Source organism: Ursus maritimus, unplaced genomic scaffold, assembly GCF_017311325.1.
Source record: "Ursus maritimus isolate PB19 unplaced genomic scaffold, ASM1731132v1 scaffold_30, whole genome shotgun sequence".
NCBI classification, from domain to species: Eukaryota; Metazoa; Chordata; class Mammalia; order Carnivora; family Ursidae; genus Ursus; species Ursus maritimus.
Genome location: NW_024425564.1, coordinates 8,401,489 through 8,459,169, shown reverse-complemented (window position 1 = coordinate 8,459,169; position 57,681 = coordinate 8,401,489). Strand labels below are relative to the sequence as shown.

The 57,681-nt window shown below is 43.0% G+C and overlaps 2 protein-coding genes, 1 long non-coding RNA gene and 1 pseudogene across 3 annotated transcripts; 2 read left to right on the top strand and 2 right to left on the bottom strand.

The window, feature by feature from the left end:
- Nucleotides 1–6,067: 6,067 nt before the first annotated feature.
- LOC103681969 lies at nucleotides 6,068–7,021 on the bottom strand (annotated as a pseudogene).
- A 21,945-nt stretch (nucleotides 7,022–28,966) lies between these two features.
- LOC103682007 (olfactory receptor 1F12) lies at nucleotides 28,967–29,908 on the top strand. The gene has a single exon (XM_008711578.2). It carries the CDS (start codon nucleotides 28,970–28,972, stop codon nucleotides 29,906–29,908), a length of 939 nt encoding a protein of 312 aa, XP_008709800.1. The 5' UTR covers nucleotides 28,967–28,969.
- Nucleotides 29,909–31,850: 1,942 nt separating this feature from the next.
- LOC103681968 lies at nucleotides 31,851–39,305 on the bottom strand. The gene is made up of 2 exons (XR_005838858.1): nucleotides 39,232–39,305; nucleotides 31,851–32,462 (listed from the first exon to the last, which is right to left on the bottom strand). It is a non-coding gene; the product is annotated as an uncharacterized LOC103681968 (long non-coding RNA).
- Nucleotides 39,306–40,770: 1,465 nt separating this feature from the next.
- On the top strand, nucleotides 40,771–47,014 carry ZNF165 (zinc finger protein 165). The gene is made up of 4 exons (XM_008711544.2): nucleotides 40,771–40,896; nucleotides 43,496–43,977; nucleotides 44,269–44,404; nucleotides 46,039–47,014. The coding sequence occupies exons 2-4, from the start codon at nucleotides 43,567–43,569 to the stop codon at nucleotides 46,938–46,940; spliced, it is 1,449 nt and encodes a 482-aa protein (XP_008709766.1). The 5' UTR covers nucleotides 40,771–40,896; nucleotides 43,496–43,566; the 3' UTR covers nucleotides 46,941–47,014.
- Nucleotides 47,015–57,681: the final 10,667 nt, after the last annotated feature.

The window sequence follows — 57,681 nt, the reverse complement described above, 5'->3', positions numbered from 1 at the left end:
CACTAAGAGCTGAATGGAACAAGCTACACTCCTTTTGCTGTCACAACAGACACGCCTAAGTAAAAGGTTGTCGAGTTGCCATTCCTTCACTCTCTGGATTTCATTTGCATCAGAAAGGTGGTCTTGTTTTTACATAGGATACCCTAGAAAAGTTGTCTCATAGTAAGCTTTTAGAGAGGTTTTTTAAAAGTTACTCTATTTTTAAGATGGCATTTATTTGAGAGAGAGAGTGCAGAGCGCAGAGCGGAGGCAGCAGGGAGATGGTTAAGCCGGACTCTCGCCGAAGCCTGGAAGCTGATGTGGGGCCCCCACCTGACCCTGAGATCATGACCTGAGCCAAAGCGGATGTTTAACTGCCTGAGCCCCCAGTGCACAGGGAGGCAGAGAAGGAGTGAGGCAGAGGCCTAAGCAGAGTCTGCACTGAGTGTGGAGCCCAACTCAGGGCTTGATCGCAGAAACCCCTGAGAGCACAGCCTGAGCCCAAAGCAGGAGTCTACATTCAACTGACCGGGCCCCCAGGTGCCCCTGGAGAAGATTTTTGTATTAAGTAGCAGGAAAAATCTGACCTTAGGAGAGGACTAAGAAGTGATGACAAAATTGAATGATATGCAGCTTATTTCATTTTTCCTCAGATACACTGTGATAGAACCGACATGTAAATGACAAATGTTAGAAGTAGGAAATGTGAACATCTATATGTAATCGATTTTTATCCCTATTCACTATAAACATATAAACCAATAAAACATTTAGAATAAATTGATCCAAGGAGGCAAAAGATCGTGTACACTTCAAACTACAAGATATTCATAGTGAAAGAAATAGGAGAAGAATTAAGATATCTAGTGGTTCAAGCAGAATTGAAGAATTAAAACTGCTAAAAATGTCCACACTACCAAAAACCATTATTGATTCAGTGAAATCCCTGTCAATATTTGAGTGGCCTTTTTTCACAGAGAAGAAAAAATCCTAAAGTCTGTTGGAGCCACAGCACTCGCAAATGGCCAAAAAGCCACCACGACATCAGAAGAAGAAAAGAGGACGATCCCACTTCCTGATTCCAACCATATCATAAAGTCTCAGTGAGGGGCCCTCTGGGGCGTGCTCAGGTAAGCGCTCGCCTTCTCTCGGGTCATAATCCCAGGGTCCTGGGATCAAGCCCCCACATCAGATCCGTGCTCAGCACAGGAGCTCAGCTCCTTCTCTCTCCCTCTGACCCCTTCCCTCTTGCTCACTGTGTGCGCACTCTTCCTCTCTATCTCAAATACATAAAAAATCTTTTAAAAAAATGCAGCTCTAGTGATCAAGACAGTAAGCGAGAGTGAAGAGACAGACACAGACAACGGAGGAAGTGGATGAAGAACCCAGACAGAAACCCACCCCACTTAACAACTAACATTTGCCCAGAGAGCCAAGAATATTCATGGGGAAACATAGTCTCCTTAATAAATGCCTGAAAAAATGGATAGTACATGCAAGAAAGGAAATTGGAACACTATACTATACACCTCAAAAAATTAACTTGAACTGGATTGAGGTGTAAACCTACGACCTGAATATGATAAACTCCTGAAGACAACACAGAGGGAAAGATTTGCGATACATCGGATATGTTGACATTTACCAAATGAGGGTGGTCTGACATCATCCTATCTACAACTAGCCACTCTTTGTGATCCACTTTCAACCCAGAGCCTGAAGATGACACCAAAGCACTCGCAGCAACAGCAAACACCATAAGTGAAACTACGCTACTCACAAAAAGCTCAGCAGCACAGCAAGAGAACATGAATGAAGAGCAACAGAATGAAAGCCAACCTACAGAATGAGAGTACCTACACAACTTTCTACCTGGATAAGGAATGATATCCAAAATATGTAAGGGTGGGAAGGTAAACTCCGATAGCCTCTACGGAAGCAGTGCGGAGGTTCTCGCAAAAATTATCAACGGAACTGTTGTTGATCCAGCAACCAACTTGTAGGTACACATCCGAAGGAAATGAAATCGGGATGTCACAGAGATATATGCCCTCCCAGGGGCCCTGGGTGGCAGTTTGAATGTCAGACTCCTGGTTTGCACCAGGCTCCGCTCTCAGGGTTCTGCATCTGGACCCTCGTGGAGCCTCGCTCTCTCGCGGAGCTGCTGAAGTTTCTCTCTCCCTCCTTCTCTGCCCCTCCTGCTCTAAAATAAATAAATACATCTTTGTTGTTAATCTCTCCACAGAGTTAATGAAAGGGAGTGTTCTAGAATTATCCTATGTACAAGCACAGCCCACCCTTTCTGATGCAAATTGAAATCCAGAGAGTGAAGGAATGGCAACTCTAAACCTTGTACTTAGGCGTGTCTGTTATGACAGCAAAAGGAGTGTAGCTTGTTCCATTCAGCTCTTAGTGGGTAAGATTCTCCCAAGAACCAATACCCCAACACCTCCTGGTAAGTAGTTTTCCTTTGCCATGTGACCTGAAGGAAACAACTGTTACCCCACACACTTGGGTATGTTTGTACACATCTCAGAACACATTGGAAATAATCAGTTATACACCTGTCACTTCAAAGTAGTGCGAGCTGACGGAAACACATTTTCTTCTACTCTCCATCCTCACAAAAGGCTTAAGAGACTGACCTAGGAGAGATTACACATGAAGCCCATGTTTGTGCATGTGCATATCTGGGTGTGTGTGTGTGTGACAATATACTAATTTGCATGTTACTTCAATCTAAATGTCTCTAGAAGTCACCTGCCAAGGAAAGGTTCACAGGGATCTGTAACCTGTTCCTCCCTCCTCAGTGAGCCTGGACAGAGCAGAACTCTGGCAAAGAGTAACTGTGAAATGCGCAGACCACGAGATACGTGAGGGTCTTACAGGGGTGGCTGTACGCCGATCACTGCCCTACTAGTGATGGCAGCGTGATGCGTGGGGTCTGTTTAGAAGCTACACCCCACACACTGCAGACATGCTACCAAATGACAGTCCTAACGCCAGAGCAGGGCTGTGACGGAAGGGACACAGAATCTGAGGATCCCCCAGCCTTCCCTGTGCTGACTGGTGCCAGACAAGTTCTGCCCCACATCTGAGAAACAAACCACTTCCCATTGCGGTGAAGGGTCTACAAACCTGTGTCTGATGGACCTGGGGCCTCCTGGATACTCAAGGGCTCTCAGCATTTTCAATCCTTTGTTAATAGGTAGTAAATCTTCCGTGGGTTAAGAATTGTGTTTCATCAAACTGAGGGCCTCAGAGGGGAGGGGGGTGGGGGAATCGGATGGACTGGTAATGGGTAGTAAGGAGGGCACGTATTCCATGGTGCGCTGGGTGTTATACGCAACTAATGAATTATCAAACTTTACACCGGAAACCGGGGATGTACTGTATGGTGACTAACATAATATAATTAAAAAAACGTAAAAAAAAAAAAAAAGGAATTGAGTTACATGTGAGTCCAACTGACATTTTGGGTGTCTGCAATCACGCATCCCCTGAGCTGAGGGTGTGCACCCCGCGTTCCTCAGAAAGGACAAGAGCTGGGAGAATCCATGGATTCCTCTAGAGCATAACAGTCGTCCTGAGCTCCAGGTGCAAAACACAGATGGAGTCAAATAACGTAGCCAAGCCTTGGGTACAATCCCACAGCCATGCCACAGTTACTGGTGAAAATACAAAAGGAGACAGTGCAAACAGTATTGGTGACAATTACACAGCCCTGGACTCTGTTGTAGACAAAGCATGGGGAGTGTGGGGAGCAGATTCCTAACGTTAGAAAACTGCTACAGAACAATTCTGAACTTGTGTTTGGTCTGTCAAGTAATTTCTTTTTTGTTTTAGCGTGGATGCCAGAGACCTTGTTCTCTATAATTTATTCCCATGAGTCGTAAACATGCAAATGCCATTCAAACATTCACTTCAAGAAAATAAATGTTTGACCCCAGGGCGCTGTGTGTTCTTAAGAGCAGAGTAGCTGCTCCCCCAGACAACAGGCTGTGTAACTTCGTGAGACCCTGAGGGGTTTTACACCAAAGAGAGATCATTTGAGGAATTTTAAAGTGACCATTGGGTGTAAATCACGATGTCGTTGAAACTCAACAGAGAGTAGAGCAGCGCATAGTGAGTTCAGTAGATCAGGGATTCAAGCCTTGATTTCAGCTCAGCTCCTGTCTCCACGTCAGAACATGGAGACGCTCTCGGGTTTGTGCTCATCCCAGAGTCTGCCCGTCCCTGCCCAGGGTCTCTGTCTCTCTCTCTCTCTCTCTCTCTCTCAAATAAATAAATAAATAAATAAACAAACACAACCTTTAAAACAGAAACAGGAATATGATGGAGAATGGAAATCTGTCACCATCGGGGATAAACAGTATCACAAAACCGCTTTTCCGCTGGCACACATGCAGCATCACTGTGCTGTCAAGACAAACCCCAGGGGTGGATTCCAGTGGGAATATTGTGATGCTGTTAGCGATCCAGAGAGACCCTGACCGTGTGCATACTCTCCCCCGGCTGTCGTTTCCAGCCTCCAAGCGCTGTCTCTGGACAAGGTCACTTGTCATGAGCACGACCAGCTCAGGGGGTGCAAGGCCCTGGTGGAGCTGGTCACTGTCGGGTAGGGAACAGCACCCTGGTTACGCGGACGTGTCCAGTCCCAGACATAGATACACTTACCTACACGGGCTACGAGTTGGGAAAACCTACCAGAAATCAGAACCATGTGCATGAAGATGGCATTGCAGAGCTCCAGCCTCCGTGGGAAAGTGCACTGTGTGCGACAATACAGGACACGACACCAGATCCATGCCCCAAACACGTTTCTGTGCAAGCTGAGCCCGCGGTAAGATCGAAGGGCTGCCGGTCAGACTCAGTTGTTCTGGGATGTTTGCGTTCGTCTCTCCTAATTCAGATTGTGTGACAGCGCTTCAGACTGAGATGGCTATTTGTGAAGTTTACACACACGGAGATGTTTGATAAGTAATATACGTTTTATTCATTCCTTACATTTCCTCCTGGTGATTCTAAGTAAGCTCCACAGAACGTGGCATTTCTTGTGAAATAGAGGCCATTTCCTGTATTTTCATAGTATGTTACTGCATTGAAATACACGCGGCTTTGGGCAGATGTCAGATATAAAAGCGTTGATCAGTTGATGCCTGGATCAAAGAACTTGTAAAACAGCATGAAGAGAGGATCTAAATGTATTTTACCCTTTGAAACTTCTGCTGCATTATTGTAGGTAAAACAGGTCACATACAAAATAGGCCTTGTGTCATGTACTGTTCACATACGATGCTGTCCTCTAGAGTCATAACAACTAACAGGGGGGCTCACAGACTTAAGGAAAACAGCGCGCAGCCTCACATCGGTGCTTCCCTGGCTCTGCGCAGAATCACACGTCAGCACCACCTGCTGCGTCACAGCTGACGCTCCCACGTCACTGGCACTAACACGTCACGCCCTCAATGTCTGTGACACGAAGGTTACAGAAAACCACTGTCACACTGGTGTCGTCGTACTAGGGCCTGACATCTGAACGGATTTATCAGCATTGATGTTAATAGGCTTTTCTCTGAGCTAAAAGTTTGTTTTTCCCGCAGTTGCCCACCTACTTCCATGAAAACGCTGTGATACAGTCCAGCCACGGGCCTCCTAAGAGAGCCACGGTCACGATGCAAGAAGAAGGGATATGCCTCCAACAGTTTGCTAGAAAAATGCTAAACTGTTACTATTTCTTACAGTGTTTGAGTCATTTGTATTCTTATTTTCCCTATGACTTTACAGTATGTGCGTGTCTTCTTGCACAAAGGAATGGACTAGTGTCCCAAATAGGGGGAAATATGCAAAACCTGTGGAGCTTTTCACAATAACATGATGCAGATGCTCTAGGATCACTAGTGAGCATCTCTGGAAGCTGCATGAGTCCATGGACTTAGATTTTGAGCACCCACTTGCATTAAAGCATCAGGTAAGGGAATTCCCTTGATAGATGTCAGAGGAAATTCTAGATGACACAGGGAGGACACAATCGTCTTAGAAGCTCTGGCAGTGAAAGTCTCCCATCAAAGGGGAAGTCATGGCCCAGTCATCTGGAGTCATGGCCCCTGCAAAGCACCTTCTTCATTGCTCCCGTCACATCCTTGTTCCGCATTGTATATATGATGGGGTTGACCATGGGGGTGACGATGGTGTAGAACAGAGAAACAAACTTGCTCTGATCCTGGGAGTGGTTATTGTTGGGCTGGAGGTAAGCGTAGATGGCCGTGCCATAGAACAGGGAGACCACCGTGATGTGGGACCCACATGTCCCAAACGCTTTCCTCTGCCCTGCAGATGACTTTATTCTTAAGACTGCCCTGACAATCCGACCATAGGAGACCGTGATTAAGGCCACAGGGATGAAGAGAATGATCACACTGACAAAGAAGATCTCAGACTCATTCACAGTGGTGTCAACACAGGCAAGCTTGAGCAGTGGGGGGACCTCACAAAAGAAGTGATCAATTTTATTTCTCCCACAAAGTGGTACAAGGAAGATGAGCACTGTCTGCAATAAGGAGTTGGCAAAACCAATGAACCACGATGCAGAAGCCATGAGGGCACAGAGACGGGGGTGCATGACCACTGTGTAGTGCAGGGGCCTGCAGATGGCAGCATAGCGGTCAAATGCCATGACCCCTAAGAGAATGCACTCTGTGCAGCCCAACCCTAGAGAAATGAAGAGCTGAGCCACACAGCCGCCAAAGGAGATAGACTTGTCTGCTCCCCTGAGATGAACCAGGAGCTGCGGGACAGTGCTGGTCGTGTAGCACAGGTCCAGAAAGCTCAGGTTGGAGAGGAAAAAGTACATGGGAGTCTGAAGATGGGGGTCTAGGTGGGACAAGGCAATGATGGTGGTGTTTCCCAGCAGAGTGAACAGATAGAAGATCAGAAGAACCACGAAGAGGACGAGCTCCAGCTGAGGCCGGTCCGAGAAACCCAGCAGGATAAACCCAGTGAAAGAACTGCCATTTTTCTGTTCCATCCTCTGTTAGCACATGTTTCCTGTCAGGACCAAGCGTTTAGCAACTTTTAAAAGAAATCGTCAAAAAAATAAACAGTTGGCGGGGTGCAGGGAGGTGGATCTTTCATGTTAAAGACAGGGCTGTGGGTTTTATCAGTAACTTTTTGAAAAAATGATATACTCTTTAAAATTGACTTAGCTCCTCCCAGTACAGTTCCATGTTATCACAAAAAGTATGTCATTAATATTTGGTATAAGAAAAATGAAATAATGGCCCTTGTGTTGGCATCAGTCATAGATACAAAAGGTCTTTCAGTCTGAGCTTAATAAGACTTAAATGACTATAAGTATGTACATAGGGGATGAGGAAAAAGAGAGAGAGCCATCAGAAAGAGTCAAAAGGAGATGCAGACAGAGGGAAGGACGTTACTGTAAATACGTGTCTCATGACCGTACGCACACTTCACAGGCAATAGAATATAATACAATATAATCTTGAAATGCATTCAGAATCAGGAATTGAAGACCAAGATTGTACTTACAATAAAAATTCGATTACATTCAAAATATCACTACTAGTTCTACGCAGAAACATTATAGCAGAATTGACTCTTTAATTTATTTATGAAACGTCCACCGTTTTTGTTTTTGTTTTTCTGTATGGGAGCAAAACTATATACTCAATCACAGAGAACCAAGAACATCACCCCAAAACAGTGCTTACCTTTTCCCTAAAGATGCTTAAAATTACTGTACCGATTTAACAGGAACTCCAAAATCCATTGGCCTGCACATCCGTTGAAATCAGATCCCTAAAATCTAGTGGCCAAGACTTTCCTCTTCCCTCTGCAGATTTCTGTTTCACACATGAGCAACCAGAGCACGTGAAATTCCTGAAAAAGGCAGGAGTAGTCACAATAACATTCTAATCAGAATAAACATTTTAAAAGTTATCCAGTTGCATAATCGATGTACACAGTATAATGCTTTCCATCACTCCCTATAATAAAATAATTAAATAGGTAAATACATGGAGATATAGACAGATACATTCTCAGAGCAAAGAAGGTCAAAGCACTAGGATGGAAACCTTGAAGTACTAAGGGAAAGGATAACGAAAAGGATATTTTCATATTATACAAGATCTCAGACATCCATTGACATTAGGCTCAGTATCCCCTTTCTGGAGCTGGTCAGAGTCATTCACGCTAGATCAAGGACGTGGCCAGCTCTCAGGTGAGTCTGACGACCATTGTCACCCAGCTCCTTAGTACTGAAGAAGCACAGTTCTGTCCCAACCAAACAGATATCAGAGAATGACTATTTCAGTTCTATCATGTTCAAATAGTTAGGCATACAGTACATTTTTAATTCTTATAAGAAATTTAAAATCTGAATCAGAGTAGACCTACTGATATGTGAAAGAAATTGGTACAAAACTGGCCTAAAATAAATGTTTGTAAAATCTGAATAGAGGATGTAGAGTTGACACTATTTTATATGTCCTCTAATTTCCTGAAAGTTGTGATCAGTATTATCCAGAAGAAAAAAATTATGCACAAATATTTCCTGATAGAAGTAATTATAAAGGTTATTTGAAAGAGTCCAAATGTGCAACAAAAGAGAATATCCCCTGACTCACATCTGCTCAGAAGAGCAAACAAAACAAACCACGGTTCAGTCTCACGCACACACACACAGATACAGATAGTTTTTGGAAATAAATCGCTGGCAACTTTTTAAATGTGCCTCGTGAAGGATGCACTCACCAAAGTGAAATAGGACAAAAGTGAAATGCTAACTCGTCCAAGGAAAGCACCAATATAAGAATGCGTCATCAGAAGAAGAATATATTTTAACATTGTTCTATCCATAAAGCCTAAGAAGACACGTGAGACAAGAGAAAACTCTGGCAAGATGAACTTGTACAAATGCTTTGCTGCTTTACAAGATTGTGTGTGTGTGTGTTTGTGTGTATTTTAAAGAATGCTGAATAACTGCCTATCTAACACGTATAATAATGACTATGATTTGAGGTTGAAAAATAAAATATGAGGCAATGGACATACCCAGTAAAACAGAAAAAAAGAATGTGACTGTCTCTCTGTGTTACAATTGCTTCCAGTGCCTTCCTGGAGAGCACCCTGGGAGGGAACTAGAATACTCATGTCGTAGTCTCTCAGCTTACTTTTACTTTTTTTCTCATTACATTCAGGAAAACTGTTATCCTTTAGCGACACTGCGTATGGGAAAGACCAGGCTGTGCATTGGCTTCTCCCATCGAGCCTCAAGAGCATGTTCTGTGACCTGGGTCACGTTGTTCCTTCCTCCTCCCACCCCGGGCATCCGTCCCTCTGCAACCTGTGTGCCCCGCCTCAGAGCACATGTTCCAAGAGAAAGAAATATGTTTAGACTAAGGCTAATAAGAAATTTAATTTCATTTCCTTCTCACCACATTTAAAGAATTGTGTAATTAGACTAACCATCATCTTTGTGTACGTAGGTATCAAAGTACTGATTGGAGTAAGAGAGATGAATTCGTCTAAGACAAACTAGGTAAATAATTCTGGCCAGAAAGAAAAACACAGCCATGCTAGGTAAGGGGCACAGAATGGTGTCCCTAGTAACTATCATGATATGATATAGAAAAATCCAGTTACAAATCCACACATAAATTATTACTTTGCATATAAAAAATAAATACTTGACAAAAGCATGTGTTACGTAGAGAGAGAGAGAGAGAAATGTTATAAGGTAGAATAACAGTAAATAGATTCTACAAAACAAAAAATGGCATTCTATGTAATAATTACCATCAAAAAAAGAGGGGCGCCTGGGAGGCGCAGTCGTTAAGTGGCTGCCTTCGGCTCAGGGCGTGATCCCAGAGTCCTGGGATCGAGCCCCACATCAGGCTTCTCCGCTGGGAGCCTGCTTCTTCCTCTCCCACTCCCCCTGCTTGTGTTCCCTCTCTCTCTGCCTGTCTCTCTCTCTCTGTTAAATAAATAAATAAAATCTTTTTAAAAAAAAAGAATATAATGGGAAATGATATCTCACAAGAACACAATTTTATGATAATAATTAAGAAAACAGTCATTAAATGAAAGAGGTTAAATGTTCAGTACCGGCGCGGAAGCTGTAGGGCGATTACCTAAGTGTTCACAGCTGACATACACGTCTGCCGATTCCAGCCGAAGGACACGTATTTCCGTAAACCAGACGCTCACAATGACAAATACACACTGCGAAGACCACAGATCTCAAGGGAACGTCTGTACTGAAGATATTTCCAGTACGTAACAGTCACGGGTCTGACTGACGTGCACGCCCTGCCCTGCGCAGGCCTGGGTGAGTCCTGCATCAGCCCTGCAGCCTCAGGGCTACGACTGAGTCGCTGTCGTTTCAGTGACGCATCCGGCTCCAAGGTCCAAGCCAACCTCAGATCAGAACACGCCCCTCAGTAGGAAGTGCAGCAGATTTCGTCCTGCCTGGGCATCGGCAGCCTTTGTCTACCCCACGAGCCTGTCACTGCTGTGAGCTGCCCCCACCCTGTTCCTGAGACCCCCTGGCACAGTGGCTCCCCTTCAGCTGAGGGCCAATGTCTGAGAAGGGAATGGCTGTGAACCCTGCAGCCCGTATTCCTAACACATCAGGCAAGGACCAGAGCAGCAGCCAGGGAAAGAGCGTCTGAGCAGGACACCAAGAGCATCATGCAGGAGTCCAATCCCGATCCTGTGCGAAGAGACAAGGATGGAGCCCAGTGTCCCTTACACATCACCTCAGTGCAATCACACACACACACACACACACACACACACGCCCCTTGTCATTTGCCTAATTCATCCATTAACTAAACATTCAGGTTTCTTCCTGCCTTTTTTCTTCAGATTGTTATTTGTACTCACTTGAATAATCATCATTTCTTATTAAAAGTAATGTCAGAACAGAGAAGCGCTGACACAATATTCACAACATGGAACTCCCCTGTTGTATTTACAAGCACTTTTAAAACTCCATGATATTTTATGTTTTCGATATTTTGATAACTCCTAAGGGAGAAAATGACCATTTAGAAACTGTTAATACTGACAATGAGTTTTATGCATAGAGAACAAATATTGTCTAATTTCACAGACAATAAGGACCAAAGGGAAAGCAGGGAAGCATATACTCCAGTAATTGTACACCTATGCATACTCTCTAATTATGTTACGAAGGCCGTACTTTGTTACCACTGTAGATGCGTATTTAAAGTATTCTCCACGTGTGCATACACAGGTATAAGGAATAGACTACAGTACAATGAAATGTCTGGGAACGATTGGGGGAGTCTATAATGAACAATGAAATTTAGTTCTTATATTTGGTGAATTTCCATGGTCTGTTCCTTTAGACAATGGACCATACATACAAACCAATACAACTTTTCTGTTTCAAGAACAATTGCAACTGAAAATTAACTTGCCAATTGCTGAAGTAACACACAGATCGAGTTCCATTTCACTCACCTTTGTTCACCTTCTCCGCGGGTTCTACCTAGTTCCCTACGTCCTTTCCAAGTCACTGCCTACACACAGTACTGGGACTGGCACTGGGACATGCAGAATCCGACGTATGCGGTAAATGCAAAGGTTGGCTACACCAGCACTGGCTTTTCCATAGATTTTTCCTAAACAAAAGGACGCTTTCTCACGATGACTTCACGTGTCTTCAGGTGGACAGAGATCTGCACGTTGCCTCTAGGACGTAGGAGATGAAGGCAATAGCAAACTCTCACAATGGTTTCCCGAATGTAATGACCTGCCTGGCGACAGTGAGACCCTCATGAGCACAGGAGAGGGTGCTGTGACCCTCGGCTGTGGCTGGGCTGACACTGAAAACCAGATGTGTTTCCCTGGCTGACGTCTCTGGGGAGCAGACGCCCCACACTGTTAATGAGGCCATCTCGCTAGCGGTCCAGAGATGACAGTCCTCAGGGAGAATGAAGATCGAGGACAAAGCCAGAGGAGACCTCATCTGTCTCTTTTATTACTTCATATATTTAACAGAGGACAAATAACTCCCTAGATCTCCCCAGCTACCTTTGTCTCATCTGTCAATGACATACATATTTTATAAAACATTTAAGAGCTTTTCGTCACAATTGCCCAAATATTACATATAAATATATAAGTAACAGTCCATTCAGTTACTTAATTTTTAATGTAAATATGTAAAAAAATTCTTAATTTCATTCATAACCAACGTATATATGAGAATCACAGAGCTGTTAGGCACATTCTTATCTTTACCATGAATATAAAGGAGGGCAACCAAATTCTACAAAGATTCTAATGTGGCAAAAGAAAAAAAAAAACCTCAAATCCTCTAAAACACTCTTCAGCTTATATCCACAGGTTTTAATGATGTACTCAAACAAATTTAAAAATTATCTGTGTTTTCGGTGCTTGGGTGGCTCAGTCAGTTAAGCGTCTACCTTCGGCTCAGGTCATGATCTCAGGGTCCTAGAACTGAGCCTCAAATCAGGCTCCCTGTTCAGTGGGGAGTCTGCTTCTCCTTCTGCCTCTGCCCCTCCCCCTTCTCATGTTTGCTCTCTATCTTTAAAATAAATAAATAAAATATTTAAAAAACATTATCTGTGTTTTTAATAAAACATACATGGTTTATTTAAATTCAACTAGTCTTTGCATTTAAGTTCCAAATGATTTTGAGTTTATCAGAATAATTAAAATAATCACTACAGAAAAATAGAAGGAAGTTGGTGGGTGATTTGTGGTTATTTCTCATAGGTCTGTAAGTTTCAATTCCATTTATCATGTTTAGCCAAAAGAGATAAACTACTTCCCACTAAAAATGTTCCTAGAGTTGAATTTGCTCAGTTATTCCCAGTAGTTAGATTCCCTCTTGGGAGTTAGAGGGAGAACTGGCGACACTATAGTCCAGGTGACCTTTGAAGAGGGAGGGAATCACAGTCCTGCTATTAACGCTTTGCATCCCAGGCCTCACTCACCGGCAGCCTTACTCGCTCAAATGCTTCGGTAACGGTGTGGCATTAACTACTGCTGCTGACCCGCGCTCACATCCTAGATGCGTCTATCCAGGGCACCGCTCAGGCACCCGCCCCAGGACACGCATACGAGAACGGTCAACAGCAGCGTGGCTTGTATTCGTGGAAACTGGAAACAAACCAACTGCTTGTAACAGTAAACTAGGTAAATCGTGTCCTGTTTTTGTAAAAAGAGTACTCTACAACAATATGAATAAAACTGTAGCTACACAGGGACGCCTGGGCGGCTCCCAGGGGGAAGCGTCTGACTCTTGATCTCAGGGTCACGAGTTCAAGCTCTGTGCTGGGCTCCACGCTGGGCTCCATGCTGGGTGTGCAGCCTCATCAAAAGCAACTTCAGCTGCAAAATAGAAACAGTGCTTTTCACACAAAGTGCTGAGCAAATGACGGACGTTACGAAGTAACCCTTCCCTCTACGTAAAGCTAAAAAACGCAAGACGAACTATTCTTTATGAGTTCAAATATGGGCGTAAGACTACAGTTACAGTAAAAAATTATAGTAAAAACTAAAAACGATATCAAAAGGCTGATTACAACAAAGTCAAGATCGAAATAGAGAAAAGGTGTGCAGCTGAGTAGAGTCCGAGGTTCCATCCGGGTTCTAGTTAAAAGCGTCAATATCATGACCCTTCACCTTTCCATGATTCTTTAAATTGAACGTATTTTTATATGACAATGTTGTGCCAAGTATACCTATGACAATAAGAAAGCAGGAAACAAAGAGGCTATAAAAAAATAATATAAATGATGAAGAGTAGTTTTTAAAAGGATGAAAGTGGCTGATAAAATCACATTTGGAAAAGCTGACTTTAGACAAAAAAGACACACTACCGAGGATTTGTAAGGAATCACACAGGTGGACTGCAATGAATACCTGTCGAAACGGGATTTTACAGAAAAGCAACGTAACTGAAAGGGAAGGCGCCAGTCTGCTTCTCCAGCAGGAGCCTGGACACCATCCTCTCTGCAAAGCGCGAATTGTGAGCACAGTCTTTCATCTCAAAGATCCAAACTGCCACCAGCTCAGTCCATTCTCCCCCAGGCTACTTCTGCTCTCTGAATTGTTCCCAGCTCTCTGATCCCCTTCCTCACTCCTTGTCCTCCATCCGAGGGAAGCCGTGGGAAGAGCCCAGCCTTCCCAGTAAGTGAGATTCCACCAGCCCTGCCCTGCTGCCCTGCGTTGGGATCCGTGGTTAGCCCTGGATAAACAGGTGAAGAGCCCATGTGGGGAACGTGAAAAGGAAAAGCCTCCAAAAAAGGGAGAGACAGAGAAGACAAATCTAGAAGGACAAAGAACAGAAGCTGAAAGAGACGGGACATACAGATAGAGATTCCAGTTACACAGAGAGCAGAGAACACTTCCTAAAAGTGAAAACAGGAGGAAAATGACAGAGAAACAATAAATTGATGGGAACAGAATTCTCAAGGTACAAAACTCTCAGAAAGGACTGAAGTCATTACGAGCGAGGTAAAACACAGGGCCGGACTGCAGAGCACCACCATGTTTGATTATTCCATACGGAGGAGTAGTTCGCTTCTAGAAGGAACTTTCACACACACGCTCATCTTACACAAAAGGTGGGACATCTTCCCCAGGTTCACCTGCATTTCTACCCAGAGTCACCGGTAACAAACGTGCTCGCCCCTGTTCAACACACCACACAGCCCCTCACCCTCCTCTGCACAAGGCGTGACCCTGATGCTTTCATGGAAACCTTCTCCCAGTCTGGAGCTGGACACTCCATTGCTCCTGTGGGTTCTGGAAGGATGTTCCCAAACTACTTCATCTTGATGGGAAGTTTCTAGAACCTGAACCAGCTAGTTGCAGTGATTGTGATGAGGATATAACTGAGAGCCCCAGAAGCCCAGAGGTGTGGAAAGACGCCAGAGATCACTGGCTACATTTCCCTCGTCCTCTCCCTCCCACTCCCAAACACACAAGCATGTACAGGCGCACTAAACACGTGCATTACGAAGCTTCCAGTATTTGGTTTATTATGTCTTGTTTGAATAATTGACCACTGAACAAATCCCTGCTCAGGCTGCTGAATATACAAGGAAACCTAAAACAGTTTGAGCCAATTTCTACTTTCCTACATTAAAATTCTTTTAACTATGGCCATTGGGGAACCAACCCTATAATTCTTATGAAATTAAATTCTCAACATAATTAACACCTTGACATTTTAAGTTATAAAGATCAAGCTTATAATCACAGTGAGGAAATTTGAATGCTCAGAAAGCTGCCTAAAACCTTAAGAGCACTTGATCGCTGCCCTTTGGTAACCTTTACCCTCCACCTGGTAAGAGTAGGGCCTTATTAAAAGCAATTGAAAAACATTCCAAAGTCCCATGGAAAGAACGTAATTTTGGGGTCTGTATGTCTAGGTCCACATTTTGGCCCCATCACTTAAAACTGTGGCATTTCAAGAAGAGGATTTAACTTCCCTGTTCCAGAGTGTGCCCACCCTACATTAACAATCATGTGGACTCTCGGTGCTGTGGGAAATAAATAAGATAGAGAATGTGAGAATGCCCAATAAATGGGAAAGCACTGAGTAAATGCAAAGAACCACTAGCAGTTCTGGCTAACGTCACACGTTTTCTGCAGTTCATTTTCCCACTCACCTGTGTCGAGCCAGGCTACCGGCCACTCTCTGCTTGAAGTGGCCTTCGTGCAGCTTTCATCGAACTATTCAGCCTGGACATTCTCACATGTCAGTGACCATTACTATTCTGACTCTGCTAAATTCAAAGTCCTTTACCTTCAATTCTCTTTTTACCCATCTCCCCTTTAAAAATGGTGGTTCTTCAACTGAACCACCAAAGAGATCATTGTCAAAGGCCATCAAGCTCTGAGTCCTCTCTCCAAGTAGACCCCTATACTGTCCATTGCCAATCCTGACATACTTACATGATATTTATATGTCTCTCCACCGAAAGTGGTTGTATTTGTTTCCTGGGGCTGCCATAAAAAGTACCACACACTGGGGTCTTAAAACAAGACACTTATTCTCTCACGCTTTTGGGGGCCAGTCCAAAATCAGGTGTCATCCAGGACACCCTCTCCCTGAAGGTTCTAAAGGAGAATGTGTTCTATGTCTTTCTCTTAGCCTCTGGTGTTGCCAGCAATCCTTGGCATGGTTGTTTGTTTGTTTGTTTGTTTGTTTGTTTGTTTGTTTGTTTTTAGAGGGGGAGACAGAGAGGAGGAACAGTGGGAGAGGGAGAGAATCTTAAGATCCAAGCCCAGTGCAGAGCCTATGCCGGGCTCGATCTCACAACCCTGAGATCATGACCTGAGCTGAAATCAAGCCCTGGATGCCTGACTGGCTGAGCCATGTGCCCCGGTCCTTGGCAGTCTTTGGCTTATAGATTCATCATGTGTCCGATCTTTGTCTCTGTGGTCACCTGGTGTTCTCATTGTATCTACCTGTGTCTCTGCTGTCCCTTCTTATAGGACAGTGAACATTCTGGATTAAAGCCCACCTTCACCACGTATGACTTCATTTAAATTTGATTAAATGTGCAAAGACCCTATTTTCAGATAAAGTCACATTCTTATGCACCAGGTGTTGGGACATGGACATATCTTGGGGGGGGGGCATGATTCAACGCAAAACAGAAGCTTTTCCTCTTGGCTTCTCCACTTCTAAGAAAGGCATCAACTGACCTCTCAGTCACCAAGACTGGCATGTTAATGATACTGTGGATATCCTGATAATTCCCCTATGGTCACTCATCATATGTTGCCCTATCTCAGGCTGCCCTCAAGCTCCATATCCTGATCCAGGTTTAAACCCAGAATTCATGATGTAAGATACAGTTTTCCCCATGTAATAGCTGTGTCATATCGGGAAAAGCCCCTACCTTCTCTGTACTGATTCTTTGTCCAGAAATTGAGGGGATTTACAGAAAAACCTCCTAAAATTCTTTCCAACTTGGAAAGTTGTAACTTCTATTTTAATGTTTTTATTTGAGAATAGTTGACACACAATGGTACATTAGTTTTAGACGTACGACATAGTGATTCAATTTATCTACACGTTATGCTGTGCTCACCACAAGTGCAGCTGCCATCTGTCACCATACAACGTTATTACAATATCACCGATCATATTCCCCACGCTATGCCTTTTATTACCTTTACTCATTCGTTCCACGACTGGAAGCCTGTACCTCCCACTCGCCTTCACCCATTTTGCTCGCCCTCCCAACCCCTTTCACCCTGGAAACCATCAGTTTGTTCTCTGTGTTTATACGTGTGATTCTGCTTTAGTTTGTTTATTTATTTGTTTTGTTTTTAAGATTCCACATATAAGTGAGGTCATATGGTATTTGTCTTTCTCAGTCTGATTTATTTCACTTAGCATAATACCCTCTACATCCATCTATGTTGTTGCAAATGGCACAATACCATCATTTTTATGGCTGAGTAATGACATATATATAATATACACATCTTCCTTATCCATTGTCTATCAATGGACACGTAGGTTGCTTCTGGATCTTAGCTATTATAAATAATGCTACGATAAACATGGAGTACATACATCTTTTCAAATTAGTGTTTTTGTTTTCTTTGGGTAAATACACAGCAGTATAATTATTGGAGCGTATGGTATTTCTATTTTTAACTTTTTGAGGAACTTCTATATTGTTTTCCACAGTGGCTTCACCACTTTGTGTTCCCACCAACAGTGCACAAGTCTCAAAAAAAAAAAAAAGTTGTAACTTCTCCTAACTGTATTTATTAATTCTTCACCTCCCAGGTTGAATTAATTATGTAACCAATGCCTTTAAAAAACAAAAGAGATTGCCAAAAATCAAACAAAACAAAGTCTCATTAAAATAAAAGGAACAGACGGGGCACCTTGGTGTCTCAGTCAGTTAAGCATCTGCCTTCAGCTGAGGTCATGATCCTGGGGTCCTGGGATCGAGCCCCACATGCATCGATCTCCCTGCTCAGCAGGGCACCTGCCTCTCCCTCTACACCCTGCTTGTGCTCTCTCTCTCTCTCCCTCTCTCAAATAAATAAAATCTTTAAAAAATAAATAAAAAATAAAAGGAACAAACAAATCTGAGCCAAATGTTTCTCCACGTGGTACATTGGACTGGAATTGCTGAACCTACATAAAGACAGCAGGGATTTAAAAAAAAAAAAAACTGGGGGGGTACCTGGTTGGCTCAGCTGGTAGAGCATCCAATTCCTGATCTCAGGGTTATGACTTCAAGCCCCACATTGGACAGGGAGATTACTTAAAACAAACAAATAAAAACTGAATAATTACTGGACAAATTCAACCCAGGGAGAAGTTCTGGGTCTTACTGGAAGAAGGAAAGAGAGGTAGGAAGTTGATGCCTTTATCTTCCCAGATCCTCTGTCACTGCTCTGCACATAATGGATATCCAACACATTTTTCTTTGAGTGGTTAATTAATTTATTAGATAATAAAAATCAAAAATTGATAGCCATTTATCCCAGAAGAAGAGAGAAGGTATTTTGAATATGAATGAAGAAATGGAGGATTTCATCAGGGACAAAATAAGTGTTTATATACACGAAATAAAATTGTTTTGTTAATTGGAATAGATTTTTTTAATATAAAAAATGAAGTAACAATAAGGAGGCATACAGCTAGGAAACATATCTAAAAGTTTAGTTGATATCTAATTAAATGCCTTGTGGGGGCGCCTGGGTGGCTCAGTCGATTAAGCATCTGCCTTCGGCTCAGGTCATGATCCCAGGGTCCTGGGTTCGAGCCCCACATCAGGCTCCCTCCTCTGCGGGGAGCCAGCTTCTCCCTCTCTCTCTGCCCCTCCCCTCTCTCTTCCCCTTCATCTCCCCTTCCCCCTCCCCCTCCCCCTGCTGGTGTGTGCTCTCTCTCTTTCTCTCAAATAAATAAATAAAATCTTAAAAAAATAAAATTGCTCTAAAGCTGCTCTAAAGTGGAATTATTCAGTCTATCGATTTGAATTATTCCAAAGTGTTTGTTGCAGGAGAAATGTGATTATCTGACCCAGAATACCAACACGTGGTACATTAGCTAAGAAATCTGAAGAAACAGGAGACTGGACTAGCATTTTCAACCAAATACCATCAGAGAAATGGAGGCTCAACAGCATCATTACTTCACTGCTCTGCTTCCATTGTTAGGTCTAATGAGCTGAGAACTCTGGAAATGATCGTCCTTTAATTTGCAGGAACTTAGACAGCAAGGGTACCCACCAGCACCTGTGCAAACACAGTGGGGCCAGAGCTGGCCCCCTCGTGCACGGAGACAAGCATCAGACAGTCCGATACGAGAGCCTTTAGCTCCTATTAGGGATCATCTTTACAATGGCAGAACATGTGCTTTGAAAAGTAGAGCTGAAAACCTTGGACATTGTCTATCACACAACATAAGAACACCGTGAAAGAGGAGAAGGCAGGCAGGCTAGAGGCCTCAGGACCTAAGGAACAACACCGTGGTGAGTTCCCTGAGTTGTCGCCTTCCCTCTCAGATGACAGGACTCAGTGCTGGAGAAGCCACCATTCCAGAAAAACCAATGGGCACAGACCAAAGAAAAGCATCAAGGAAGACCTCATCTCTCTAGCCAAAGGACTTAGAAGAGCAAAAAAACTTTTCAACACTAACCACTGTATTCCAGAAAAGCCTGTGGCCCCTTCCCACCCCCCCAACTCCACACCGATGTGATCTCATGGCAGCCTGGTGGAAATGCACAAATGTCATCAGCACCCAGGAGTAATGTGGCCACACCTCTCCGCTGCCCCGAGTGAAGGCTCTGTGGGGAGGAGTAAGGAGGCCCCCGTGCCCCTCCCAGCCAGTGTGGTATTAGCAGAGCCCTAGTGGGTTTACACTCGTGGGTCCCACAGGGCTGACGCAAACAGAAACAGCTCCTAATGGCTATCCACCCAATTCCCAGGGCAGCAAACTGAAACACCCAGATACTCTGTGAAAGAAGCCAATTTTCAGGTCTTAGTAGCTGCATTGGAGTGGGGGGGGGGGTCTAAAAGAACACCCACCAAGGGCCAACGGTAAGCCTTTCCGCAGGCCTGGAGGCCGACAGGCACCATCTTCGCTGTGCACCTGTGGGTCTCTGAAAGGAGCTTATGCACACATCTGGCACTCCATCTTCTGTGGCTGCTGCCCAGAGGACACATTCCTCGAAAGACGCGCTCTGGTGGCCAGTGGGGCTTGTGTTCCTGGGTTTGACAAGACAAGAGCAAAACAGAGACAATTCTTCAAAAGCAACACAGAGGCAAGAGTCGGACATGCCATCTTCCCAGCTTCCCTTGAAAGAGGTATATTTATAAATTTTCCAAGCTGCTGTCCGATGGTCCACCTTCCAATCAGCCTACATCAAGATCCTCCCTTTTGGGACACGAACAGGTCTTTGCAAATCCTCCAATACTGGGAGCCACTTAGAACAAAATGGAGCAGAAACGTCCCACAGTTGAGAAAGAGATGGAGACAGAGGTGGTGGTGGAAGCACAGAAAGGACCTTCTTTAAGCCACTACATTTCCAGGCTCTTTTGTTACGGCAGCTTACCCGTTAATTTACCTGATGAGTTTTCCCCAGACTTCTCCGGATTTCCTCCCCATTGCATTAGACTCCAACCCTCCACTGCCCAATCATTAAATGTTGACGTGCCTCAAACCTTGGTCTTAGGTGCTCTTCTTTCTCTAAAATCTCTCCCCATGAGATCTCCATCCCTCTGGCTACAAATGTCTATGGCATGCAATAACACCAAAATCCCTGTTTACAGTCAGGATCATTTCTACAGGCCCCCAGATTCTGTGTCTTAGCCAAGGCTTTCCCAGAAAACAGAACTCGAAACAAGGTTTGTATGCAAGTACGTGGTGCAGAATGCGATACAACATCAGGAGTAAAAGAAGGGGAGCAGAACAGGGAGGAAAAGTGGGCTTGTCATCAAGTGTGCCACCAGTGTGAGTAACTGGGTGCTCAGTCACAGGTATTCCCCTGAAATAGGTCTTAGAAGACATCCCAAGCAGAAAGAAAGAAGAAATATTTACCCATCAGCTCCCATTCCCCATTGGTCAAAATTCACTGCATGGGGTACTAACTGCCCCATGACCACTAAGCAGTCTCCTCATCCTCTACCAAGGTGTTGGAGCATCAGAAGAGCTGTAGACAGGGGCGCCTGGGTGGCACAGCGGTTAAGCGTCTGCCTTCGGCTCAGGGCGTGATCCCGGCGTTATGGGATCGAGCCCCACATCAGGCTCCTCCGCTGTTAAAAAAAAACTTAAAAAAAAAAAAAAAAGAGCTGTAGAGGCCCAAGATGAGGCATTGTAAAGTTGCACCCAAATAAAAATAGAGCTCACAGAACTAACTACTGCAGCAGCGGTTGAAATAAGAAAAGATGTGAGACCCCAAAGATCTCAGGTGGTACTCAAGAGGTTCCTGAAACAGTCCACCCCTGGCAACTTTAAGATCCCTTTGTGTCCAAGCAAACACAGAGTCCCCTGCAAGGTGGTGGCCAGCACAATCTCTAGAAAAAAATTTTTTTAATTTTTTTTTTTTAGGTACGTTCCACGCTGAGCCTACTGATCAAGAGTCAGAAGCTTAGCCAACTGAGCCACCAGGCACCCCACAATCTCTATAAAATCTTAATGCAAGAGATTTAGTAGAGCACCAGACTAGCTCAGTAGGTGACCTTGCGGTTGTGGGTTCCAGCCCCACATTGGGTGTAGAGATTACTTGAAAATAAAAAAAAAAAGAGAGAGATTTAGTAAAAATGCTACAATCTCACTGCTACAAGCTGTTCAGAAGCTTTTGACGAAAAGTAGACTTGATTTATCCTCAGCTGTCACTTTAGACTGTGTTGTTTGCCTGGAATGGTGGTCCAGACATTTATCGTCAAGGGAACCATACCATTACTTGTCTTCCTCTTATATAGTCATTGTTGCTATAATTCCACATTCACACCCAGGCTCCAGATATACTCCTTCCTTAGCTTATGTGTAACAATCACATGATCTACACAGTCATCTGCATGATAATCAAGGTCAATCATACTCCACCAGCATCATAAACCCTTTCTTCACTTACTGGTCTAGTGGCGTGAGGCACCCAGAGTGGCCATGAGGTAGTCATAGCTTCAAGTTCAGTGAAACCCCTCCTGTGTTTCCTGATGGAAACATTCTCTTCCTTCAAATCAAATATGGCTGACCTAGAGGTACAGGGGTGAGAAACACAAACTCTAAAAGCATATCATTTGGAGAAATGGTAAAAAAAATAGATAGATGATAGATAGATAGATAGATAGATAGATGATAGATAGATAGATAGTTAGATAGATAGATAGATAGATATAATATAGATATAGATATATAGATATATTATCTATATATATCTCCTACTTTCCTCCTAATAGATAGATAGCTAGATAGATAGATAGATAGATAGACAGATAGATAGATAGAATATAGATATAGATATATAGATATATTATCTATATATATCTCCTACTTTCATCTTTGGTTGATTGCAAAACTGCCCACAGTTTTGCCCTCCTTCCTGAATCTATGTCTTTTTGCCATGTGACTTTGAAGCCCCTCCACCAAGAGGCAGAGTCTTTCCTCATCCTTTGAAACTGGGTTGGTCTTGTGACTTGCATTGGCCAACAGAATGCAGTAGAAGTGACACTGTGCCGGTTTTAAGCCTAGACTTCAAGACGCCTTTCATGGTTCTACTCTCTCAAAAATCTGCCCCTACCATATGAATGACCCAGGCCATCCTTCTGGAGGATGAGAGATCACATTGAGCAGACAGGTGTCATCCCAGCTATGGCCATTCTAGAACACTAACATGAACCCAGCTGCTACCTGGAGGCATTTGAATGAGTCTACCCAAGACCAGAAGAGCTACCCAGCTGAGGCTAGCCCAAATTACTGACTCACATAATTGTGAGATAAATAATGGTTGGTGTTTTAAGCTTCTAAGTTTTAGAGTGGTTTGTTATATAGAAAAAGCTAACAGATGCACAGCCTTTGGCATCTAGACACATATGTTGTAGCACTGGGGACACACTACTATATATGGCTATTTTTCCATGCATATACACCATCCTGAAATATGGCATCCCCAAACTTCTGGGTGTTATCCCCAAGCTGACGTATTAGCTGAGGCTTTACAAGGCCATACCACTATTACATCAGGCTGAGTGCTTTATGGGATGGAGTACATGATAAAACTGGTGAATCTTGACCATGTGCCCATTGTCTCATCTCCTTTGCCAAAAAAAAACAGGCCCTCTTATCTCAGGCAACATTGATAAATCAAGCACTCAGAAGTCCAACAATGATGTTTACAGAATGCTGCAATCAGGGAAGACAAATCCTATATTTAGAGAATAAGTCAACTCATGCTGAAAAAGGTTATTTGTTTTTGGTGTAATGTTTGATATTTGTTATTTTGGAGCCTCTTGGAAGGTAGAGGGAGAGACATGTGTTACAACCCTTCCTGGGAGCCTGTGAACAATTTAATTCCTTGAATCTCCCTGGAGGATTATCTGCCAGGTACATTATCCCTAGGGTTGCAATTGGGAAACCCTCAAAGGGGGTAAAGTAATTGTTACTGGAGCTGAGGAAGCTTGGCAAGATTGGGTTCTCAAGAACGGCAAAGAAGCTATAAACTCCAGTGCTGGAGAGTCCTGAGGTCACTCCAGCTCTCACCACACCGGATACACTTGCCCCAAGAAGCATCCCATCCCTCAACCTTGTACATCCTGGATGAGGGGTAACATTCCCTTTTTTAAAATTTCCCCATTACCCTTGAGACTTAGAAGCTAACATCTCGTATCAGAAGATTCCTGATACGAGGATCTAGTAAGTGTGCTGGAAAGTGAACAGATGTGTGAAGAATGGAGAAAGCAAGTCTTTAGATAAGCAAGACAAGTTCAGGTTCTACTCGAGGCCACCAGGCATTGTCTAACATGGAGTAATGCCGTTTGTGGACCAAATGAATGAATTGATTAATAAATGGGAGCCCTCCCTGTGAAGCTGTTAAATCCTAGATGCGGTAGTGGCTCAGTGAAAAGTGGACGAGATTTCAGATCAACTAACTCAGGTCCTGGCTCTGCTGACACTCTGAATATATAATGAGGATATGTGACCTGTGATCATAGAGGTGTTACGAGGATTATGAGAACAATTACTGTGGCATCAAGTACTTGATAGTGGTAAGCCTTGTCTTTATAGTTTTTCTATCTTGGTGAAAATTTTATTTTTACACAATTTCAGAATTTACTCAGCTGGCTTCATGTATTTTTCATTGTTTTATCATGTTTCCAGAGTGAAAACATTCGGTTGATAGAAAAGTAGAGGGGAGGGGTCTTTAGTGTTATCACTGCTACCCCATCCTCATGCACCGATGAATTCGATAGAATCTATGGTTCCACATCCAGAGTATTTCCACATGCCCACAACTCCTTCTATACGTCTCCTATGGATTACTGAAAAGCTCTTTCTGCTCCCACCAGAGTATCTGTTTTCTGGAATATTTCCTTTGTACATTCTCTGTAAATGAATGTTTCAATATTCAGATCAGTTCTTTAACAGAATCATATAAAGAGTTTAGGATAACAGTTAATAATAGGCTTGGGTCAAAATGAAAGAATACTAGAAAGATACGTACCAATGGGCGTGAACTTGGCCCAAGCTAGGAAAAAAGAGAAGGAATCTGTGTCTTCAGAAGTGAGTTTGGGAAGAATTGCTAGGTCAGGAAGGGTCAAAGGTGCAAAGGTGAGAGGGAAAGTAAATAGGGGATATCCTTTTAGATGAACAAAGCAATTAACAAAGGAGTCAGGGTTGAAGTAGAGTGCTATGTGACTCTCCCCTTTTGCTGAAAATCTACTTTAATCTTCCCTCTCTGCAGGCAGGTTTCCTGTTATTCAGTTCACATAGCATAAACTAGCAAGAGCCCATATTCTAAATTTTTATATCTCTTTTGCCCAAGAACTAAGTCATTTCACCTGGCATTTCCCCCACCATCTCCAAAGCTCCTGGAGTGTCAGGGCAGAGACTTTGATGGAAGAAGAGAGAAGACTACAGGAGCTGTTTTCTCTTGGGAGTTTCTCTTTAAGCAGAAGTGAAGGATTTACACACTAGTAGCAACTGTCGAGGCAGAGACGCATTCTACAAGTTCTGTGTAAAGTGGAGAAAGGCATGGCCCTTTGCATCCAGAGAACCCAGGGCTCATTCAAATTTGTGTGTAGAATGCCTTTCACACTTCTGTTATTCAATCACTGGAAAAATAGTCCAAGGGAGTTTCTCTATTTCCTTTAGTTTCTGTCACCAGACTCTCCACTGCTTTGGCTAAGATACAAGACAATAGGGCTGGGTGGAGAGCCAAGAAAAGAGCCCCAGATGGTGTTGTCTTGCATGCTCTGGTACGCAGCTCACTCCTCCCAAAAAAACAGTCTGTCTTCGCAGGCAAATATAAATCACTGTTTGTAAAGCTCGGTTTCCCTATGCAAAGATGAATAAGATACAGTCTATGTGCTCTCCAAAATAACATGCAAGCAAGGAAGAGTCATGAAAGCAAAGCAAAAACAAATATATAAATATTTACATCTATATATGTATTGTCAAATGCTATATAGCCTAGAATTAAAGTCACTATAAAGTATACATTGAAGACACATGTTGTTATCTGATATAAGAAAAAGCTTCTGGAGTCTTTTAGAGGCATATTCATTTATTCAACAAATACATATTGATCTGTGTGTTTGCGGTATTGTCAGGCAACATTCCACACATATATTGGTTTAAAAAGAGGATAATTTCCTGCTCTTATGGACCTTACATTTTACTGATGCATATCAGAAAATAAATAAATTATTTTATAGGAAACAAGAAAATTCCAGGTGGTGGTGAGTGATATGAAGACAAAAAGCAGGGCAATGCAATAGAGAATGTCTTGAGGGAAGTTTTAGGTAAGGTGGTCGGAGAATTTCAAAGTGAAAAAAGCCAGAGATATGTGAAGTTTCAGTATGTGTCGGGAAATTCTAAGGGTGGGAAATGAGTCACAGCAAGAGATAAGACAAGACAGGTAAGAAACGGATAATGAAGAACCTTGTGTGCCATGAGAAAGAACTGGGAATTTAGGTTGAAGGCAATTGAAAACTATTGGAAATTTTTAAGAAGAGAAGGAGGGAAATTCTTGTTTTAGAAGAAGACTTCTTTAGGAAGGAGGAAGGAGGATTGAAAGGGGAAGACTACAGTCCTCTTTCCTTCCTTCCTTCCTGGGAAGGAAGGCCAATGTGAAGGTTATTGCAAGTATCCACACGAGAGTTGAGAGTCTGACATAGTATAATTGAGAACAAAGAAAAGCAGTGTGGGTGTGAGAAAAGTCAGAATATCAACATGGCTTGGTCATGAACTGGATGAGGCGAGGATAACCCTAAAGTTTCTGGCTTTGGTTTACAGCTCCTCAAGGGTAGAGACCATGCCTCTCTTATTCACTGCTATTTCCCAATGCCCAAAACAGTGCTTTAGTTGTATTAGATGTTAAAAATCTATTTGTTTAATAACAATATTCTGAGTCCCCCAAAATAACATCAGCAGGGCTTAATGATTGATTGGATGTAGAGGTAAAGGAGAGGAAGAAGTCCTGGGCTGACTCCCAAGTTTTCCTTTCTTGAACAACTGGACAACCGGTGGTGCTGTTCACTAATAAAGGGTGCCTGGAGGGAGGAACAGTCTCTGAGCAGGGAGGAGAATATGATGGCTTCGGTCTGGGAAGTATTAGACATAAGATGTTTGTGACATCCAAGTAGAAACATCCAGAGAGCACTGGGAATATGAGTCTGAAGATGAGAGAGAATTGCACTAGAGAAATAATTTAGGATGGAGTGGTATACAGATAGAATTAAAGCCATGAGAGTGAACAGAATCATACAGGAGTATGTGCAGGATGAAAAGAAAAGAAAGCATAAGACAAAAAACAAACAAACAACAACAACAAACAGAGGAATGCCTATTTTATGGGCTGTCAAAGGTAGGGCATTTTGCAAAGGCAACTGAAAAGGAATGGCCAGAAAGATTTGAGAAAATCTGAAAACAAATTCAAGGAAGAGCTTCTCAAGAAAAGAATTCTAGGAGGTCTAAAAACATAAGGACTAAGAAGTGAACATCGGGTTTTTCAAGACTCCAAAGAGCAATTCATTGGAGTGCCTGAGGCAGCAGCAGGTCGGCATGTGGGTATGAGGGAATGAAGCCCGTGAGGGGTTGTGCAGTGGGGAGAGAGTCAGGAGGATACGCAGAGGTAGACACAGATCTGGAAAGGGAAACCAAAGGTGGGAGAGACTTCAGCTAACAGTCAGAGTCCGGCAGGGCGGGAGAACACGTAGGTTACAGAGGAGGAGTGGGTGGGGGCGCCTGGCTGCCCCAGTCAGTAGAGCAGGCGGCTCTTGATCTTGGAGTTGTGTTTGAGCCCCACATTAAAAAAAAAAAAAAAAAAAAAGGAGCAGCTGAGGCTCTGGAGATGTGGGACAGGAAGAAAGGAGAGAAGGAGCGATGAGTAGAGATGCAGGTAATTTTCCTGCATTGGTGGCAGGAAGTTGAGCACTTCCATCCGACCGTGGTTCTGTTTTCTCTGTGAACATAAGACAAGTGATGTGAAGGGACATGCTGGAGGCTCAAGGAGGGAAGACTCACAACAGCCCTGTGGAGACTGGGAAAGAGCCCGGACCTACCCAGTTCTGGCTGGGCCCCAGCAGCTTGCATTTATTAAGTAATCATTCTTTGCTGGGAGTTTTGCAGACATGGACTCTTTTCATTGTCACAACAACCTTTAAGGCAGTGCCATTATCACACAAGGGAGAACTAAGATTCGGGGTAGCTAAGTGCCTTGGTCACCCAGCCCACAAGTGATGGGGTGTGCTTCCAACGGAGCCAACCAGAGCCCACATTCTCCGAGACCTTTTCTAACCCTCAGACAGCCCTCCGTTCTTGGGCAACTATCTCATCTGTGGATGTGAACATTTGTCTTCTTAACTGTTTTCCAGGATAGTATTTTTCATCCACGTCCTGATCCAAGTTCCAGGAACTCTTGCATTGCGTTGTGTTTTCTACAACTCCAAGACATTCAGCACCCAAAGTAATCACGATACCTTATAGCCATGAACCCCCTTTTTTGTAGTTAGTTAAAATAATACCCCCAAAAAAAATTTAAAAACTTGTAAATCTGTAAAGTTGACATAACTTTCTCTGTGTTTAGTTTTATCTACTTGTATTATACAACTACATGTGTCATATAACTTTTTAACTTCTTTGTAAATATTTTCCCATGTCGCTCAAAGCCTTCACATAAACGACTTTTGGGAGGCTTAACCTTTTACACTTGTCAAGCATGGTACTGTATTTTCCTTTTGACTCTTGAAAAGCTAAGTTGGCTTATCTTCTTCTTATAAATCCTAAATAATAAATGTCTGACTGTTTTCTGAGCAGGATGGTTCATAGGATGTTGAATAAACATCTGGAAAATTTCTCTCATTTAAGTCTCAAAGTTTGGCTTAGAGTCACTTAGTGTGTCACACTCATGGACGTACTCCAACACACAGCTGGCAGCCAGGCAGTCACACAAAGTGCAGAATATACAAGAGCCACCAGTGACATCACAGGTAGGGACAGCGGAGAGGTATAGAGGTCCCTTGGAAGTCCTGGTGAGGGGCCGTTCCAGTAAGGGAGGATAAGTAAAAAGTCAACTGATGAAATGGAAGGACATACCCACAGTCAGTGAAGCTCAGGAGAGTACCAGAGAGGCAGGATGGCCTAGAGAAAATATTTAGTACATGAGATAAGACTATATGAATAGACAACAAAATAAAAGGGGAAAAATTTTTTTCTGTCAAAAATATTTCATCCTCTTGGTTTTCATGCAGATATATCCACACAATGGAAAAAGGAAACCAAACCAGTGTATCTGAATTTCTCCTCTTGGGCTTCTCAAGTTGGCCAGAGCGACAGGCTCTCCTCTTTGTACTTTTCCTATGTCTCTACTTAACAGGGCTGTTTGGAAACTTGCTCATCTTGCTGGCTATTGTCTCAGACCGCCGCCTCCACACACCCATGTATTTCTTCCTTGCCAATCTGTCTGTGGTAGACCTCTGCCTTCCTTCAGCTACCGTCCCCAAGATGCTGCTGAACATCCAAGCCCAGACTCAGACGATCTCCTATCCTGGCTGCCTGGCTCAGCTGTATTTCTGTATGATGTTTACCAACATGGACAATTTCCTTCTCACAGTGATGGCATATGACCGTTACATGGCCATCTGTCACCCTTTGCATTACTCCACCATTATGACTCAGTGCCTCTGCGCCTCTCTGGTGGCTGTGCCTTGGGTCCTTGCCACTTTGAATCCCCTCTTGCACACCCTTATGCTCACCCGTCTGCACTTCTGCTCTAACACCATCCACCATTTCTTCTGTGATATCAACTCTCTCTTCCCCCTCTCCTGTTCTGACACCAGTCTCAATCAGTTCATAGTTCTGGCCGCGGTGGCGCTGATCTTCGTGGTACCTTCAGGGTGTATCATGGCATCCTACAGTCTCATCATCTCTGCTGTGATGAAAATCCCTTCTGCCCAAGGAAAACTCAAGGCTTTCTCCACCTGTGGATCTCACCTTGCCTTGGTCATTCTTTTCTATGGCGCAATCACAGGAATCTATATGAGCCCCTCATCCAACCATTCACCTGAAAAAGACTCAGCCGCATCAGTGGTCTTCATGGTCGTAGCCCCTGGGTTGAATCCCTTCATATACAGTCTAAGGAACAGTGAGCTGAAGGGGGCATTAAAGAAGGCTGTGGGCCAGACCAAAACCTTCTGCCAGTGATTTGGACTCACTGAAAGGCATTCAATAAGAGGCAAATCCTCATCAGTTCATCATTTTCCTTCTGGTCGTAGTTACAAAGTTGTTACCAAATACCTAACTAAACTGGGCAATGACCTAAATTTGCTACCCAATAACAGGCCTTATCTATTTGAGCTCCTGAAGGTATTATTGTTATGGGCAAACACGTATAGATGAAGTCCCTGAAAATTACAGTAAGGATATGAAATCAACATTTGAATGCATCGTTAAGAACTCCCAGATGGTTCAGGGCAACAGAAACATACCATGGGGAGTGAAGAATAGAGGACCCCCACAGGCCTGTCCCCCTGGAGCAGACAGGAATGATGTAACCACATCGTGGTGCATGAAAAACAGTAAAGAAAACTAGTATGTAACATTAGGTTCAAATCATAACTGCAATGACAGGTTAAAGAGAAAAGACATTGGTGAGGGTGTAAGAGGTCAAGTAAAGCTTTGAGAAAAAAGCCGCACGTAATCTGGATCCCGGACATTGGTGATTTTTACATAGAAACAACGAGATATTCCAAATCCACAAGGAAGCCTTGTAGGTAAGGAGTACGGTGTGCGTGAGTAAACGTATCGAATAAATTAATCTGAATGGGTGAAAGGTGCAAATGAGGAATTGGTGGAAATGAGCAGACGGATTCATCTCACCCTAATGTTTTTTGTATTTAGTCATGTTTTATGATTATATTATCTTTCCTATAATCTGCCTTTATTCCCTTGTGTAAAAAAGCAGCACTTATATCTTCCTTGTATATATGTATATAAATCTTATGATGGTCTACAAAGAATTGCCTGGAAGACTATTAATCACCATTTTTAAAATTAAAAATCTGGGGCACCTGGGCGGCTCAGTCGGTTAAGCACCCGACTCTTGGTTTTGGCTCAGGTCATGATCTCAGGGTCGTGAGATTGAGCCCCACATCCGGCTCCACACTCAGTGCAGAGTCTGCTCAAGATTCTCTCTCTCCATCCCCCTCTGCCTCTCCCTCTGCTCGTGCTCTCTCTAAAATTAATTAAATTAAAAGTCTGTGCTATTATTTAGAGTTGCCTATATGAGAAGTGACTGCACCAGCAACTGATAACATTTGCCTTTGTGATCTTTGATTTGGAACTCATAGCCGATTTACAGATTGTTTTCTGGGTCCATTGTGCTGCCCAGAGCCATGAAAAGTGCCTGTCTCCATATGCCATATGTCCCATATTTCAAGTCATACTATCTAAAACATTTCTTCAAAGTTGGTTAAAAAAAATAAATAAATAAAATGCTCAATCATGTTCATATATGTAACAATTAACAGGCAGATATAAAGAGATTTTTTTTAAAAAAACATCCTGCTATAAACAGGTTTGTTTTGTTTCTTTATGATGAGAAGACCATCTACAAGTTACCCTTGTGTTTTTTACTTTTTTCTTATGAGACAGAAATCAGAAAACTTTGCTGGAGCTCGTTAGGACCAATGTAAGCAACACTGGGTGGGACAGAGAAGCAATGGCAATAATGGACCAATCAAATCCCAATTGTCTTTTTTTTTTTTTAAAGATTTTATTTATTTATTCGACAGAGATAGAGACAGCCAGCGAGAGAGGGAACACAAGCAGGGGGAGTGGGAGAGGAAGAAGCAGGCTCATAGTGGAGGAGCCTAATGTGGGGCTCGAACCCAGAACGCTGGGATCACGCCCTGAGCCGAAGGCAGACGCTTAACGCCCGCGCCACCCAGGCGCCCCTACCAATTGTCTATTTCTTGAAAGATCTTTGTATGCATCAGCTTTCTTAGTCGCAAAGAAACAGAAATCGACGCTGCTTAATTAAGCAGAAATAGGATTTAATAAAAGACTGTTGGGTAATTCATAAAAATGCTAGAAGGTCTGGAGACCCAGTGTCACCAGCACGCTGTGAAGGCGCGCACAAGCTGTGTCTTTCCGCAAGGTCAGCTTTATTCAATCACAAAGCAAAGTTAAACCACAATTATAAAGCAGGTTCAGGATTCCACGCTCAATGACAACTCACCACGTCATTAAACCTGGCTCCTTCCACGGCACACGAAGCGGACAGAAGACGAGCCGCACAGCAAACGCGGTAACACAAGGTGCAGTAAGTCAACGGACCGAACACGGTTGAGATAAGGCCCCGGTCTGGTCCCGGTCCGTCTCAGCGCCCACGGCTTCTCCTGTTCAAGCAGCGAAGGCTCTCGGGTTCTGTCCAGAGATCACTCGGGCACAGCCCTGGGCCGCAGCTGCCTTCTTAAGTGGTCAGCATAGAGGGGTCAAGTCTGAGGAGTCTGACAGTTTGCTGCCAAATCCTCCCCTTTTCAAAGGGACTTCATCAGTTCTGCGTCTCTGCAGACCTCCTCTGGTTCTGCTCGTTATCAGTTCTGGGGTGTAGGCTGATGTTGGTCCGGCGAAATCTCCTAGCTGCAGTACCTTAACTGCTTGCGTCACACTTGACAGGCCCCTGCTTGACACGAGAGACTCCATTTTGCTCTCTACATTCCACCCCATAATTCCTCATGACAAATTCTGCAAGGGCCTGCAGGAATCAAATATGCCTTAAAGCAGGAAGGTACTAGTAGTTTGGTAACATAGCAAAGGTGCAATTAGGTTATTTAATCAAGTTTTCAATAGAAATCAAACAACATCAATAAAATTCAAACCATGTTAAGATAAAGACCACACCAAATCTGAACAAGATAAATATACTAAAATGAATCAAGCAAACTCAAATAAAAACTCCAACTCAAAGTCACATCGAATTAATAAAATCAAACAAAAAGAAGATAAAAATCCAAAAAATACATATGGAATCTTCAACATAGGCTCTCAACATATCCAGAAAAGAACAGTGAGGGCATGGCTAATCATAGTCTTTCCTTGATTTTTTCTTGTTAAGGGTGCATAACATTCTAATAGTATATTTAATTAGATATATTTTTTTAAAAACGTTAAAAGCAATAGAAGACTCTCCTTAAGAGATTCCCAAAATGTGTAGAGAGATTATTCTATCCCATCTTTAGATATTTTGAAGGATTACAGTCAGACCATGAGCCAGAACAAATCACACGTTTGAAGGTTTTGCTAACAATTCTAGAGAGGAACTTTTTATTTATTATGTAAGGTTTTTTATATGATTTATTATGTAAGTTTTGTATGTCTTCGTTTAACGCAGCTAAATTAGTATTAATTACGGCTGAGGCTGCATGAATGGCCCACGTAGCATGTTTAAAATACATTAGCTTGTTGGTTAAGGTTTTATGGGGCTGCTTTGAGTCCTTCCATGTTTTCATCCAAAAGTTTATTAATTTTGTCAGTTTTAACCCAAGGTATTTCTGTTATTTTAGTATGGCAAGATGCTGGAAAAATCTTTGTATGAATATTCTGAGATGTAGGCACACATTTTGTGGTACCATAATTTTGTGGTAACATTATTAAATGTTAACTTAATAACATACAGTATTTTAATATATTTATTGTGGTGACAGTAGTATCCTTCATTTTAGCATGACTAAAGAATGTGACCTCTGAATAATCATTAGCACAAATTACCCAATTAACGTGTCCCATGTCCAAAAATAACTTCAATAGATGTTTTGTTAAAGGAAAAAGATTAGCATTGATTTCCAGTTCATGCCAGCTTTACTACTGTTATTAGACCATTGAAATACCATTTCTCTGGGTAGTAACTATCCATCAGTCCACAGGGGTGTATGTGTCACTAGAAGTGCGTATGACCACGTGTTTGTTGTGGCTCAGTGTATGTGTCATATGCCGGTAGGCTTTGACCTCCTCGTAGTCTTAACGATGAAAGTTTACACTGCCCTGCATTGTCACAACCTGAGGGTCTGGAGGTGTCTAATCATAAAAGAGATTCAGTCCAGTCAGAAGAATACATTTTTCCTGTTACTATGTTTCTAATATCATCCCAGGCTCTCTCAAGAAGGTCACTGATTCTGTAGCAACTATTTTTTAATTGTTCATTCAAATAAAAATTTCTCAGGTTAAGTAACTTTTGTTGCAGGGCCTGAACCTTATGGTCGATATAATAATTAAATTCCAGTTGGTATGCATGATAATCATGAATAGTTGACACAACAAAATGTAATTCTTTAAATGCTGAGGAGATTTTGGAACCTAAATTCTCAGCCATAAACATCTAAATGGAATGTAGAGAAATCTCATTAATTAAAGATCCAACTGAAAAGTTAGAAAAGGATAGCAAAATAAACTGAAGGACTGCAACGGAAATTAATCAATCAGCAGGAAAAAAACTGAAAAAATAAGTCTAAGAAATGGATATTTTATTTTTTAAGAGACAGGTATTGATGTGGGAAACAAAGGCAGAAGAAAAATTATTAAATTTCCTTACTACCTAGAGCCCACTGACAAACCCTTGAAACAGGCACAGTGACATTCCTCTAGGGACTCAGCTGCCTGGAGGTTAATACTTTGCTTAGGGTAACAGGCAATCCTAGTCTGATACCCCACCCCCCAGGATCCTGTAAATCTACTTTAACATATAAAAGTTCCTTTAGAAATTTCCTTTATCTCTAAACCCCCCAAGATACGTGTTGGCAATCATCCCCCAAGCATATGGCCCGCCAATATACCTCTGAAGGGTCTCATGACTAAGGTTTTATTAAACGGTAATAAATTACCTTTTCCCAACAACAGCTAGCCCGCTCAAGGTCCTGGAAACCTTCCTACCAAAATTCCTCAGAGACTTCCGCTATCCCTAATCCCCTCCCAACTTGACAGTATATAATGGGCCACTCCTCATGATCCCAGGGCAGCTCTTTCTGCCCACAGGTCCCGTCCCGTGCTTTAATGAAACCCCCTTTTTGCACTGAATATGTCTCAAGAATTCTTTCATGGGGCGCCTGGGTGGCACAGCGGTTAAGGGTCTGCCTTCGGCTCAGGGCGTGATCCCGGTGTTATAGGATCGAGCCCCACATCAGGCTCCTCCGCTATGAGCCTGCTTCTTCCTCTCCCACTCCCCCTGCTTGTGTTCCCTCTCTCGCTGGCTGTCTCCATCTCTGTCGAATAAATAAATAAAATCTTTAAAAAAAAAAAAAAGAATTCTTTCTTGGCCATTGGCTTGGAACCCTTACGGTCTTTCCTATATCAGGTATTTTAAAAACAATTAATAAAATTGAGAAACTACTATCTCAACTGATTAATAAAGAGGAGAGCACAAAGATACAAAATAATATATTCAACTACATAAGTTTTTTAAAAACAAAAAATAACTTCTGCATGGCAAATCAAAAGGAACATCAAAAATGCAAAATATTTGCAACTCACATTGAAGACTAAAGGCTAAAGAATCTCTAGAAGATAAAGAAGAGACTAACAGCTAATAGAAAAATGGCAAAAGTACTAGTGGGCAATTCAAAGAAAAGAAAATGCAAATAACTCCTAAACTCATGAATACTCAGTATGACTTACAAAAAGTGAAAATTAAAATTGCAGTGAAATATCTGTAAGATTTTTTTGAAATCATGAATTTAGTGATACTGTTAGTGAGACACTGGTGAAGAGACCTATCATATGTCATCATGGTGTAAGATCTACTCTTTTAGTAACTTTCAAATATAAATGGTATTGTCAATTTTTAAAATTTTGGCCATTCATAGGTATGTAGTGATATCTCCCTGTTTTGATTTGCACTTTCCTATTGCCAAGTGATGTTAAAATACCTTTTCATATGCTTTTCAACCCATAGACATGGATTTTCCATCTGTACATCTTTGAAGTATCTCTTCATATATTTTGGCCATTTTTAAGTTAAATTGTTAGTTTTCCTATTATTGAACTTTAAGAGTTCTTTGCCTATTTTGATATGTCTTTTCTTAGAAAGGTGTTTGAATATATTTTCTCCCAGTCTGTGGCTTATCTTTTCATTCTTGTGTCTTTCGTAGAGCAAATACTTCTATATTTAATAAATTCCAATTTATTTTTTCATGGATCATGCTTTGGTTGTTGTGTCTAAAATATAACCACTAAACTCAAGGTCATGTAGAATTTCTCCATGTTTTCTTTCAGAAGTTTTATAATTTGGGGGGGTGCCTGGGTGGCTCAGCCATTAAGCGTCTGCCTTCGGCTCAGGTCATGATCCCAAGGTCCTGGGATCAAGCCAGGCATCAGGCTCCCTGCTTGGTGGGAAGCCTGCTTCTCCCTCTCACACTCCCCTTGCTTGTGTTCCCTCTCTCGCCCTCTCTGTCAAATAAATAAATAAAAATCTTTAATAAAAAAAAAGTTTTATAATTTTGGGTTTTACATTTAGGCCTATAATCCATTTTGAGTTAATTCTGTGAAAGATACAAGGTGATTTTCTTGCATATAAACATCTAATTGTTCCAGCAACATTTGCTGAAAAAGCTATCTTCTCCACTGAATCGCCTATTTCTGGGCTCTATTTCACTGATCTATGCGGTCTGTTGTTTGTACGTAGTTTTATAGCAAATCTTGAATTTGCAGTGTTAATCTCCTAATTTTGTCCTTCTTTTTCAATATTGTGTTGATTATTCTAGGTCTTCCCCTTTCCATTTTTATGTTAGAATTGGTTTGTCAATATCTACAAAATAGCTTGCTGTGATTTTTGTCGGTTATGTTGAGTCAACAGATCAAGCTGGAAAGAACCGACATCGTAACAATTCTGAGTCTTCCAATACATGAACACAGAATACCCCACCATATGCTTAGCTTTTCTTTGAATTATTTCATCAGTGTTTTGTAATTTTCTGCATACAGATCCTATACCTATTTTGTCAAGTTTATACCTAACTATTCTCTTTTTGACTTTCAGATATTGACCTTGTAACCTGCAACATTGCTGTAATTGCTTGCTCCAGATTTTTGTTTTGTTTTTTAGTCTTTGGAATTTTCTACATAGAAAGTTTGTATGTGAATAGACAGCTTTATTTCTTCCTTTCCTTTCTGTATACCTTTTTATTGTCTTATTGTCCTAGTTAGGACTTCCAGCATGATGTGAAACAGGAGAGAGGACAGCTTTATCCATTTTTTAATCTTAAGGAAAATATTCAACTTCTCATTTTAAGTATGGAGTAAGCTGTGGTTTGCGGGGGCGGTGGGGGGGGGGGTCTGTAGATATTCTTTACCAAGTAGAGAAAGTTTCCATCTACTACTAGTTTATTGAGAGTTTTTATCACAAATGGCTGCTGGATTTTGTCAAGTGCTTTCTCTGAATCAAATGATCATGACTTTGCTTTTTTAGTCTGTTGATTATATTGATGGATTGTATTTACTGATTTCCAAATGTTGAACCACTCCTGCATGTCTGGAATAAATTCCACTTGTTATATATAATTCTTTCTATGTACTGTTGGATTTGTTAATATTTTGTTGAGGATTTTTCATTTACGTTCAGGAGAGAGCTTGGTCTATGGTGTTTTTCTTGTAATGTCTTTAACTGGTTTTGGCATTAGGTGTAATAGAAAGTTAGGAAGTGTTCCCTCTGCTATTTTCAATAGATTGTGGGGAACTGGTATATATTTAGTCTTTAACCACTTGACAGAATTCACTAATGAAACTATTTAGTGGGTTTGGTGCTTTTTCAGAAAGTTATTAATTAGGAAGTGCAAGGAGGTTCACTGGGATGACAGAGCAGAATGAGCGAGGGAGACAATAAATACATTACATGGGGTATGGGTCATATGGGGTCTTACAGGCCATTTTAAGGACTTTGGGTTTTGCCTTGCCGGAAAAGGGGAGCTAATCAAAGGTTTTAAGCTGGGGGCTAGTTTAGGGATTGAAAAAAAATTTTCCCTCTCCCATCCTGAGTTCTCAGTTGAAATCCCTGTAATAAAAGACGTTAACAAGAGAAAAACAAACAGTTTATTAACGGGTATTCCTCATGAGTACATAGAAAGTGCCTAGAGAAAAATGAGCAACCAAAGAAGTAACTTAGGATTTCATTTAACAGGGAAAGGGGACAGGAGATGTAGACCTTTTAGGGGAGAGTAAATGATTTTTAGTATGAACGGGACCCTTAAGAGAACAGATGGAAGGTATGACTGATGTGGGAAACAAAGGCAAAAGAAAGAATTAAATTTCCTTACTTCCTACAGCCCACTGACAAGTCCTTGAAACAGGCAGAGTGTCCTTCCTCTGGGATCTCAGCTGGCTTGATGTTGACACTTTGCTAAGTGGCAATCTTAGCTTCACATTATTCCGATGCCCCAGGATCCTGTTAAGTCTACTTTAACATATAAAAATTCCTTTGGAATTTTTAACGTAAGACATATGTTAGCAATCATACTCCAAGGATATGACCTACTGATGTACATCTGAAGGGTCATGACTGAGTTCTTACTAAACAGTAATAAATGACCTTTTCCTAACAATAGCCAGCCCCCTCAGGATCCTGGAACCCTTGCTTCCAAAATTCCTTGGAGGCTTGTGCTGTCCCTAACCCCCTCCCAACTTGATAGCATATAATCAGTCACCCATCACTACCCCAGTACAGCTCTTTTTGACCACAGGTTCTGTCCCCGTGCTTTAAAAAAAAAAAAAAAAAACCTTTTTGCACTGAAGACGTCTCAAGATTTCTTTCTTGGCTGTGGGCTCCAAACCCCATTTCTACATCATGATCATCTGTGACAGGTTTGTCAGGGTGTGGTGTCAACTTCCTTCCTACGATATGAGCCAATCTTCCCTAGCTGATGAAACTCTTGGGGAGGGTATTTAGGACAATGATTCTATTCTGGAGGATCCGTCTTTAGGCAGGTAAGGGAAACTGAGAAAACTCTTGCCACATCTGTTGTTTATCAAGTGCCTACAGCTCAAAATATTCGATATATCAAAGGCTCATATTTAGAGGTGTGTTCTGCCACCCTTCAGTAGCATGACAGAACTTACCCTGCAACAGCATCCTTCTGGCTGCTCTGTTAACAACAGACTGTGGGGAACACAGGTAGAAGCAGAGCGAACACGTAAGAGGTTTATTGCCCTAACCAGTAGAGAGTGTATCAGCCCATCTTTAGGAGAATGGATGCAATGCTATATTCACAACTGGATTATTACACAGGAATGAAAATTAATTTTAACTCAACAACATGGATAAACCATAGTAACCTGTTGTTAAGTGAAAAAAGCAAGTATCAGAAAATTAGCTACGGCATGATGCCTTTTAGATGAAATACAAGAAAATTACCCCATATACTGTTTGACCGTGCACACTGATCTAACAGATCCTTTCAAAAATAAAGAGAATAAACACACAATTTATTATAGGGGTTACTCTGTTGAAAAGAAAACCACAGGCCCAAGGTAGAGCTACTTACCCTCAGAATAGCAAATCAGGACGAAATTACAGTTTTAATCTCTTCAGGAGTGAAATTTTAAGCAAATCAAGAATTTTCTGGTCAGCACCAATAAGGTCACATGGGCCCTCTGCATTCCCTTCTCCCCGCCCCCACCCGATGATAAGGTAATCTGCATGATAAGACCCCCTGCTCACTCCCCTCCCTGGTCCCCTCCCCCCGCCGCCAAGGAAGTCCACCTTGCCTTGAGACAATGCTTTCCCTTTGGCTAATAACTTCCTTGGCCGGGTCTCCTTCCTACAAAAACTTTTGGTTTTGTACCACTCGGCGCTCCTCTCTATTTACTACGGCTTAATTAAGATGATCAGATCTTCAAGCTTCCTCAGTCGAATTTTGGTTAACACCGCACATGAGCGGAGGTACCGAGAGAAAGAGCAGCAGTAAACGTAAGTTACCGTCAACATTCTAGTCCTCCCACATTGGCCCACGGATTCAAGAAAGTCCACGTTTGGGGCCATGCACAGGCCGTCGTGAGCCCGAGTTATAACCAGCCACGTTTGTAAACTTGCGTTCCTGACAGTCTGTGCAAGGGTGAGGTCTGAGCGCGGTGCATGAGCTTCCGTTCCACTCCCCCAGACTGAAGTCCAGGGGAGGCTGGGTTCCCGCTACACGGGGGTGCAAGGGCCCCACCCCAAAGACCCGAGAATTCCAGGAGCCGCGGAAGCGGCTTGGGAAACGGGAGTCAGAGCGCGGACGAGACGCTAAGACTTCTGGGAGTCGCAGTCCAGAGCCAGGCCGCCTTCTGCGCAGGCTCAGAGCCCACGAGGACGGAAGCTTTGAGAGAGCGTGCAGCGCCGTGCCCCCACCGGAAGTGTCCGATCGGAACCACCCTGTAGGAGAGGTGAGTCCGGGTTTGGGGACCCACGGGTCCGACCTTTTGTCCCCTCCAAGCACCCAGTCCCTACGACTTTACTTCGGGATTGCAGCAGCCCCGCGGCGCCCTGGAGCCGGGACCGCGGAGGAATCCCGAGGAAAAGTGGAACTGAAGCTCGGCGTTCGGAGGACACTGTGCCCGCCTACTTCCAGAGGGGCGGCGGTTTCCATGGTTACCCGCGCCGCGCGTTACGTCACCGCCGCGGGCGGGGCGGGGCGGGGCGTCGCGCTGGGGCGGCCGGCCGCAGCACGGGGTAGCCGACGGGAATGGCGAGCGAGGCGGCGATCTGGGGGGCGCTGCGTCGTGCATGGAGGCGCTGCCCGGGAGCCCGCCCCGAAGCCCGCTCCTCGCGGGAGGCGTACCCGCCTTTTCGTAGGGAGAGCGGAGCGGCCCCGGCCCCGTCGTGCCGCGCGCTCACACGGTGGATGTGCGGTGTTCCCCGCGTGCACGGACGCGGTGGAAGCGGCGGAGACGGTCCGCGGAGCCGGCAGAGGGCGGGACTGCGGCGAGCCTCGGTGCGGGAAGCCTTCCCGGCTGCTCCCGCGCACACCCCGGAGCCTGTCCGTCGCCGAGCGCCCGCTCTCCCGCCACGGTCCAGCCTTCTGTCTGCGCCGGCGGCGTCGGGAGGCTTCTCGGGCTTGCCTCCCGTTCAGCGAGTGTGAGAACTCGGAAAACAGGAACGCGTGGCCCTTGAGCTCGTGGAGTAACGGTCGCTGAGGAAGAAAAACGGCCAAAGCTAGAAAAGATTCCAGGTGATCTGTTTTGCAGTCACGGGTGTTACGTAGGAACTCCGTAGACCGGTCGCTCCGAGTATTACGCCTGCGAGCCCGCGTCACCCTCAGTCTGCGGTTCATTCCCACGTCCTCAGCTTTCCTTTATGCCACCTTTATGCCTTTTGAAGCGTCTTTCCCATCTTGCATGGTTTAGTTGAAGCCCCAGCTATATATATATGGGTGTACACACACACAGTCTGAACCGGTAGGATATTTGATACCACACCACTACCGTGCACCTTGTTTAGCGCCTCAGTTTTCAGCATTTATCAGCAATTATCAGCATTTCAGTGTGTTCTGTGAAACATATTTAGTTATTTAAATGTTTTTAATCCACGTGGCTTTTATGTCCTTTTTTTCCCAACTGTTTTTACAAACTCAAGCACCATTTAATTCTTTACGGCTCTACGTCAGAATACGGATTTTCCAGGTATACATGTTCTGGCCCGGACAGCATCCCAGGGATCAGTTTCTAACAAAGTTCCCACGTGATTAGTCAGCTAATTGATCATCTGGGAACTCAGACTTTCTTGGAAACCATTGCTGTACAACTTCTAGCCCAGAGCTTGGCTTGTGTTCAGATTCTTACTAAAGTACATGTCAGTGCAACAATCAGCAGTCAACAGGTGAAATGTGTAGTAGAAGCCCTGTAAGATCAATCTTTGCATTCTGCTCTTGCACACTAGGCTTCACATCTAAATTCCTGTTACTCAGTTTTTCAGTGCAGAAACCAGACGTTCCCATGTGCTAAGACTTAAGGAACTGGTATTTAATAACAAGACTCAGGGTCGACAGACAAGCAAGTCATGGTACTGGCTTATTATATTTAACTTTATTGGTGAGATGATAGGGCTCAATGCCGGCGATATGGACTGAGGAAACTAGGAAGGTAGAGAAGGAACTCTTGGGATAACAGGAAACCTATCTGAGACCCTTAGGGAAGGAACTAGTTAACACTGATTGAAACTGTTAGCCTCTGGCTGTCAAGAAAAGTTGCCCTGGGACACCCAGCTGGCTCAGTTGGTGGAACAGGTGACTCTTGATTTTAGGATTATGAGTTCCAGCTCCACATTGGGTGTAGAGATTACTTAAAATCTTTTAGGGGCCCCTGGGTGGCTCAGGTGGTTAAGCATCTGCTTTCGGCTCAGGTCATGATCCCAGGGTCCTGGGATCAAGCCCCACATCAGACTCCCTGCTCAGCGGGAGGCCTGTTTCTCTCTCCCCCACTCCTGCTGGTGTTCCCTCTCTTGCTCTCTCTCTCTCTCAAATAAATAAATAACATCTTTTTTAAAAAAAATCTTTTAAGAAAAGGAAAAAAAATAATATCCTTATTACCTAAGAGATTTGTAAGTAATCCTAGTTCCAGATTTTGAGTTGATAATTATCATTCCAAGCTTGTATTTTCCTCACGCTGTAGAATTGTGGCCTCTGTTTCTTTTTTCATATTGCAGTCCATCCTAGAAATCAACAACATGTTAATATCCACAAACAGTATTTGTCAGGTCATTCTGCTCAGAAGCTTTCCTTGACTCCCCAGTGCCTAAAAGATAAACTCTGAATTCAGGATCTTGGCATTTGGAGTTTTCTATGATGGGGCATTTGCCTCTTTGATTTCCTGATATAAACCTACGGAACTTTTTGCTTTGCCACTACCATTAACCAATTGTTTGGGCTGTTTCCTTGCTTGTAATTTCCTATTTCTCTCTCTCCCACATCCTATCAAATCCTTTCCATTCTTCAGAAGTTAATTTTTTCATTAAGTTTTCACTGACCATTGCAACCTGCTAGACTCTTCTGCATCGCCAACTTTATGAAGCACTTTACTGTTTTTCTATGCTGCTCCTTATTGTCTTTATGACTTACATAAAATTTAATTGCATGTGGCATGTTAACGTTTAGCATTGCTTTAAATTTGTAAATCTCATATTTATTGTTTCCACTTTAAAGTATTTTGTTTTTATGGGTGCCTGGGTGGCTCAGTCGATTAAGAGTGCACCTCTTGATTACTGCTCAGGTCATGATCTCAGGGTCGTGGGATTGAGCCCAGCCTTGGGCTCTGAGATGGGCTAGGAGTCCACTGGAGATTCTTTCTCTTCCTCTCCCTTCCCCCCCCCCCCATGCACCACGCCCTCTCTATCTCTTTCTGAAATAAATGAATCTTTTAAAAAGAGGCATTTTGTTTTTAAATTTAAGTTTTAAGCTGCTTTGAGGTAGAAATTATGTAACAGTTGTATTCCACAAAGTACTTCAGTGCTTTTATTTTTTTTTTTTTTAAGATTTTATTTATTTATTCGACAGAGATAGAGACAGCCAGCGAGAGAGAGAACACAAGCGGGGGAGTGGGAGAGGAAGAAGCAGGCTCATAGCGGAGGAGCCTGATGTGGGGCTCGATCCCATAATGCCGGGATCACTCCCTGAGCCGAAGGCGGACGTTTAACCGCTATGCCACCCAGGCGCCTCGTTCAGTGCTTTTACATATAGTAAATGCCCAGTACACTTCTGTGTGATGGAAAATGACTATTTCTGTGATGTGATCTTTCATCTTCATAGATAGTAATAATTATTTTTTATCCCTTAGAAGAGCCCTTGAAACTAAATAAGACCCTTCACAAAGCACAAGTGGGTTTCCTGGTAATATTTCATCCCAGAATGACAACAGAATCAAAGAACGCTACAGCTCAGAATCTTCAGGAGAATGAAGGACTTCTGATAGTGAAGATAGAAGAGGAAGATTTTGTCTGGAGGCAGGACACTTGCCTCCAGAGAAGTGATCCCCTCAGGCAGGAGCTCTGCCGACAGCTTTTCAGGCAGTTCTGCTACCAAGACTCCCCTGGACCCCGTCTGGCCCTGAGCCGTCTCCGAGAGCTCTGCCATCAGTGGCTACAGCCTGAGACCCACACCAAGGAACAGATCGTGGAGCTGCTGGTGCTGGAGCAGTTCCTGACCATCCTGCCTGAGGAGCTCCAGGCCTGGGTACGGGAACATGACCCAGAGAATGGAGAGGAAGTGGTTACCATACTGGAAGATTTGGAGAGAGGCGCTGATGAAGCAGTAGTCCAGGTACACAGGGGATGGGAGATCTAAGACCTCCACATGGATGGAGTCCCACAGTGGGAGGAAAGGGCCTGAGACTGAACACCCAGGGAGACCTGCAGGGGCTGTTAGGTCAGTGTGCTTTTATGTCTCCTTTCCACTGCATTTGGTGCTGTGCCACATAGTACATTGGAGTCAGACTGAATCCGTCTTTCTGCAGTTCTGTATTCCTACAGGAGCTTCTCTTTGTTTTTGGAAGATGTTTAAATCCCCAACAGGGATTCTTTCACAAGCCCGAATGTACTTTATTTTTCTCAGGTTCCAGTCCATGCACATGGACAAGAGATATTCAGGAGAAAGGTGGTGCCTCCTGGACGAGCATTTAGTGTCCAGTTGCAGCCGGTGGACCCCAAGGCCCTTCATGGTTCTTCAGCACCCCTTCTGCTGGACAGTGGTAAGGGGCAGTATTGCATGCAATTCATGTCACTGAAAGAGTGGCACTGTGAATGTCCCTTCTTAGAGTAGCCTCAGTTACCATAGGTGGTCCTTTCCTTCATCACCCCATGAGAAGTAGAGAACTTTTTCCCTGTGTGCCATTGACCAATTATAAACAAAAACAGAGAGAAAAGAATTTGGTTCCTTATCTAGAATATTTAGATTTTCCCATTTGTTCTTCATCCAGAATATTTCCAAAACACAGGATATTTTTATGAGTAAATTAAAGGAAAGAAAAATTAATGCCTGGGAAAACATCAGGGAATAAAACAAAAGAAAAAGAGGAAAAAACACATCAAGAGAAACAACACATGTTAGTAGAGACGCAGATGCATAATGATATACTCGGAAGTGGAATATAATTCACAGATACCAAAACAAGATCTACATTATTGCCTTTTTTATTGTATTTTTGGTCTTACAAAGCTTTCATGTTTTTATAGGAAGTTAGCCATACTTCTGGTGACTACCTCCATGGAATACTCATCACTGTTCTAAAACTCCACTGTTTAAAAATTTCATGGACTCAGTATTACTTTAGGTGTGAATGATCTTAAAAAAAACTCAAGAATAAATCACAGTCAGTTTTGGGGGCACCTGGGTGGCTCAGTTAGTTAAGTGTCTGCCTTCAGCTCAGGCTATGATCTCAGGATCCTGGGATCAAGCCCCACACCAGGCTCCCCTGCTCAGTGGGGAGTCTGCTTCTCCCTGTCCCTCTGTTCTTCTCTCAGATTAATTAATTAATTAATTAATTTTAAAAATCTAAAAAAAAAAAATCAAAATAATAATGATCTTTTTTTAAAAATAAATAAATTACAGTCAGTTTTTTAAAAAATACCCAAATTCTACTTTCCAGTTTGTGCTGGAGACATTTCCATCTACTCCATCCAAAATCATGTATTTCCCCCAGCCTAAGACCAGCACTGCCTAACCACCTTTCCTGCCCTAGCGTATTCTAGACAAAGGAAACCCTACAACAAAGAGGGGGTACTTGATTGCAGTACAATATGGAGTTGTAAGCACAGTATAAATTTGTGAGCCAGAAGGCAGGAATTGTGAGGACTTGATCATAAATGGATTCTGGAAACCAGGTGGAGTTGTTCAGGTGTGTTGTGGAAGAAAAGAGAGGGAAGGTTTCTGAGTAGGGTATAGGAGGGAACAGAACTTTAAGGACAGTTAGTCTGGTGAGGGTATTCAGGATGACTAGCAAGAACACCTCAGAGTCAAAACAGCGAGAAGCTGTGACAGTCCCCTTGCTAGGAAGAGTGACAAGGGTAGTGGTAGAAATGTAAAGAAGGGGATGTGTTCAGGGTACATTTAGCAGAAAGTGGTTACAGAATTCGATTAGCCATGGACAATGAAGAAATGGGTGGATAGATAGATGGATGAAGGTCTTCCCCTCCACAGGCATTCTACTTTTACCAATTTTTCTCATTTGTGTCCTTGTCCATTACGCCTTTCACTTGAAAGGCCACATTTTTAGAGTCGCCAATTGAAGTACCAATATGTAACTGTCTTGGGTATATCTCAAAATTTTCTTTTCTTCCAACTCAGCAAACAGATATTTACCACTTTGTCTTTTCATTCTTTTAGATAATGAGAGTGAAAACAATGGATCGATGCCAAAGCTGGACGTTTATGAAAAAATGGAATCACAGAGGATTCTATCAGGAAGAATTTCAGTCATGTCAGAAGGATCTGCTGAGCCTCAAGACATCTGTAAGTCTGCAAGCAGGTTAAAGAAGCAGTGGGGGAAAGAATCAGGGGGGTCTCAGAGACCAGCATCTGCACAGGATGGAGGTTTTAGTAAAATCCTTACTCATAAAAATACACTTACAGGTGACGTTAGCCATGATGGTTGTGAGAGAAACTTAAACATGAATTCAAGTGAATTGACACACCAGAAATCTTGTAAACACAGTACCTATGACCAAAGTTTCAAATGGAATCCAGATTTTATTAAGCATCAAAGAATTTATGCCAGAGAAAAAATTCACCAATACGGAACATCTCTCAAGAGCCCAAACCTTGTTAAACATGCAGCAATTTTTAGTGGGGAGAAAACCCACCAGTGTAATGAATGTGGGAAAGCTTTCAGACACAGCTCAAAGCTTATCAGGCATCAGAGAATCCACACTGGAGAGAGGCCTTATGAATGTAATGAGTGTGGGAAAGGCTTTGGGGGGAGCTCAGATCTTACTAGACACCAGAGAATTCACACTGGGGAAAGACCCTTTGAATGCAAAGAATGTGGAAGAGCATTCAGCCTGAACTCACATCTTATCCTGCATCAGAGAATTCACACCAGAGAGAAACCCTATGAATGTAGTGAATGTGGGAAAACCTTCAGAGTGAGCTCACACCTCATTCGACACCTGAGAATCCACACTGGAGAGAAACCCTATGAATGCAGTGAGTGTGGGAGAGCCTTCAGTCAGAGTTCACATCTTCATCAACACCAAAGAATTCACAAGAGGGAAAACCTGTTAATGTAAAGAACTTAAATTTCTATGGAAATGCGAAAGAAATGGCAACATGAAAAATACTGAATAAAAATTATGGAATGAGATGAATGACTGAAAGACCAATGTCTCTTTTCTCTCGTTCTCTGGCTCACTGTTCTCCTTATGAGCTTCACCTGTGGGGGAGGAGGGATGCTTTCTGTGAGACAGGATTTTCCTGTCTTCTGTTGACTGCTGAAGTCAAGCAGTCAATGGAGATAGAGGGAGAAAAGGACTGTCTTGGGAAGTAACCATGATTACAGTGTGGAGGGGAGACGATTCAGTAAAGAAGGTGATCATCAACACTGATTAATGATTCTCCTCCAGAAGAGGTAGGCTAAGCCCTGAAGTGGAATAGTTTGAGCAATACACAACAGAGCTTTCAGAACATTCCTTTAAATGAAGACACAACAAAACTAAAAAAGTGTCAAACAAGAACCTGCGAAGTGGTGGCATTCCAATATGTACACCAAAGTCTTATGTCCAGAGGTCATGCCAGGAGGTAAACCAGGAGAACATCCAAGGCAAGAGGCCAGAATCCAGAGAGATTCAACAAGACAGGAGAGGAGAAGTAAATTAGGCAGAAGTTGGGGTTAGAGGTAAGGGAAGGTGGTCACATTGAACTCAACCTCAAATTTGGAGGAGACAGACAGTCACATAACTAGGCTCTTACTACCACATATGCCTCAGTTTTGGCACCTCCCTGGGGTGAGTGCCCAGAGACTGCAGTTCTGGGGAGTTTTCTCGAAAGAAACAGGGTACTCTGGCTACTGACAATTGTGGAAGAGGGCTGAGGGAATTAGCACTAAAGGTAAAGGTCCTGAAACTGTTTCATTACTGCTGGCTGCTCTTCTCTCCAGAAAAGACAGTGTCCAGAGGGTTGGTATCCTAGAGAAGAGTGGAGAGAGAAATCCTACAAGTAGGAACTTCACCAGTGATTTCAGGACACAAGGGCCAATCCTGCTGTATACTCTTTTCCTGTTTGACAAGGCACGTTCTCCCTAATGTGAAAATAAAAGCAACTATGTAAGGCTTAAATATCCCACTGTATATATAATGTCTTTATCTGAAAACTAGCAAACAACCCCGTGTAGAATTACGATAATCTAACGTACTAAATCTTCCACTAATAGGCTTTATAAAAATGTCTTAGCATTTGTTTTTCAATTACCTTGAACTAGAAATGTCCTGAAAGCATCTAAGTAATGGGGTGTGTTTGTGTGTGTGGTATTGAACGCATAGTTTCCTGTTGCACACGTACTGTGCTCCTGCATCCTGTGTCGTGACTTTTACAAGCGCTGTTTATCTGCCCCGTTCTGTGGTTGAGAAAACGGAGCTGTGGGTGTCCTGCTCGAAAGACATGGACAGCAAATGCTGGAACCAGGATTCAAATACGCGCTGCTCCGGGCCTCGTGCCTAACTGTTAACCTTGATTATGTCCCTGACAGTTTCACCACGTGACGTAATACCGAAACAGACGGCGCTCGTGCACCACAACTTTAAAGTGGGGGACGGGGTTCGCACATCTTTGGCTTTTCACAAGGCGAATGACGGCACGCAACTCAAAACACATCGCCTCCCGTCGGAGGCCACCACCGAGAAGAGAGTCTCCCAGAGAGGCCGGAAGCGGCTCTGTGCCCCGGGAGCCGCCCCTCGGAGGCCGGGCGGAAGTTACTTCCGAGAGCGCGAGGCCACCACCGAGAGGAGCGTCTCCCAGAGAGGCCGGAAGCGGCTCTGTGCCCCGGGGAGCCGCCCCTCGGAGGCCGTGCGAAGGTTACCACACATAGCGTCTCCCCGAGAGGCCGGAAGCGGCTGGTTTCCCACTCTGGTGGCTGCCCAGCTTCCGGCAGGTTTGTGTTGGGTCGGAGAGGGACGTTCCGTGGCCGGAGGCGGGGACAGCGGCCAAGGGCGAGGTCCACAGCGTCCGCCTCTCACTTCTCTGGGGCTGCTACTGAGCGTTAGGGACAGAATTCCAACATGGAGGCGGCGGCTACGGACCCCACACACACACAGGCCCCGGTGGGAGCGAGGCGCCCCCTGTTCGCCGGTGTTGTCTCCCCTCGGGCGCCGGCTGTGCGAGGCTCGGGTCCCGGAGAGACGGCGGCGGCAGAGTCCCCGCGGGAGAGCTGGGGCGTGTGATCACCCAGGACATTCAGACCTGCGTCGTCATGTGGGGGAACCTCGGCGCACAGGGTGCCCGTTTTCCGGTCAGGATCAGAAGTCGTATGTGTAGATTGGCTTGCGCTGCAGAACACCAGTATGTTTGATTGATCTTTTCATTTCATCCCATTTGTAGTCAAGCTTCGCATTCTTTCCGTATTATAAATTTTGACTGGCCTAGTTTGTGCTTTCCGTCACACATGACAAAATTCACCCGGATTGTCGTTCTCCTTTGGAATTAATCTTTTAGTGAGGTTTTTTGTTTTTGTTTTAAGATTGTATTTATGGGGGGGCGGGGAGCGGAAGGGGAGGGAATGAGAATCTCAAAGCGACTCCAGGCTGAGCGCTGAGCCCTCACCACCCGAGATCATGACCTGAGATCATGACCTGAGCCGAAGAAACCAAGAGTGAGACACTCAACTGACTGAGCCACCCAGGTGCCCTCATTCAGTTTCAAGATGACTAGTCAACTTTAACCTCAGTAAAAGTTTTCTGCAACCTTTAGCATTTCTGTAAGTTAATGATTTGTTTTGCTTTAGGAGTAGCCAAAAAAATTCACCCCCACAGACAGTCTCCTTGAAGCAGAGATCTGGGAAGTAAGTTTATTCAAACAGAGCCAATAATGGAGTCAGCCTCCGCTGTTAAATCTCAAAGGGACAGGAGAACTACACCTGGAGCCAAGAATGTAGGCTGTGCAGAAAGAACTCCCACAACCAAGAGGTAGCTGCTGGTCATAACTTCAGGCAGTTCTGTTACCAAGAGACACCTGGGGGGCGCCTGGGTGGCACAGCGGTTAAGCGTCTGCCTTCGGCTCAGGGCGTGATCCCGGCATTGTGGGATCGAGCCCCACATCAGGCTCCTCCACTATGAGCCTGCTTCTTCCTCTCCCACTCCCCCTGCTTGTGTTCCCTCTCTCACTGGCTGTCTCTATCTCTGTCAAATAAATAAATAAAATCTTTAAAAAAAAAAAAAAAAAAAAGAGACACCTGGGCCCTGGGAGGCTCTGAACCAACTCTAGGAACTTTGCAGTCAGTGGTTGATGCCGCAGCAAGGAGCAGTTCCAGATCATCCTGCCCAGGAGCTCTGGGTCTAAATGTTAGAGGATCAGCCAAAGAACGGAGAAGGCAGCGATCCTGTGGGGGGTTCGGAGGATAGCAGGTGTGATTAAATGAATGAACATCTAGCGAGGGAGAAGCATCGGTACAACCATGGGAGCAAGTTTGTAGAGCTTCAGTCTCCACTCAGCCAGGCTAGATGTATTAGTGTCAGCCTTTCTCATTCTCTCATGCTTTCCAGTTTGTTTTTTAGTTCTTGAAGGTGGAACAGACGGTGTGTCCATTTTTTCTCTACGCCCTGAGAATTGTCCCCTAAGGTGTCCTTCTAAGATAGTAACTCTGGTTCACTCACTGAGTCTTTCACAAACCCGACCATATCTTAATTGTTTCCAGGTTGTAGCCAGTACGTGTGGAATGGGAGTGCATTCAGAATTTCCTCACCAAGCAGCACAGAAGCCACCAACTGTTGCAGCCCATGAAACATCTAGAATTCCAGGCCATTCATGAGCAAGATGAGAGAGGGTGGTTGAAAGTTCTGCTAGCTATCCAGGTTGAAAAGCGTTAGGAACACCTGAAACATGGAAACACCATGCTGAATACCTATCCTTTCAAGTATCGAATTCCTGCTTGGATAGCACTAACAAAGGACATGATACAGAATAACAGAATGCTGTCTTCCCTGTTGTCAGCCGCAGGAGGAAGTTGTACACCAGCATTCCTAACTTCATTTAAAAACCTTTTCAGACTGCTCTCATAAAATAAAATTTATCTTTACTTAAACCTATTTTATTTTCATCATATGTAATACCATGGCCTAACCTCTACTATACATTTAGTACATGGCCTGTGAAGTAGAACTTAATCTTTTGTCTCAAAATGACCTTTTCTGAATTTCACGGATCATTTAAAGCCATTTTGTACCTCTTTACTGTGCCCTTGTAACGGAAGCTACATCATCTACCTAATCTTTCAGACTCATCTAACCCTGTTTGTTTGGTTTTTCCTTTAGTTCGTGCTGTCTTTAGTTAAAAAGTCAAAAATGATTCTAAAATATCATAGATCTCTTCAGTATTATTTCTTCATTGCCCCCATTCCCTCTAATTTCAGTGCATTTTTATCTGTTCTGACTACAATTAAAAACAAATTATTTAGGGGCACCTGGGTGACTTGGTTGAGCGTCCAAATCTTGATTTCAGCTTAGGTCATGATCTCAGTGTCCTGGGATCAAGCCCTGTGTTGGCCTCTGCACTCAGCAGGGGAGTCTGCTTCTCCCCCTCTTCCTCTTCTCTGTCCTTCCTCCACCCCATCCCACCCTACCCCCAACACTCTCTCTCAAAATAAAAAAAATCTTTTAAAAAAGTAATTTTTCTCTGTTATTTTCTACTGCCATCCCCAGACTTTATTTTCACTTTCTTCCACTTTTGATACCCATTGTTATTCTCATTGTTCAGTCCAAATCCCTTTTTGATAGTTGCTTTATTCATCTCTTTCCTTGCCCACCTCACCCCCCAACTCTGTGCCTATAGAATGGGAGAAAATATCTGCAAACCATCTATCAGATAAGAGGTTAATATCCAAAATATATAAAGAACTCAGGGTTCCTGGGTGGCTCAGTCAGTTGAGTGACTCTTGATCTCAGCTCAGGTCTTGATCTCACGGTTGTGAGTATAGGCCCCATGCTGGGTGTGGAGCCTACTTAAAAAAAATATTGTTTTAAAAAAAGGCAAAATACAGGGACGCCTATGTGGCTCAGTCAGTTAAGCGTCTGCCTTTGGCTGAGATCATCCTGGGATCCTGGGATTAAGCCCCACATCAGGCTCCCTGCTCAGTGGGGAGCCTGCTTCTCCCTCTGCTGCTCCCCCTGCTTGTGCTCTCTCTGTCAAATAAATAAAGGCTTTTTTTAAAAATGAAAAAGTTAAAATTAAAAAATAAAAAAGACAAAACATATAAAGAACTCATACAACTTAGTAACAACAACAAAAACAATCCAGTTAAAACACAGGCAGGGCACCTAGCTGGCTCAGTCAGTACAGCATGCAACTCTTGATCTCAGGGTCATGAGTTCCAGCTTCACACTGGGAATGGAGCTTACTTAAATAAAATAAATAAATAGAACACAAGCAGAGGAGGTAAATAGACATTTTTCTGGAGAAGACGTACAGATGGCCAAGAGATACAAATCATCAGGGAAATGCAAATCAAAACCACAATGAAATATTACCTCACACCAGTCAGAACGGCTGGTATTTTGCAAAAAGACAAGAAGTAACAAGTGTTGGTGAGGATGTGGAGAAAAGAGACCCTTATGCATGGTGGGTGGGAAAGTAAATTGGTGCAGCCACTATGGAAAACAGTGGGAGGTTTCTCAAAAACTTAAAATAGAACTCTCATATGGTCCAGCAATCCCACTTCTATACATGTATATCAGAAGGAAATAAATGAAAACAGGGTATCAAAAAGATATCTACACTCCTATGTTTATCATTCACAATAGCCAAGACGTGGAAACAACTTAAGTGTCCACTGATAGATGAATAAATAGAGTACAATGGAATATTATTCAGCCATGAGAAAGAAGGAAATCATGCCATCTGTGACAACATGGATGGAACTTGAGAGCACTGTATTAAGTGAGGTAATTCAAAGACACATTGTATCACACCACTTGTATGTGGAATTTTAAAAAGCTGACTTGTAAAAATGAGTAGAATGGTGGTTACCAGCTCAAAGTGGAGGAATTGGGAAGACAGTCAAGGCTACAAACTTGCAGTTAGAAATTAATAAGTTCTGGGAATCTAATAAGCATTGTGATTGTAGTTAACGGTACTATATTATATACTTGAACGTTGCTGAGAGATTGGATCTTAAATGTGTCATCACAAAAAATAATTATGTGCCATGATGGAGGTGTTAGCTAATGTTAATCATATTGCAATATATAAGTAAGTGTATCAGATCAATGTTGTGTACCCTAAACTGACACAGTGTTTGATGTCCATTATGTCTGAATAAAAACACATGGAGAACTATATTCCACCCCCCCCCCGAGAACTACTTTTTAAGTATCAGCATCTTGAAATCGACTCATCCTGACATGAAATCTATTTTTCCAAATCTTACTATTCACGTCATTAACTTTTCAATTAATAATAATGATGATAACATAGAATTTTTAATTCATGGTGTATAACAAAATTGGATTTAAAAATGATTCCTCCTTTATTCTTTTCCTATCAGTGCAAAGTTTCTCAGTTTCAGACATAACTTCTTATAGACCCAAGTTTTATTTTGTCTCCTGAAATTAAAAAAGTCTTTAAAAATTATAGCTCCTTTTTCCCATCTGAAAGCACTGATACTCCCCATTTTTAAAAGAAAAAATATTTGGTTGCAAAGACAATAAAGTTTATGTCTTCTGAATCTGCAAGTTTTATAAAAGCATAGTAACATACATTCTATAATCTATGCTTCGGGAAAATATTTTGGTTCATATTATGGAAATAATTGTAATTGTTTCTCAAGCGGTATTTGTGAGGTTTTAGTATGTATTTTATTCTTATTTCTCTTCTCGTAGTCATACTCTTTATTTTGGTCTTTTTTGATTTGGCAGAGTAGTACAACTTTCTTATATCAGCACAAGAATATATATATTCAAAATGCCTCGTTACCTTCTTTTATCTTCATAATATCCTTGGTAAATAGTAGTTGTCATCCACATTTTATTGAAAAAATTCTGGGCATAAAGAAATTAAATAACTTGTCAGCAGTTATAATGTTATGAGGTAAAGATGCAGGATTCTCCAGACCAACAGTTATTCATCCAGAGACCATGGTTATACCTTTAAACTATTGGTGTTTCTCACACTGCAAAGAATGTTTATGAGGGTTTGGCTAGAAAAAGCTTTTTTTAAAAAATCATATCCCTTTATTTTTTTTTATTCAAGTATCTTTAACATACAGTGTAACATTAGTTTCAGGTGTATGACATGATTCAACAGTTCTGTACCTTCGCGCTCATGAGTACGTCAGATTCCACAGAAAGGGCTATTTTAAGGGATCATCTGTATACAAGGGTCTGACATTGGAAGAAATTTGCCGTGTCTGGAGGACATGCTTCTTTCTCATGCTTCGTCCCATAACATCCTTTTCCAAAACATATTATCTGTTGAAAGAGGCCTGAATTCTTAATGAATTTGCCTAAATAGGTTGCCCATTATTAGAACTTCTCATCCACAGGAGCAGTCTGAGGGCTTACTGGAGGTGAACTCTCCTGGAAACCTCTTCCACATTTATTACATTCATAGGGTTTCTCTCCTGTGCAAATTCTCTCTTAATAAATAAGGCCAGTGGTTGCACTGGAAGCTTTCTCACATTCTTTACATTTATAGGCCTTCACTCCAGCATGGATTTTCAGGTGACCAAAAAGATGAGAGAATTGAATAAAGGTTTTCTCACATTTACTACAGTGATAAAATCTCTCCCCAGAGTGAGTGAGGTCTCTGATGTCCAGAAAGTGAGGAATGCTGAATAAAGGCTTTCCCGCACTCACCACAATTATAAGTTTTTATCCAGTATGGTTTCTCCTGTGTTTAAAGATTTAAATTCCAGGGGAAATTTTTCCTACATTTATCACCTGTCTGTTGGAAGACTTCTTCACAATTGCCTTCCTTGGAAGTCTCCCCACTGAGTCTGCCAGATGTGCAGCGCCAGCTTCCAAGATCTGTTACCTGTGCAGTAACACAGGACCCGAGGGCTCAGAGGGGTCCTGCTTTTCAGAAGGTCCTGAACTTGGTTTAATACTGTTGGTACAGTCTTGAGATTCTAAATTTTATCTTTGAGCTTGTGTTTTATATGTGAAGGACAGGACAATAATGCATGCACCTGAACAGAGGGTATGTCTTGCCCTCCCATTCACGTATAGCATTTGTAATCCCCCAGGAGCACAAAATTCCGGTGGATCCATGATTCATGGGAGTTCAGTGAGTCTCTAACTATGAAGGGGAGCAGAATAGGCTGCCCCAAAGTACACCACTTTGGCTTGTGGATTATGTTGAGCTGAAGGCAATGAAGACCCAGAAGACTCAGGAAAAACACGTACCTCTCCATTAACTACTTAAAATAATTTAGATAGGGGGTCTGTACCAGAAAAAGAGCTATTACCAGACATAACTTTTTTTTTTAAGATTTTATTTATTTGACAGAGACAGCGAGAGAGGGAACACAAGCAAGGGGAGTGTGAGAGGGAACACAAGCAAGGGGAGTGTGAGAGGGAGAAGCAGACTTCCCGCTGAGCAGGGAGCTGGATGGGGGGCTCCATCCCAGGACCCTGGGATCATGACCTGAGCCGAAGGCAGACCCTTAACGGCTGAGCCACCCAGGCACCCCACAGACATAACATTTTTATCTGAAAGACTTAACTGCATGCCATGGCAAACATCTGATCACCAAACATCTCCTCATCATCCTGTGAATAATCCTCCCCTTTGAAGTCCCCGGCCCCTCTCCCATTCCTTGGCTCAGGGTGGCATATAAACTTCAATTGCCTAAATTGCCCATGAGTCTCATATCTTTGGGACTCCTGCATGTACATAATTAAATTTGCTTTTCTCCTGTTAATCTGTCTTAGGTAAATTTAGTTAATAGACCAGCCAAAGAACCTAGAAGGGACGAAGAGAAAATTTCCTGCCCCTACATGTACAAGGTAGGCATGTTATATCTGCACCTGCGTAAGCTGGGGTGCTAACAGCCAGGTGAGACCATACTTTCTTGCTGGAACCAGAACTTGCTCATAACTCGGAAAGCTAGCAAATGGCAGGGTCTAAGAAACAGGAACGAGGAACCCACCATGTTCTTACTTGTGTTACTTCCCTCTGCTGGGCAGCCACTTACTGGAGACGATCACAGAAGCGAAAGGGAAGAGACCAACACACTGCCACCTTTTTCTTTCTCCTTAGTCCTCAGCAGCTAACGGTAGAGTTGACAGAATGTATACCTGTCAAGAAGTGGTAAGTCACCCTGTACAGCATTTCCACTGATCTGAAACACATATGCACATAGGAACTACAAAATATGAATTGTGTATAATTTGGTGATTCCTAATGCTGTTATATTTGCATTTAAAACTTGTACAATATAAAGGTGAACAGCAAAATTCCATAATTAAAATTTTTATCTTTGTTTACTTTAAATGATATTAAATAACAACTCAGTGATGAGTCATGAGAGCCCATGGTAAGGGATAAACAGGCCTTATATTTTAATACCTTTAACAATACGTTTTTCCTGCTTTTTGAACAAAGGGCCCCACATTTTCATTTTGCACTAGTCCTGCAGATTATGTAGTTAATACTGCCTATGTGTATTTCTCTAAATATTTGCTTATTTTTTTTTAAGATCTTTTATTTATTTGACAGAGAGAGACAGCGAGAGAGGGAACACAATCAAGGGGAGTGGGAGAGGGAGAAGCAGGCTTCCCGCCGAGCAGGGAGCCTGATGGGGGGCTCGATCCCTGGACCCTGGGATCATGACCTGAGCCGAAGGCAGATGCTTAATGGCTGAACCACCCAGGTGCCCCTAAATATTTGCTTCTTTAGAGCAAACTTATTGGTACTACTTTGTCACCTAAACAGACTACACAGATAAAACTTCTTATCTGAGACAGACACCTAAGGGAAAGAGCAAAGGATGATTTAAGCATGTTCCAGTTTATATACTATGGGTCAACCTAAATCAACCACAGTTAAACAGGGTCAGCTCAAGAGAGAGAACACTAACACGGTAGAGATCCAGGACACAGATGAGAACAGTAGATCTTTGGCAATGATGACGCTGAAAATTACGAGAGCATTAGAGAGTTATAATGTATATAAAATACTTTCAAAAGATACTTTCATTTAACCTCACAACTCATTCCTGTAAGGTAGGTATTATTTTTGTCCTCCGTTCAGAGGTGAAGAAACAGAAGCTCACAGAGATTAAGTAACTAGCCTGTGGTGATGTAAAATATAACCATGAATTCTTTGACGCAACCCCATCCAAACGATGGAGACTAATTTCCCTCCCCTTGAATTTTGGCTGGACCTAGTGACATACTTCCAAAATTCAGAATATGATGGGAGTGGTGGTAGAAACTAGGTCACGGAAAGCATTACAGCGTCCTTGGTGTTTTGGATTACTCATTTTGGGAGAAACCAGCTGCCGCACTGTGAGGACACTCAGGCATCCTGCCAAGAGCCATGTGAGGGAAGTGATTTGAAAGCCAATCCTCAGCTTTCTTCAGATGACTGCAGCCCAGCCAACATCTTGACCACTACCTCTTGAGAAACCCGGAACCAGAACATTCTACTAAGCCACTTCAAATTCCTAACCCACAGAAACCATAGGGAAGTTTAAGATGGGGGTAATTTGTTACACAGCAATAAATATGAAGAGGAAATGAGCACACTAGGAAGCTTTAGAGTTCTCTGCTGGTGCATTGTCCCTAAGATGTCTGGTAAATCACAGACTCCAGTACCAGATATTCT

Bases quoted from the DNA above. Each gene is read 5' to 3' on its own strand.
- LOC103682007 (XM_008711578.2), top strand. From the start codon at position 28,970: ATGGAAAAAGGAAACCAAACCAGTGTATCTGAATTTCTCCTCTTGGGC.
- ZNF165 (XM_008711544.2), top strand. From the start codon at position 43,567: ATGACAACAGAATCAAAGAACGCTACAGCTCAGAATCTTCAGGAGAAT. The intron at 43,978-44,268 runs GTACACAGGGGA...TATTTTTCTCAG, and splicing joins CTGATGAAGCAGTAGTCCAG to GTTCCAGTCCATGCACATGG. The intron at 44,405-46,038 runs GTAAGGGGCAGT...TCATTCTTTTAG, and splicing joins ACCCCTTCTGCTGGACAGTG to ATAATGAGAGTGAAAACAAT.